The following is a 68,502-nucleotide window of genomic DNA, read 5'->3' on the forward strand; positions in this document are numbered from 1 at the left end:
GTCAGCAATCAGGATGTGTGGTAACTTGGGGGATCAGAACCCAGCTTTCTGTGGGAAGTGGGAGAAACGGGACATGGTGTGCTTCATGTCACTAGCCAAGGTCCCGAGTGACCCCCTGGGTGTTGGCGGTGGGTGGGGGAGCGGGGCCTGTGGATCTGCCTCATCATATCCTGTGGATTTCAGGGACACCCTCCTGTCTGTCGAGTCATGCGGAGACAGGTGGACAGGGGTCTCGGGCCAGGCACAGCGATTGTCCTGGATCGCCACCAGGGGGCAGTGTGTGGGGGCAGTGGGGCCACCCCATTTCCATACAAACTGACCCAGCTCGGTGACTCTGGTTCCTAGCAGCAGCTGGGGAGAGGAGGGCAGTGGTGGGGCACACTTCCTAGGGTTGTGGTCCTGACTAATCTGGAGCCCGCCGAGGTCAGCCATGCCTGGCTCAGAAGGCACCCAGTCAATGTACCTGTGGGCATGGTGCCCATGGTACTTCCGAGCCGGCACCCATGCTGCCGCCTCCTACTTTTCATCATCTTCGTGGTCCTGAGCCTTTGCTCTTCCCCATAGCCCCCGGGTTATTGCCGTCCCTCCAGCTGGCCCTCCTGCCTGGGGCCCCGTGCAACCCGATGCCAGGGTAGCCTTCTCGAGAGGCAGCTCAGTCAGTCCCCTGATGGAGCACTTCTGTGGATCCCCTGTGAGGGGAGGACGGTGCCCTGCCCTGGAAGGGGGCTGCAGGTCCCCAATCAGGAGAATCACGTCTCCTGCCCTCCCCTCAGTCCTCAGGGAAGCTGTCCCCACTTTCTGAGCTGACAGCTCTGACCTTAAAAGCCAATATTGCTTTCCGTTTCTCCATGCCTTAGTTCATCCATGGCATGTCCTTCAGACCGGTTAGTGAGTTTTCAGCAGTCCTGCAGGGCTGTCTGCTCAAAGACGAAGTGACCTGGGAGGGGCAACCTTCCCTCCCACCTTCCTCAGATGTCCCTGAGCCTGGGGCCAGCTGTCCCACTGAGGGTTGAGGGACCCGAGCCAGCCCATCCTGAGCCCAGGCTGTCAGCGCGGTGTAGACTGATGCGTGCCAGGAGCGGTGGGCAGGTGGCATGAAGCAGAGGCAGGCACTTTCTCTCTCTCATTCCTTCACCCCCCGCTTCCTCCCGGAGGTAGCTCAGAGCTGCCTCCAAGCCCTGCATCTCGAGATTTCGTGACCTGTGCCTCCTGCCTTCATTTGATGACCTCGGTGGTTTCCTGTTGCTCCCGTGGCAGTTCCTGGATCACGGGAGGGATCGTACCCTTGTCTGTGCTTTGACCTCTTCCTGTCCTGCACGGATCCCACCCACCTTTGCACCTTCCATGGATGTGCTTGGAAGCACGCTCATCCACGGGGAACCTATTGGCCAAAGGGATCCAGGGAACGACCATTGAATTAGCGATCCAGGATAGAGAACCAGCCTGCTCTGAACCCTGTCCTGCACTCTGTGACTGTCTTACATTAAAATAGAAACAGTAACAGCTTTCTGGACTGTGAAGTGGCATCTGCCTCTAGGTACACCATTGAATGCTAGGTGCCGAGCCGAGACAGAAAGCAACCATGGCTCCTGTGGGCTGGGATCAACAGTTAAAGTGTGAGAACTCAGTGAAATCTGAATAAATATTGTCGAGGAAATACTCCCAAGTAGGGCTTATGAACATTGCACAGCAAAAGCTTTTTCAAATAGGTTACTGAAAGAAAAATCGTTTTTATGTTTTGTTTTAATTCTGGTTGACTTAGCATACAGTGGTGTATTAGTTTCAGATGTACAATAGAGTGATTCTGTAGTTTGGTATATTACTCCGTGCTCATCAGGAAAAGCATAATCTTAATTCCCTTCACCTAGTTCACTCTTCCTTCCACCCACCTCCCCTTTGGTAACCATAAGTTTGTTCTCTGTTGTTAAGAGCCTGTGGGGCACCTGTGGGGCTCAGCCGGTGAAGCGTCTGCCCTTGGTTCAGGTCATGATTCCACAGTCCTGGGGTCAAGCCCCATGTTGGGCTTCTTGCTCAGCAGAGAGCCTGCTTCTCCCTCTCCCTCTGCCTGCCATTCTGCCTACTTGCGCTCTTTCTCTAGCTCATTGTCAAATAAATAAATAAATAAAATCATTTTTTTAATTCTGTATTTTGGTTTGTCTTTTTCTCCTTTATTTTTTTTCTTTCTTAAATTCCACCTAAGAGTGACATTCTATGGTATTGTCTTTCTCTCACTGATTTCACTTAGGATCACACTCTCTAGTTCCATCCATGTGTCTGCAAATGGCAAGATTTCATTTTTTTTATGGCTGAGTAGGATTCCATCACGCATGCGTGTGTGTGCGTGTGCGTGTGCGCGCACGTGTGTATGTATACACATATCTATTGTCTCATTTATCAATTTATAAATAGACACTTGGATTTCTTCCCTATTATATTGCAAATAATGTTTCAAGAAACAGGGCCTCATATATCTTTTTCAATGATTGTTCTCCTATTCTTTGGGTTAACACCAGTTGTGTGACTGCTGGATCATAGGGTAGTTAGTTCTCAATTTGGTTTTCTGAGGAACAGCCATACTGTTTCCCACAGTGGCTGCAGCAGGTTGCATTCCCAAAAAGAATGCACGAGGCTTTCCCTTTCTCCATATCCTCCCAACACCTGTTGTTTCTTGTGCTGTTGACGTGAGCCATTCTGATAGGTGTGAGGTCATATCCCATTGTACTTTGGATTTGCATTTTCCAGATGATGGGTGATGGTGAACATCATTTCACGGGACATTTGGCCATCTGTATTTCTTCTTTGGAGAAATGCTGTTCATATCTTCTGCCTATTTTTTTTTAGCTAGATTCTGTTTTGGGGGTGTTGAGTTTTATCAGTTCTATATATTTTGGACACTATCTCTTCATTCCATAGGATATTTGAAAATATCTTCTCCCTTTCTGTAGGTTGTCTTTTGATGATTACATTTTCATTGTTCTTCTGCTCTGTGGAAACTTTTTATTTTGATGTAGTCCCAGTAGTTTATTTTTGCTTTTGTTTCCTTTGCCTCAGGGAACATGTCTAGAAAAATGTTGGTGTGGTCCATGTCAGAGAAGCTACTGTCTGTGCCCTCTTGTAGGACTTTCATGGTTTCAGGTCTTCCATTGAGGTCTTGAAACTATTTTCAGTTTATTTGTATGGTGTAAGAAAAAGGTCTAATTTCATTCTTATGTGCATAGCTGTCCAGTTTTCCCAACACCATTTTTTGTAGAGACTGTCCTTTTCCCTTTTGATATTCTTGCCTGCCTTGTGGAAGATTAATTGGTCACATAATTGTGGGTTTATGTCTGAGCTGCTGTCCTGTCCCCTTGGTCACTGTATGTATTACTGTGCCAGGACCATACTGTTAGGATGACTAGAGCTTTGTAGTACAACTTGAAATCAGGAATTGTGACTCCTCCAGCTTTTTCTTTCTCGAGATTGTATTGGCTGTTCAGTATCTTTGGTGGTCCCATACAAATTTTTAGGAGTGTTTGCTTGAGTTCTTTTTGTTTAACTTCAACTCAATGAGCTAACTTAGAGTACCTCATTGGTTTCAGATGTGGTGTTCAATAACAGATCAGCTGTATGTAACACCCAGTGCTCATTGCATCACGTGACCTTCTTAATGCCATCACCCACTTACCCCATCCCCTACCCACCTCCCTTCCTGCAACCCTCAGCTTGTTCCTGTAGTTAAGTCTTTCATGGTTTTTCTCCCTGTCTGATGACTGCCCATTCAGCTTTCCCTCCCTTCCCCATGATCCTCTGTGCTGTTTCTTCTATTTCACATATGAGTGAAACCCTATGACAGTTTTCTTTCCGATAGACTCATTTTGCTTAGCATAATATCCTCCAGTTCCATCCAGGTTGATATGATGGTAAGTATACATCCTTTCTGATGGCTGAATAATATCCCATTGTATTTATGTATTCATCTGTCCGTGCACATCTGGGCTCTTTCCACAGTTTAGCTATAGTGGATATTGCTGCAATGCACTTTGGGGCGCAGGTGTCACTACTTTTCACTCAATCTGTATCTTTGGGGTAAATACCCAGTAGTGTAGTTGCCAGGTAGTAGGATAGCTCTTTTTACCTTCTTGAAGAAACTTGATACCATTTTACAGACTGGCCATATGAACTTGCATTCTCACTTGCCCTGTCTATGCATCCTCAACATTTGTTATTCCATGACTCGTTAATTTTAGCCACTCTAACTGGTGTCAAGTGGTATCTTATGGTTTTGATTTGTATTTCCCTGATGGCTGGTGATGTCGAGCATTCCTTTGTTTGTCTGTTAGTCACTTGTATATGGCCTACAGGGAATGCTTGTTCTGGTTTTCACCCATGTCTTGAGCTAGGGTTAGGGTGAAGGCCCAGGAGCACAGAAGGTGTGATCTCCTGATGAGAGAAGAATGTCACAGGGGACAGATTTGAGGGCTACAGGTAGGGAGAATATTGGGCTTAGGGTTTGTGTTCAGTATGGTAACAAACATAGACATAAACGGGGATTTACTGATTATTTCAGTCAGAATTCTCCTCTCTGAATCTCTTCTGGAGTTCCAAATGGCTCAGTTTCTTCCTGGGTGGCAGGCTGAGTCCTCTAGTATGGCTCAGGTGTCCCCAGTCTGGAGGCCATGGGTGCCAGGCTAGGAACAGAAGCCTGAACCCCAAACTCGAGTAAGGTTTAGGGCATAGGGGTATGGCAAGCCCAATCTGCCTGCACTGAGGCAAACTCCCCAGGGAGCTGAGTTGAGGGCATGGGTCAGGCTGAGTGTCTGGCTCCAGGTTTGTGTCCAGGGGGCTGCTGAAGTTGGAGGTGGCTCCAGATGGGCATGTAGATTTCTCCTGCTCTGAATCCTTTGAGGAGTTCCAAATGGCTTGGTTTCCTTCTGGGTGGCAGGCAGAGTCCTGCAGTATGCCTCGGGTATCCCCAATCTAGAGGACTTGGGTGCCAGGCCTTGGGCACAGAGGCCAGGAAACCCAAACTAGGGTTAGGGGTAGGCTCTAGGGACATTGGGGTTTGATCTCCTGCCGCTGAGGTGAGCTTCTGTGGGGGCTAAGTTGAGGGCATGAGTCAGGCTGAGTGTCTGGCTCCAGGTTTGTGTCCAGGGCGCCTCTGAAAGTAGGGGCGGCCTCAGGTGGGCATGCAGATTTCTCCTGCTCTGAATCCTTTGTGGAGTTCCAAATGGCATGGTTCCCTTCTGGATGGAAGTCAGAGTCTAGGGTATGGCTCAGGTGTCCCCAGTGTGGAGGACTTGGGTACGTGGCCCATTGGGGCACCAAAGCCAGAAATCTCAAGCCAGGGTTAGGGCCTAGGGGCATGGCAGGCCCGATCGGCAGGCGCTCAGGATAGCTCCCCGTGGTGTTTAGTTGAGCGCGTGGGTCAGGCTCCCCTCTGCCTCTGGTGGTGACATCCTGCATAGCTATACCACACATGGCCTCGCACTACATCTCAACACTGCCTCTAGTGGTGGTGAGCAGCACTGCAACACCTTCAGGCACCCTCACACTCCAGGTGACCACTGCTCCAGTGGCGGGAACTGGCAGTGCCACACCTTCCAGCTTCTTGTTCTGCAGTTCACCAGCGCTTCCAGTGTCAGGATACTTCACTCACACTCCTTTCAGCATCTCATATTGTAGTTCATCACTGTCCCAGTGGTGACAAGCTGCAAAGCCACACCATACATGGGCTCACCCTGTATGTCAACACTGCCTTAAGTAGTGGTAGGTATCACTGCAAATCCTTCTGGCTTCCCTAGCACTGCTGCTGACCTCTGCCTCCAGTGGCGGGAACAGACGCTGACTCTGCTTTCAGTGTCTCTCCCTGCAGCTCACCACCGCCCTCAGTGGTAAGAAACTGCACTGCCACTCCTTAAAACATCTTAAACTGCAGCTCAGCACTGCCTCCAGTGGTGACAAACTGCACAGCCAGACTGCCTATGATCTCACATTGCATCTCAGCACTGCCTCTAGTGGCCGTAAGCAGCACTGCAAGGCCTTCAGGCATCGCTTGCACTGTAGCTGACCAATGCATGCAGTGGTGTTAAAGAACATTGCAACTTCTTCCAGCCTCTCGCACTGGAGCTCACCACTGCCTCCAGTGGCAGAAATCTCATGGAATGTGCCTGTGTTCTCATGAGATTTGGACAGAATTCACAAGATTTCATTGAGTTCTCATGATTATTGAAATGAGTTCTCAAAAGATTTGGACAGAAATCTCATGAGAAATGCCCCAGTTCTCATGAGATTTGGACTGAGATATCAGGAGATTTGGATTGAGATCGCACAGTATGTAACTGAGTTTTCACGAGATTTCAACTAAGATCTCATGATATTTGGACAGAGATCACAAGATTTGGACTGAAATCTCACATGATCTCATGAGGTTTGGGTAGAAATCTAGTGAGAAATGTCTGAGTTTTCAGGAGATTTGGAATGACATATCATAAGATTTGGGTACATTCTCATGATATTTGGACTGAGATCCCATGAGATTTTAAATAAGTTCTCAGGGATTTGGACTGAGATCTCATGAGGTTTGGACTGAGATCTCTCAGGGGATCTGGGAAGAAATGTTGTATGTGCCTGACATCTCAGGAGTTTTTGGACTGAGACATCACAAGATTTAGAGATCTCCTCCTGGGATTTGACTGAAATCTCCTGAGATTTGGACTGAGATCTCATGAGATTTGGACGTAGATAATGAGATTTCCCTGAAATGTCAAGATATATGAAATGAGTTCTCATGAGATTTGGGTAGAAATCTAGTTGGAGGGATGCTTGGGTGGCTCAGTTGGTTAAGCAGCTGCCTTCGGCTCAGGTCATGATCCTAGCGTTCTGGGATCGAGTCCCACATTGGGCTCCTTGCTTGGCAGGGATCCTGCTTCTCCCTCTGCCTCTGCCTGCCTCTCTGTCTGCCTGTGCTCACTCGCTCTCTCTCCCTCTATCCCTGACAAACAAATAAATAAAATCTTTTTAAAAAAAAAGAAAGAAAGAAATCTAGTTGGAGGAGCCTGAGTTCTCATGAGATTTGGACTGAGATCTCATAAGATTTGGATCATGATCTCATGAGATTTGGATTAAGAGCTGAGAATTGCCCAAGTCCTCAGGAGACTTGGACTGAGATCTCTCGAGATTTGGAATAAGGTCTCACCAGATTTGGACTGAGATCACATGATTGTCCTGAGTATTCATTATATTTGAAATGCGTTCTCATGAGATTTCTATCCAAATCATGCTCCTGTGGGCTCATCCGGGAATCAAACTGGATTTTCCTCTTGATTCCTCTTGATGCCTGTGTTGTACATGTGGCAGCCGACCCCATTGCTTCACTGTAATTTGTCTTATTTTGCTAAATCTTATGTTCACTTTTTTGTTGGTCACTGAGAGAGGGTAATGTGAATCTGCCTCTGGACTTGAGTTTGGGGTTCCCCCAAAGACAGACCCCAAATCAAGGACTTATGTGAAGGTTGTTTATTTGGAAAGTGGTCCCAAGTGAGGGTGTGGAACAAAGGAAGGGAGTGAAGGAGAAAAGCTGATGAAGTTTGCATTAGCAAATGGGTTGGTGCTGTGGGGGATGGTGCTCAACCCTGATGTGCCCTTCTGAGAAAAGATAGCACCCCATCTCAGCATGGTTCCTTTCAATGACGAGGGGTGGGGACATTTTTCCACAATCTCCCATCCTGCTGCTGTTTGAGGGGTGTCCCTTGAGGCCTTCACTCCCCCCCCAACTTCCAGGTTGGCCTGTTGAAGGCTAAGCAAGCTCCTGGGAGTGCCAAAAATTACTCGGGTAATTGAGTAATTAATTAATATGGATGACATTACTCACGTGCATGAGTCAGCTCAAGCTGCTGTAACAAAATACCACAGATTGGGATGCCTAAAAACAAATTTATTTTTGTACAGTTCTGGAGGTGGAAAGTCCAAAGTCTGGGTTTTGGGATGGTTGGTTTCTCCTAGGGTCTCTGTCTGTGGCTTGCGGGCAGCTGCCTTCTTGCCGTGTCCCCATGTAGTATGTGCACAGCGATAGGGTTTCTCTCTCCTAGTGTCCTCTTGGATTAGGGTCCCATCCTTAGGACCACCTTTAACCCTACTATCTCTGTAGAGGCTCTTTCTCTAAATGCAGCCACCCTGGGGAGTAGGGATTCACATATGAATTTTATGGGATCAGAATTCAGTCTGTAACAGTGGGAAGCTCTTTCCTATGGAAATTGCCCACCATAGCTGCAGGTGAAATGGGGGTGGGTCATCAGCAGTATCGCCCCCCATCTATTAATGTAATCCTCCTAATCACTTAGGTACATGTTATCACCCCTCTTAAAATCACAAAGAAGATCAGACTCAAAGAAGTTCAACACCTAATCCCACATCATACTGTCAGTGATAAAGGTAAGCCCAGATCTAATTCAGCTCTGACTCTTGGTCCATGATAACTATTTTATATTTGAATTTTAATGTGTTCATGACTTATCTCATTTCCTGGAGGGTTGGAATGTTCTTATAGTTTAAAAAAAAATCCCACAGTACCAGCATAGAGCATTGCAATTAAGTAAACACTCCATAAACTTGGGCATTGAGGTTTTAAAAATCACCTCTTGGCGGTTTCTTTTGGAGATAGATTGGGATGGGGGGCGGTATCTATGCAACCAAAAGGAAGTTAAATCTGTTTTCCTGGGAACATGGTAACCTTTGAGGGGCAGGTCACCCTGGGGCCCCTGTGATGGTCCTTGCAGGGTATGGGCTGGGAGGGGCACAACCAACCAGCCTGGGGATGGGGAGGGCTTGCTGATCTAGGAACTAAGGGGCTTTGAGGAAACTTCATTAGTAGAAACTGGTCAGACTGCTATCCTAAGGGATAATTTTCAAATGATCAGAGTAATTACTTTGATGACAGTAACAAATGAGACAATTTGGCTTTAGGTTCAAACAAGCATGTTAACCATGTCGATAGATTCTATCAAGTGCAAACCTGTTAGCTGTCGTCACCTCTTGCCAACCGACCCTGTATTTTATCCGTCTCTCTAGATGGAGAATGTTTTACCACCAGAAATGTTAACATTTGGAGACCAAAACATGCTTCAGCCATGCCTTTAGAGAAAGAAAACAGGCTCCACAGAACCCCGGGGACTGATTCCATCTCAGTGGAGCACCGTAACTCCTGAATGTTGACCTACATTTACTAAGAGACGCTTATACCAACTTCACTGGATCCACAAAGAAAACAGTGAATTAATTCATGTTCTGCTTAGCGATTTCACTTTCCAAAAACTGATGCAGAAAATGTGAATGGAGAATTTTAGAAAGCCTGTCCATATCATGCAGGCTGTACCCTGGCCATGTTTGACTGGACCCAGCCCAACTCACTGAAGGCCCACTCCGTGCTGAGCAGGGTCTGGTCTCTGAAGCTTGAAAGGCTGAGGAAGGACTGACCACCCCTGAAGGAGCTCACAGCTTTGTTGGGGGCGGGGAGGGTAGGACACTAGACTATGGATGAAAAAGAAACTTCCCGCACAGCAGAAGTATCTACAGCGTGATGCAAAGGACAGACTTATGCCCCAGAACTAGACCTGCTGGGTTCCCCTGGGGCGCCTGGGTGGCTCTGTCATTTTAGTGTCCCACTCTTGATTCCAGCTCAGGGCGTGATCTCAGGGTCATGAGATAGAGCCCCAAGGTGGGCTCCAAAATCAGCAGAGAGTCAGCATGGGATTTTCTCTCTCCGACTCCCATCCCCGCTCAGCCCCTTTTGCACATGTGCGCGCTCTCTCTCTCTCTCTCTCTGTCTCCAATAAATCTAAGAAATACCCCAAAACCACTTCCCCTCTACAGGACACATGATACAGAAAGGTCTTTGAAATTCTCAGACCACATTTCCTTGATCAGTTTTAAGAAAGTGAAATGACTAACCAAAGCCCACCCCTTCCTAGCTGTGTGATAATGAGAAAGTCACTCAATAACTTCGTATTTTGGCTTCTCATCTGGATAATGGCATTCACAGGGCTTACTTCGTATGAGGGTTAGTGTATTAATATCTACAAAAAGCTTAAAACAGTGCAGAGCATATGACTAATAAATGTAAGGGTTGTTGGTCTCTAAATCGCATTCCCCTCTGATGCATTGTTTTTTTCTTTTTCTAATTTTCTAGAAATTTCTAAAACCTAGATAATTTCTTAAAATTATCATCTTGTTTGGTAAGGTAAATACTGAAAACATACAATGTAAATAAAGAAAGCTTTCTTAAATACATAAACAAAAATGTGCAAGTTGGTTTTATAGTCTGTGCTTAAACAGTCCTGCTCAGGACAGGAAAATCCAAGGCAGCTATTGCTCTGAAGTCACTAAGGATGTCAGAAGCCTGCCACACTGGCTGTAGAAACCCCATAAAGTGGGATGTGCCAACTCACCCCTTCTCCCCCCCACACCCCCCCGCTCCCTGGAAGATCTTCCTCCGGTAAACCCCGGAGCTGGGGGGCCCCAGGCCATCTCATCAGAGAGACCCTGCCTGCCAGCTTCCCACAGACCTGAAGAAATAAAATCTGGGCTCCAAAATAGAAAAGAAAAACCCTTGCAAGACTGAAGTTTAAGATTTTATTAACTGTTAACACGTGAAGTTTGATAATGTTGAATTTAACTCCCGATTTAATGCTATAATTGCCAAGAAATCAGAATCATTAATCAAATGTTTAAAAATAATTCAAAAAGCAAATCATGGGTCTCCTTTGCCTAAACAGCAGCATGACCTGCAGTGGACAGCACAGTTGTATTCTGATGTTTATGGTGCTTTGGAGTGGTGCGGGCAGAGGCCGGAGCACCCGGGGCTTGGAAGCCCCTAAAAGCTGCCCGCGTGAAGGTTTCTGGAGGCTCTCGGAAGAGCTCAAACTTCTTCCTGCCCCTCTCGGAGCCAGCGCTGACGGCCCACAACTTCATCATTAAAGCTGCCCGGGACTCACGGTTTAAATAGGGGCAGCTGCAGAGAGATGGGTCGCTTCCGCCGGATGGCCGGATTTCATGCTTTTCGTGTGCAGCAGAATTACTTGGAAACCTTTTTTTGCGGGTGGGGGGGCGCTTAGAAGTCTGAATTTGTGATTCAGTAGGTCTGGTGAGCAGCCCGGGAATCGGCATGTGAAGATCCAGGCCATCCACGGGCCACACTTTGGAAACAGCTACTTTTAGTGCAGGGGGTTTTCAGAAGCAGCCAAGGAAAGGTGGGGGCAGGGGCGGGGTGGGGGTGGGGAAGGGGGCGTTGCTGGATGAATAACCCTGTGCGCAAACTGAAGGGTAGTTGCCAGTCTGCAGACAGCTGTGCCTCGGGTCACGGATTCCCCGGGGACGGCATCTTCGAAAGGAGCAGGTGCGGCCCGAGGCTCGGAGAACGTGGCGTGGATTTCTCGTTCTCGAGTGCGCTCAGGTGTTGCCGGCGTTGACCACTTCTGGGGCAAAACGCCCACCTTCTCCCCTCCTGAAAGAGCACTTCCTTTGAGCAGAAGCTGCCTGTGTCGAGTTCCGTGGCAAGTTTCCGGATCCCAGCCTTGCGGAGCCGGGGGCCTCCGGAGGAGCAGGACGGGAGTCGGAGGGCGTCGTGTTCACCGACGGGGCAGCCGCGTGGCCAGAGGAGCCTCGGCCGCTCGCCGCCGCCCGCGGACCCGGGACCAGAACGCCGCGATCTCCGGGTTCGAATCCCTGCCCGTCCCGAATCGCCTCCGGTAAGCACACTGTGTCGCCTCGGCGGTGGCACTGCTGCGTGGTTTGCTCGGAGCGCGTTCCTAGTCCCTCCAGGCTGGGACAGGATCCTCCCCCCGTGTTGGGAGAAACGTGGCCGGGAATCATGAGCACAGACTGCGGGATCCTGCGGATCCACACCCACACGCTGGTTTGACCGAGGCAAATGCCTTCCCTTCTCGGAGTCTCCTACACGCCGGGGGTCGGGGGCAAGGGATAGTAAGAGCTACTTCAGGAATTGGGGCTCCTTAAATCAGCCCTGGTTCCTGAAGGGCAACTGCCTGGAAGTTCATTGGCGTGAAGCCGGCTGGGGAGTCGGATCACTGCACTTGCTGCTGTTCTGCCGGCCCAAGCCGGCCTCGAGGACTGCTCCTTCACAGGGCCGGGAGTGGGGACCCCTGCCCCTGACTCCCTGGAGCCCGGGCTGCTGGGGTGTGGTCTGCGGGGCTGAGCTCAGCAAAGCTCCCTGAGAAGGAAATGGTACTGAAGGAAAGCCGGACATTCCAGGCTTCCGGAAAGCAATCGTCATGTGTGGTTATCAGAAAAAAAAAAAAATCATTCCATGTCTCAGTGGAGGGAAGCAGGGATACAAATTAACCCCAAATTTATATTTGCCGGGGGATGAATCCTATGACATGAGAGGGTGGGTCGCAGGTTTTCGTTCTGGATTATTTGCTCCACGGGCGAGGACTGAGATTTATAGCTCGTCCCTGAGTGTGCGCGGCTCACAGACTGGGAAGCCAGCTCAGAGCGCCCCGGGGACTTCGTGCTTTCAGGGGACGGTGCATCCTCCTACGGAAACTGGAAAGTTGACTGTTGATTTTTATTTGTCAAATGTGTGTGTGAGAAGGCTTTGCCACTTTCTTGAAGTCCGGGGTCTATGTGACACCCTCTCCCCCACACTGTGTGATCGCGGGGCTATTAAGGGGGATCTTCCCCGTCGGGCCACCTGGGCAGGAAGGCACAGCAGGGGCCCCATGGCCAGCGCTGTTTCTGAGCAGACCACGACGGCCCCGTCCTTCCCAGTCTAGCCTAGGACGGCAGCTGCTCTTCATCGACTTCATAGTGAAAACCCCGGCCGTGGTCTGCAGACACTCAAATCCAGTGTCCCCTGAGCACTGGCCGAGTTCTGCCGCAGCAGTACGTGTTCCGTTCCTTCGTTCTGGAAAGCTGCCTCGGAGCCAGGGAGTCATGTCCTCGGGGCTGGCCCAGGCTCTCCTCACGAGGCCGCGTGGCCAGGGGCAGATGCACCCATGGCTCTTTCAGGCAGAGTTGGGGACCCTCCCTCTACCCAGGGGCAGCTGTTAGACCTAGCAAAATGGGGGCCTCAAGGACTCAGCTGGAGGGGGCGATAATCGGAGCACCTGTGCCATGCGGTGACACGAGAATATACAGAGGGTCCCGGGCACGTCCCAGGGGTCCGGCCAATGGCAGCTCTGGTGACTTCTATGCACGACCATCTTAGTAACAAATGCTCTCTCTCTTTTTTTAACCTTTTTAAACTCTGGCAAAGCAAAACATTCTCCATCTCCATAGAAACCTGTGGAAACACTGGGGACATCCGTTGCAATGCGTGCGAGCCCCAGGGCAGAGCCCCACACTTCTCCGTCTTCGCCTTGGGACTGACCACATTCATGTCCACATTCTATTCTGAGGGGCGATAAATTGATTTTAAAAAACAACAACAACAAAAACCGAACCCTGTGTGAAAGCTTGAGGACAAGAGACTTGGAACATGTCTTGGGCGGGGCTGGACCCAAAGCCGGAGAGGAGCAGGTTCAGGTCCTGGTGCACGTACCTGCTCCGTCCTCGGGGGCACTGCTCTGCCCCGCAGCTGAGCGGAGCTGGTGGTGTGTGGTGGGAAGGACATGTGTCCCGTGTCCTTCCCACCACTCCCTGATGTTGTCATCCTCGCCTTTAGCCCGGGGTCCCGGTATCGGATGTCGGATGGCTGGGACATTCATCATGTCAGGCCCCTTGCGTGCGCCCCCCAGGGACAGGCTCACCAAAAAGAGGACATTGATCTTTTTTTTTTTCCTTTCTTTTCTCGGACACCCTGCAGTCTGGCTGGGGAAAGTTAAAATTACCAGTCCCTCTCAATATTTAATCTATTTAAATCATAGAAGATTATCCCAAAGCCTTTTCCGCTAAGAAGTAGAAACAAGATTTTCAGTGTGGAGAAGGTCTTGTGGAGACTGGAAACATCTGGCCACCAGTAGGCAGCCAGAACGACCTCAGGGGACACTTCTGAAGGCGGAGCCCAGTTGGCAGCCTCCTGCTGCATCTCCATGTAGCCTCACCCTCTCTGGTGTCAGGTGATCCCCCCACTTAGGGTCCTTGAAGGATCACCTCAAGGACCAGCCCCCCCCCACCACAGCCAGCTGGCACAGGTGCTGGCCGGCTTCCACTTGATTTGTTCTCCACCTTTTCCCTCCCCCAGGAAATCACAGCTTTTCACAGGGACCACACAGCAGGCTGCTGTCCATGCAGTCAAGAGGCAGCAGAGGAGTTTGGGCATCAGAAGGCAGGGAGAGGAGGCTCCCTCTTCCTCGGCTTCTCTGAGGAGAACACTCACTGCAACCAGATGGGTTTTCTCTTCTGGATGAAGGCCTTGATTCCTTCCTGCCCATCCTTCAGGGCCACGTTGTCCACCATGGTCTGGGAGGTGAGGTGGTAGGCCGTTCGAAGGTCCTGGGGCAGCTGCTTATAGAAGGTGGCCTTGCCCAGAGATACCACGGGACGGCTCAAGGAGGCAATCTTCTTTGCGATTCTCATGGTCTCTTCCTCCAGCTGCTCTTCTGGAACGACTTTGCTCAGCAGCCCATGGAGCAAGGCCTCCTGAGCAGAAATGGGATCCCCGGTGAAAAGCATTTCTAAGGCCACCTGAGGGAGGAAACGTGTTACTAAGGCATGTTCCCTGTGACCCCCAGCTGGCCAAGCACCACCCTCTCCCTCCCCCTCTGCCTTCTTCCCTACCACCTCAGCCCAGTTATCTGCTTCCTCAAATAACATGTCATCCGTCAGGCCAGATGTCTACAATACCCAGACTCCTGCCAGGGACAGGGTTGGATCTTTCCAAGAGCAAGGAGGAGGCAAGTGCCCAGGGAAGGGCCTGACTCTCTTCCCAGAGAAGGCAGAGAGTCAGGCCACTACCTGGCTCCTTCACCAGAGCTGATCTCCCAGCACCCCCCAAAGCCAGGGGCTCCCCTCTTTCTCTTGCAAGGGCCAGGTACAGGACATCTGATGGGAGGGAACCAAAACTGAAGCCCCACGCCTGCCCCAGACCGACAGAGGGGCCACTTTCCAGAAGGAGGAACATGCTCAGAGATGCCACCACCACAGTCTGACTGAAAAAGCAGCCCCCCACAACCAGAGACGGGGGGCTTGAAAGGAAATGCCTTCCGGGGACCAGACTCAGGATCCCAGCATGATGTAACTTACACAAGAGCCTGCCTCCCTCTGACCACCCCTCGCCCCGCACACTTTCCAGGCCTGCAGAACGAGGGTAGAGGCTCCCTAATCTCGGTGGTTTGCTCTGTCCCATAGCCTGCCGTGTACTGCACCTCGGTTCTCTTTCCACAAAGCCTGGCCTCTTGAGATTCAAATTCATGATTACCGCCTCACACAGAGACACAGAGCATGGGCCAGGGGGTGGGGAGGAGGCGCCTCTCTACTCCCCCCACCCCCTGCAGCCCCGCTGTTCCTTGAGCGCCCTGAGCATGCTGTCACCTTGGGGTGCTTGTACTTGGTGTCCCCTCAGCCTGCGATGCTCCATCCCCTGGTGTTCTCAGGACCGGTGCCCTCATCCCCGTCAGGTCTCAGCTCCCGTGTCCTCTTGTCCACACAGTCCTCCCGGACCAGGCTGGTCAGCCTGGAGGTCACACCCAGCACTCTCCCTCTTTCCTCTTTCCGGGCTGTGTCTTCATCCTTTGTGCTTCTGCCGTTTAGCACACCGCGTGCTTGACACGTTGATCTTGTGTATTGTGATCGCCTTTGCTGGCAGGTGAACACCACCAGATCACGGAGTTTATTCAAAACTCTCCTGTTGAGTTCTGCGTTCAGTTCTTGCACACAGTAGGCGGCTTACTAAGTACTGATGCGTGCTTGGAGGAGTGGATGGATGAAAGCAGGTGGTACGGCAGGTGGGGGAGGCTTCCGTTCTTCGCAGTCTTGGTCAGAGCGGTGGCTCAGCTCCCACCTGGCTCGTCTGCTTGGGCCGCCTGGTCTTGGAACCCGGCTGCCATGGCGTATGGGGAAGTCCGAGGCACATGAGAGACCGTGCGAAGTGTTCCAGTGACCGGCCCAGCTGGCGTCCCCGCCGAGAGGCTGCCCAACAGCCCGACACACGGGTCTGCAAACACTCAGACGATGCTCACCCCATCTTCCGTTCCCCCAGCTGAGGCCACACACACTGCAGAGCCGAGAAGCTTCCTCGGGGACCCCTGCCCGGACTGCAGATTCACAAGCTCGACAATCTGCTGCTGTTGCTTTGAGCCAGTGTTATGGGTGGTCTCCTCTGCAGTAGTGGGTAAGGGGACTAGACTGAGATAAAATTTGGGGGTCATTAGCATTTAGATCATGCTACGGACTAGGTTTCTCAGCCTTGGTGCCGTCGTGTATTTGGGGCCAGGTCGTATCTTGTGGTGCGGGATTGCCATGTGCATTGCGGGATGTTCATCAGCATCCCTGGTCTCTATCTGCCAGATGCCAGGAGTTCTGTGTCCCACCCCAAAGCTGTGACCCTCACAGATGTCCCCCCGGCACTACCAGATGTCCCCCTGGGCCAGTGTTGCTCCCAGGGAGAACCGCCGACTTAGATGGTTTTTCTAGATCATGAGGCTAGACTGTTGCAGCTAGGGGGCGGAGCTTTGGTAAAAAGGGAGGGGTCAGAAGGCCAGGATCGGGGACTCCTGCCATCGTGGAGACAGGTGGGAAACACACTGGTTAGGGCGCGTAATGCTGGCCCCGGCTTCCCCTCTGCAAGGTTAGGCAGTGCACTAAATCCTAGCATGTCCGGTTTGGGGGCGTGTGATGTCAGCACGTGGGAGGCAGCAGGTACGTGATGCCTGCGGGTCACCCCAGAGACTGGGCAGTAGTTGACCGGGAATAGTATCCTGGCGCCAAAGCCTCTTAGAAGCCCCTGGTTGAACGTGGAGGTTCAAAGCCAGGTCCTGCTGGGGAAGGGCTGCAAAGACCCCGCAGAAGACACCCAGTGAGTCACACAAAGGGGCCGGGACAATGTCTGCTGTCGCTGCCTGACAAGCACATGTCAGCGGGGTCCCCAGTCAGAAGCCAGGGGAAAGCAGGGTTACTGCACCTTCCAGCCTTTTTGTCCTCCATTCGTGCAGGCAGCTCTCCAGAAATTCATGGGACCACAGAGCAGACAGTGGCCAGCCCCAAAAACAACACTAAAAATCAAATCTGGAGAAGACAAGTCATCAGACCCTTTACAGTCATCAATCGCTTTACAGCAATGGGCAAGACCTCAAATAGCCTTCCAAGAGTAGTTACGAGGGGTCCCTGGGGGGCACGGTCGGTTGAGTGTCCGGCTCCTGGTTTCAGGTCAGGTCATGACCTCAGGGTTGTGAGAACAAGCCCTGTGTCAGGCTCCATGCTGGGTGGGGAGCCCGCTTGACATCCTCTCCCTTTCTCTCTCTCTCTGCCCCTCTCCTTACTCTCTCCCTCTCACAAATCAATCAAAATCTTCTTAAAACGAGTAGCTGTGAATGCTAGGAGAGTCGTAAGGAGGAAATCATTACAATCAAAGCATCAGAGTTCCCGTGGCGGGCTCAGCGGACGGGCATTCATCCATCCCGGGCCGTCCCCACCTGCTGGCCGGCTCATCGTCTGTCCGCGGGACAGCCCCTCGTCAATGCCTTCCTCCAACGGATGCTTTCATGAGTGTCGCTCTCTTCCTGAGCCTCCCGGGCTCTGTTCTCCTTCCCCTGCTTCCACGACCCACCGACCGAGCTCCTGTCTGGCTCAGATTCTGCCACTGCCCAGGGCCCAAGAGCTCAAGAAGTTTTCAGAGTGAGTCGTGTGGAGTCCAGGCTTCTGCGGGCCTGGACACGGGCCAGGGTGTGGGCAGGGACCTTGTCCTGTCTGCGGAGTGTGGCTCCCCCAAGGGACCCCTGGGCACGTCGCTTCTCGTCCCCTTTCCCCAGCTGGCCTGCATGTGTACGAACGACTCTCAGAGATGCGGCAAAGAGCAGCTAACGAAGGACCGCGGGGCTCACAGTCACGTGGAGTGCGACAGAAGCAACACGTGAACCGCGGGAAAGAACTATGATGGTTCTGCTCACTCGAGGAACCAGGCACGAGTCTGCGTTTGAGGCTGGGGGCTGGGGGCTGGGGGCTGCGTTCCGTGAGCAGGAACTCCAAGCAGAGCCAACCTTCTCCTGGGCATCCATTCACCCCATAAAAACTTACAGAGGAGAGCTCCAAGGATCCGGGGAAGTGCTATGCACTGAACTGTGTCTCCCCAAAATGCACATGTGCAAGTCCTGAGCCCCAGTGCAACTGTATTTGGAGCTGGGGCCTTTGGGGTAGGAATTAAGGTTAACTGAGGTCACTGGGTAGGGCCCTGATTCCATAGGGTTGGGGACCTTGGGAGCAGAGTTAGGGATCTCTGTGTTCATGTCTCTCTCACATCGCCATATGAGGACACAGTAGGAAGGCGGCTAGCTCCAAGCCAGGAGGAGAGATCGTACCAGGTTTCACATCTGCCGGCACGTCAAGCTGCGACGCCCAGCCTCTGGGACTGTGAGAGAGCAAATTTCTGTTGTTTTAGCTGCCCAGTCCCTGGCATGTACTACAGCAGCCCAAGGGGACTAATACACACACAGGAAGACGGTGAGTTTTTGTAATGTCTTCATTCTGAAGCAACGCCAAAAACACATTTAAAAAGGGGGGGGGGCATCCAAGTTCATGAACTGAATGAGTCTGGGAGAATGTGGAGTCCTCACCCCAGAGAGGAGTGAATACGGCACCCGTCTGTCAGGCCCAGGCACCTCTGCCCATGGGAGAACACATGATCTCTTAAATTGCCTTCTAGGTAAACGATTCCTAATATTATTTCAGGGTCTCTAATGTCCACAAAAAGGAAGTGACCTTGAGCTATAGCATGAAGGGTTGTCATTGGACAGAAGATATTTTCCCTTTCAGTCAAGCAGTCAACCAAGCGGAGGACAGAGACAGACAGATGGTCAGAACGCGAGAGACCGTCAGAGATCAGTCCACCCTCTGAAGGCTCCCCACCAAGTTCAAGCTCGGCACACTCAGAAATAAAACGGCGCCTACACATCCCAGCCTTTCCTACCACCTCCGGTGGGTATGAGAACTGCTGAATTCAGAAATCACCTCACATGGAAATACTGTCAAAGACGCAAGACACTCATCTTTCTGGAATGCTCTAAAGGCAGCCTTGCCTGCAGGTAGGTGAAGGGACCACAGCATCTGGACAGGTCCCCTCCTCTCCTGGATCCATCCTCACTTCTGGGCGCAAACTTCCTTTATTATCGCTTACACAGACTCACAGTCAAAAAAACAAAAAAAAAAACAACTGATTTGTTCAACGGTAGTGAGTTCACTTATGTCCCCATCCTCTCTCCCACTTGATGGAAAGTGACAGACTGTCCCATGAAGAGGGATCACGAGGGGTCACGAGGAGGGCCTGGTGCTCCAAGTCTCACCGTGCTTTGGAACCCAATCTGGGTGGCCTCGGTGTGGTCCTGGGGCTTGGAGTCGGACACGCGGGCTCTGCTTCTCTGTCCCTCCTCAAACCCAGGCAGCGCCACAGCTGTCACCTCCCAGGAGGTGTCCTGGCAAAGCCAGTTTTCAAAAGCAAAGAAGTCAAGAGAACAGGTGAAGAACCAGGATGGTGGAGAGCTGGCTGGCTGAGTGGCTTCCTTCTAGCGAACGACGGATGCGTCTGGCTAGATGGGAACGGGGAGGAGAGGGCCCCCCTGGCTCTTCCTGAGGGGGGCATCGCTGGCCCGGGGCAGCCCCGAGACAGGTGCGCTGGGGTCCACCTCGACCAGGCATGGGCACGCTCTCCCGGGCGCTTCCGTTCCTTTCATCCCCGGAGACCAGGGAGGTCTTAAAGGGATTCAGGCTACCCTTGAAGGACGTCTTGATGGAGGAAGGTCAGCATCCCCGCCTGGTTCATCCCCTTCTTTGGGCCTTGGTTTTCTCATCTGCTTCCTGGGCTCATACTGATTTACAGAGATTTTACCCAGGTGGGTTGAATAACAAGAGTTGTATTCTCTAAAGAAAAGAAAGCCTGTTTATTCTCTAGCTAATCGGAACCACCTTTGCTTCGGATGAGAGAGAAAGCACCTTCTCTCATCCGTTTCCTTCATCAGTTCAAGCTGCCTTTTATGACGGCACTTCTTGGGTCCCCGTAACAAGCTGGGGGTCTCACACTTCCTCTTCCTGGGGCACTTGCATTAAAAACAACAGCACCTGAGGCCAAGGCAAACCCCGGGAGCAGCAAAATTTGGGTCTGGAGTTGGTCCCCCAAGTTCCAATCCCAGGTGGGCCACTTCCTAACCACAAAATCTTAAGCATGCAACTTAAGCCCTCTGAGTCTGTTTCCTCATCTGAAGGTGGGAATGAGCCTTCCGTCCTCCTGCGGGATTGCGTAGATGAGAGACAGTGTGTAGCTAACGCTACCCTGCTGGGCACTCAGTCGGCACCTAATAAATGCACTGATGATAGAAACACGCCTATTGCAACTGTACATTTGTATGGCTCTGATTGGCTATTAGGTATCACAGCCCTGAAAGGGGGTGATTCTTTAAAGCAGAGGGGTCTTGGGGGCCCCTCGAGTCACACCTATGGTAAGAACTGGCTGGCGATGCAGTAAGGGCTCAGGAAGGAAGGAAGCCAACTGGGAGTCACAAGGCGGGTTTGGTTGCTGGGAGATATCAGGTAAGCCCCAGAATTGCCCCTCAAACCCTTTTGTAAATCAGGGGTTGAACTACATGGTCTCAAAGGCATGGAGACCAGTGGCCATGCAATTCTCTGTTCAAGTGCAGATTCTGATGTGGTCGGTCTGGACGGCTGGGACCCTGCATTTCTCGGGCTCTCTGGTGGTCTCCAAACCAGGCTGAGTTGCAAGATGTTAACACTCTTTCCAGCTTTGAAGTTCCTCTCTGTTCTTTTTTCTTTTTCTTTTTTCTTTTTTTTTAAGATTTTGTTCATTTATTTGACAGAGATCGCGAGTAGGCAGAGAGGCAGGCAGAGAGAGAGGGGGAAGCAGGCTCCCCACCGAGCAGAGAGCCCAAATGCCAGGCTCGATCCCAGGACCCTGAGATCATGACCTGTGTGGAAGGCAGAGGCTTAACCCACTGAGTGCCCAGGTGCCCAGTTCTACTCTGTTCTAATGAGATTTGAGGAAATCCGATTCCACAAATACCCAAAGTTTCCACAGATACCCCAGGCAACTAGATGGGAGCCAGCGTTCCCGCCACAGAGAAGCGATGGGCTGGAGGAGTGGGGGTTCGGATTTTCCCATGCTCTCCCGGGATACCAGCTGCTTGAGGGCCCGCTCTGGCTGGGGAGGGGAGCAGCTGCACCAGGCAGTGTTTAGAAGGTGCAGTGAAGATGCATTATTTAACTCATGCCAGAGGAGAGAGACGGTTTACAAATGTGGAAAATTATTCATGCCCGGGCTCAGTCTGGCTTGAACACAAGGGCTGCACTCCATCACTTCTGCTCCCCGCGGAGAGAACGCCACTCTCCACCTCCAGCACAGCTGAGCCATTTCCCACGGTGACCAGCAGAGGGCACTGGTGACCCACACCCATGGCTCTAGCTGGGGCAGAAAGGGTACCCCTCCCGGGGCAGGCAAGTTTGCAAAAGCACTTCCTTGCTTCCCTGTGGCTACACGCAGAGGAAAGGTGTGCCCCCCACCCACCGAAGCCCACGGCCCTGTGTATGGATGTGTTCATAGGGGTGCAATCAAGCAATGACCGCAGGGAGGGGTGTTTGTGGTTAGGTTAGATTTTTATGAATTCCTACTTGCCTCCTCCAGGGGGCGGCACAGGCGAGATCTGAAGATCCAGCAACCTGGCACAGGCCCTAGGTTCTGACAGACTTCTTCCCACTGAGTTCCCTTTATCAGTATTGTGATTTCAGATCATGAGTGCTGACCCCAAACTGTGTATCCCCTTCACGCCTCTGTGGAGTAATGAACCCAACAGGCAAAGACATCTACAGATGCCTCTGAACCACTTTCAGACTGCTAACTGGGAGGAAACCCCGGGGTCAGACCACAAGGAGCACAGATCAAGGAGCTGAGTGGGGACGATACTGGAGACTCTGCCCACATCTTCTCAGCAGGCCTGGCCCTTGCCAAAACTACCCAGGGGAGGTCAGAGCTACTTTTGTTCTTGCATGTCCTGCCCCTTCATCTGTCACGCCAAGTAGTTATGCAGCCTGGTTCTGAGCACCGGGCTTCCTGGAAACTTAAGGCCTGTGTGTGTCACATGTGCTTTTTTTCTCGTCTCAAAAACTCTTTTAAAATTTGACAAATGTGATAACAATGTTTACGTTTCTAGGACTCCATTGTAAGCCTCGATGGGAAAAGTTTTTTTGTGTTAAGAAAGAATGGATTTTTATCTTAAGAGCAGGGCTGATACAAAGGTTTGGGTGCCTCACTGTGGACTCTTCCAGAACATCGGGTGTTAAGGAAGATGAACACCTGCTGATGGGGCAACCCGTCCACCTGCTGATGACGCCACAGGCCTCGTGACTTGATCTGCACAACTGTACGGCAGTGTGTCAACGAGCTCCGACAATCTACCTGAGATGCACTTCGATTTCATGTACTTGGCACAGAGGAGAGACTTAAGAAGTATTTGCGGAATTACCGTACATGCATTTGAAGTGAACTTGTCTCCTGACAGGACGAAACCCGCTTAGTCTGCAAACCTTTTGGCAAGCTGTTATGTCTGACAGCTCACCTTTGCCCACTTTCGGCCGCTGTTCCTGAGGGTGTGTGCTCGCACACTCTGCCTTCAGACCTTTCTCACAAATACACGTTTCTGTAAAAACTAATGAGGCACCATAAAGGAAAGGAACGCATCCCTAAGCTTCTTGTTCCTGCCACTTGATTTCCCTGGGGTCTCATCTCTTTTGTGTCTCAGGCATATGGGCAACTGCTAATTTTTGTAGTTGACGTTAAAATGGATAATATATTCTAGAAAGCATTTTAGGTTCCCTATGTTCTACAACTTCGCCAACCTCTCCCTTTCTGGAAACACATTTCTAGTTGAGAATGAGGATGTATTTTTTTCTAGAATAGGGAAACCCCTGGTTTACACTTAAGAGCTCCTTAGTAAATCTTATTTTATGATGTGATAGGAAGAACGAGCTTAATGAAGAACGTGGACTTCACCTTGGTCAGCAACGACCAACCACCTCATGTAATGTGGCTCCTTCCAGGGCACATCCAATATGCCAAGCACGGGCTCGTCTTTCTCCTCAAATGTAACCATTGCGAATGTGACATAACTCAGGGAATCAGCTCTTTTCAGTCCTTTCTGGAACAAGACAGATCGCTGGCAAACAATAAGCCAGGGACACTAGCATCCTGGCCTCCTGATACTGACCTAGGTCCCCCAGGTGGTCCAACAAAACTGAGTTTCAACGGCAGGGCCAGTAAGAGGACAAGAACGTGTGCAAACAAAACAAAGCAGGACCCTAACTAGTCGTTCTGAGGGGCCCGCAAGGGTGACACGCGGTGAGCAGCTCAGAGGAACAGGTGCCGGCCGTCCCTGCCCCACACTTGGCTTCAGAAGGGACACTGCAGCGCAGCGTGCCACACACACACTGGGCGGAATGTCCTGATCTAGTCCTTGTAACTAGTGAGTTCTGGAACCCACCATCCCCCGCCCTGGGGGATCACATGAGGAGGGCCCACAGGGCGTTCAGTTACCTTCCTCGGCACCGCTCTCCCCAGGGCCACCCCAGGGGTGGAGCAGAAGAGTCCGATGTTCACCCCAGGCGTGGCGAAAGAGGACTTGTCGCTCGCCACGGCAATGTCACAGCTGGCAACGAGCTGGCAGCCGGCCGCGGTGGCCAAGCCGTTCACCATGGCAATGACGGGGACCGGGAGCTTCTGGATCAGCAGCATGACCTGAAAGGGCAAACCCACGACTTCATTTCCGGCTGAAAGCAAAATGCAACATGCATGTGGACGGTTTTCTGTGACTTCACCCTTCCCAGAGCATGTCCCCTATGCCTTCGATCAGAATCTCGGGAAAAAAGGGTGAAAGGAAGCCTGAAGAGAACTAACCTGGCATCAAATACCAATTGTTTGGTCTTCCGGAGATCCAGGGGAGGAAGGGACAGTAGGTGACAACCAGGGCCGGAAAGCTCAGCGGGGAAGGAACTCGCCCAGGCGGGGAGATTGGAACCTGCGTCCAGCTGATGGCACAGCCCTGGTCCTTCTACACCTGGCAGGACCCTCTGTGAGGTCGCGGTCCCCTCTGACCACGTCCCCAGCAGCCCCCCATGAAGCCCAGAGCTGATTCTGCTCTCTGGGCAACCGCGCCTGCATGGAGCACGCCCGCTGCGAGTCTGAAACTGGTATTTGCTACTTCCTTGAAAAATGAAGCTGGAAGACAAATTACTTCTCAAGTTACGGCCCTGAATATTCTCTCAATTCCTTTATAATGGTGGGGAGGAACCCTGTCAGGATCAAAACAAACAAAATTCCCTAAACAGGGCCCCTGGCACAGAGAGGAGCCAAAAACTGGCTCGTGCGACCCCTCCCCCACTCCATAAATTTCTGGAACTTATTTTTGCAGCTTACCAAATACCTTGGTTGATTTCTCCATTTTTTTTTTTATGCCACACAAAACAGATTGTGTCACGCTGGTAACTTGGACGTATACACAGTTGCACTTTGAACCCTGGCAGGGAAGGAGGGCAAGTGGGAAGGAGCTGCTACATCTGGGTTTGTTTCCTAGGGCGGCCACTCGGAAAAAATGACTTTCCTTGATGTGAAGGTTTTGCCCAAGGAACTCAGCCTTCTGCATTCACAAACATGTTCTATTGGGCAGCTTTACTATAAAATAATAATATATTTAGGGATATGGCATCATGTTCTAGAATAGTGGTTTGGACTTTTTTAGGGGGTCACCTTGTGAGAATCTGATAAACGCTATTGGCTTTCCCCTTAGAAGAATGCACGTGTGCATATCCACACCCCAAACGGCTCACGGACGGAGGGGCTCTGAGAACTCTAGGTGGGGACGAGTGTGGTCAGTGACTGAGCTCATTCTCCGAGAACTGCAACAGCAAGGGGAAGAACTCTTGCTCAAGAACTTGTAGTGTCTTGCAGCAAAGAAAGATTTTTTTTTGACTCGGAGTGTCATCTGTCACCTAATGAGCTGGTTACTTATGAAAGTCACTTGGCTGCAATTAGCGTCGAACAGTCTGTGCCTCCTGTGTGCCAGCTACGAGGCACTAAGATTCTATACAACCTGGTGGGAAAATACCAAGAGGAGATCCCAACAAAATTAAAAATATTTGTACTTTTCATCCAGGGAACATTTCTAAGGAATAATCCTAAAATAGGGTAAAAAGGTATCTAGGAAAAGATGTTAAAAATTTATTTTATAATGGTGAAAAACTAATAAGTAATGAATGTATAAAAATAAATAAGAAGGAGCTCTTGGGTGGCTCAGTCAGTTAAGCCTCTGCCTTCAGCTCAGATCATGATCCCAGGGTCCTGGGATCGAGGCCCGCATCAGGCTCTCTGCTCGGCGGGGAGCCAGCTTCTCCCTCTACCCCTTGCTTGTGTTTTCTTTCTCTCGCTGTCTTTCTCTCTCTCTCTCTCTCCCTCTCAAATAAATAAATTTTTTAAAAATAATAAACAAATAAATAAATAAGAAAAGTGACTATGTAAACTAATTGTCCACTTAATGGAACACTGTGTTCCCGTTATGAGATTTTCCACCAGACATAGCAGCATGGTCTGACCTTGCATAGTGGGCTGGAGCCAGGCTCCTGGGGTCTGATGCCCAGTCTGCCGCTTACCCACTGGCTATCCCCTGGTCTTCACATCTGGGTATAATAATGGGCACAAGAATAGTACCAATCTTCTAGAACATGAGAATTCTATAAATGTCTAAAGTATTCAAAATAGTATGTGGCCCATGGTTAAGCATTCAGTGCTATAATCACATTATACAGTTAGACAGCACAATTGCCCCTATGTATGATTACTCAGACAAATAGGTTTATGTGGGAAAAGGCTTGAAAGAAATCTGCTGAATATTAGCATTCTCTCTGGGTGGTATGATCATGGTCTAGTATCAACAGTTTGTTTTCCTGCCTTCTCTTTTTCTGGATTTTCAAAATTTTCCATGTTTATTATTTGTATAATTAAAACATATTTTAAGTAATGTTTTTTTAAAGAAGGCTCCATGCCCAACATGAGGCTTGAACCCATGACCCTGAGATCAAGTCACATGCTCTACTGACTGAGCCAACCAGGTACCCCCAAAATGTCTTTTATTTCTTAAATTTTTCTATTTTTTCAAGATTATTTGAGAGAGAGTGTGCACGCACACATGTGCACACACATGGTGGGGACCGAGGGATAGGGAGAGAGAGATTCTCCAGCAGACTCCCTGGTGAGCGAGGAGCCCTACATGGGGCTTGATCCCACAACCCTGAGATCACAACCGCAGCAGAAATCAAGAGTCAGACCCCTAACCGACTGAGCCACCCGCGTGCCCCCAAAACATACTTCAAATAAAGTTAGCAATACAGAGAAGACAAAGAGAAGCTAGATAACAAATCAGCGGAGGCAGCCAATCCCTTGGTCGTCAAGAAATGATTTTCCCTCCTAGTTTACCTTCCTGAACTAAGTATTGTTCCTGGGTTCTCTGCCTTCTCCAAATGAGACATCAGTGTAACTACAGCTTAGCCTTACTCAGTAGCGTGACTGCGGGCTCTGGGAGCAGCCTCGTCCCATCACTATTTCAGCAGTGAGGCCGAGGAGAAAGAGAAGACTCTTCCTGGACTAAGGTTTCCACCTCAGACTTCAACAGGACAAAAGAAGAGACACACACGGAGTGGGTCTCCAGGGAAATGTTTCGGGTCAGCTCCACAAAGGGTTCCTTTTGCTCTTCCATAGCCCCGATTTTTTCTCCTTCTCCATTTACCCTGTTCCTGGTTTGTAAATAATTAACAATTATGGTGGCACTTGGCGTCTGCAAGGAATCTGCTACAGTTTAGATCGTGAGCCAAGTCAGGAATCTCCATCTTCCTCTCCAAACCTGCATTTTCTCGTGCATGAACAGAACAGCGAAATCTCTAGCTCATTCTGTCCCAGTCTGTCCGTTGATCACATTTGGAAACGGAAATCTTCCAAGTTCATGGTGCTCCTATTTGTCCAGGACATTGTGATTTTCTTAGAAGTATTCAAGAAATCAGGGCACTTCCGCTCCGATATCCCTGTTAGGACAGGATCCCATTTATTCACTCTTGTCTTTTTCAGTGAGCCTGAGGCATCCAGGGTTGCCAGCATCCATGAAATCTGGCCTTTCTCCTCTGAAGCAGCGCTGGGCGCCCCTGTGGCCCTCTGGCTAACCCGTTGGGATCTCAGTTCGTGAAGACACCATGGCAGAGTGATAAAAGCAGGCCCTTGAGGGAGGAGGGAAGGGCTCTAGTGGTTCTCTTTCATGCTTTTCTGTTTTAGCCAAACACAGTGAATATTGTAGAGGAATCACTTCTAAAGCGCCGTGCTAAACACCAGAGCAGAACGTTACATAAACATCACCGGTGTGGAACAAAACACCGAAGCCTTAGCTCCGGGCTGCTTCTGCGTCTCTGTGAAGCCTCAAGTCAACTGCTTTCCTGGCTTGTCGACATGAGAAAACTCTTAACGGGCTCTCCATACGGCATTCTGGAAGGGCAAGGGAAACAAATGGTGGCCGAGAAGGCATCTCAGTCACTTTCCTGCCAGCCTCCCTGGTGCGCGCCTCTGTCTTGTCTGTAGAGAATGTATCGTGAAATACTCGTTGAATCCTTAACGACCAAATACGTGAGCAAGTCCATGAATGAATGAAAAATTCGGTGAAGTAATTTTAGGGTCAGGTTATGAAACTGCTTTTGGTCTTTTTTTTTTTAAGATTGGTTTATTTAAGAACGCTTTTAAAGATTTATTTATTTATTTGTAAAATACATAGAGCATGGTGGGGGCAGAGGGCAAGGGAGAGAGAATCTCAAGCAGGCTCCACACTCATCGTAGTACCCGACATGGGGCTTGAGCTCACAACCTGATACCACTAGGGGAGCCGAAACCCAGAGTCAGTTGCTTAATGGACCGCGGCCCCCGGGCACCCCTGACGCTGTGTTCTGTCTTGCTTCTCACCTACATTTCCAGTTTCAGTTTGGCAGGAGGTTTGTTTTTCCTTCTTTTTCCCTCAGTGCCCGGCAAGTACTGTGCATACAGTAGTGCTCAATAACGAGTTCTGAAACAAACGAAGCAGGACCTGAAGTTGTAGGCTGTATTCAGTTTCTCATTATCCCGGGGTGGACTCGGTATGATTATAATCTTCGCAAGCCTTTTGTTCCTCTTCCTCCTCTCTGCTAGCAGTTTCTCTCCTTCGTATGGTTAAAGACACAGACCGCGAGAAGTCAACGTGAAGAGGTTCATTTTCCACTTGGAGGCGGTGATTACAAAGGTTGGTCGGAAGAAGGGTTTGAAAATAATCTTTAAAATCATTATGGTTATTCCATTCACAAATATTCTCTCTCTGCCATTAACAGAGTTGTTTTAGTTTAAAATTTTTAAAAAATTACACTGGTCTTGGGCCCTTCCCCTGTACAGACGTTCACACCCACCCTCTGCCTCTGACTTGAGACGTGTCTACCAAGACACACCCCCACGGTCCCGGACGCGGCCACAGTCAGCAACAGCCTGTATCGACCTTTCTCCAGCAGGTAACAAGATCACTTGCCAACTGTGCCCACTTGAAAATCGAAACCAAATAGTGACCTGTTGAAGGATGGGCCAATGACCAGTCTGCAGGGACTCGGTCTCAGAGAAAGCCTTGTGTGTCCACGGGAAGCATCATTCAGTATTCCACGTGGCTCTCATTTTTGGGCTGTGATGTCGCCCCTCAGCCCGGCTTACCTCAGAACAGGTCTGAAACACTTCAGCGTGATACTCTGGGCTTCGCTCATCCGTCAGTTCCTTTAAATCGTGCCCCGAAGAAAACACGGGCCCCTCAGCTGCACATGTTTCCAGTAAAGAAAAGAAAAGAAAGAGAAGTAAGCAGCCAGGGCTTGAACGCTCCCTTACTTACCTCCCGGGTAACGTAACAGCAATCGTGCTAATGCCGTGGACACTTAGAGTTGATGGCTCAGTTTTGATAGAATAATTCTATTTTGCTTGCAAAATGACAGCCAGGGTTTTGGGTGACAAAGTAAGGTGAGGCATGGGTTCTTGAAGGTCTGTGGTGGAACCAGCGAAAACATGCCATGCCAACAAGAAGGCTCAGTAACTGCGGTAAATGTCCTCCTTCCAGAATTATCCCTCTGGTTTCACACTTTTGTGTCTGGACTTGGCCCAGCCTGACTGTATAGACTCATTTGGGCCCATCAGATCCACCCCGCCTCCCGCAGTGTCCCTGTTCTTCAGTCCCCAGATCGCGGCCACCCACACAGGTGGGGATCAGGAAGGTCGGAGTGTGAGGACACCCCCTTTATTTTTACGAGGGATTGGACGATGTGGTTTTACTGATACTATTGCCCTTAACAACAATGACGAAATGGCCACCACCCATCAGCTGGTAGCACCTTCTCCTACTTCCCTTTGGCTGCGGCTGCTGGGACAGACGATGTTACTCCCGGCCTGCCAGTGAGAAAATTGCGTGACTCTGAGTTAGCTCCCGGCTTACTGCACCCGGCTTACACCCCCATGGCTACTGGACAATATTTCCTCTATTTCTTTCCCCCTCGCCATATAAAAAGTTGAAAATTTGAGGGCGCCTTGGTGGCTCAGTTGGTTAAGTGTCTGACTCTTGATTTCAGGACAGGTCATGATCTCAGGGTCATAAGATCGAGTCCTGTGTCAGGCTCCGTGATGAGCGTGAAGTCTGCTTGAGATTCTCTTTCTCTGCCCCTCCCCTTGCTTGTGCGGGAACATGCCCTATCTCATAAATAAATAAATATATAAATAAATAAAATTTAAAAGATTTTTTAAAAAGATGAAAATTTATATTCAATCACAGAGAAGAAAGTAACATTCTAAGTATCTGCCTCCAGAAACACCGATTTTCAAACTATTTTTAAAAAATAATGCATCACAGGGCAGCATCTGTTTTCTGTGGTTGCTTTACAATGCTGGCACGCTGTTATTTATGCCGCTGTCATCACTAGACGACTTGGTAAATGTTCTTACTGGAAAAAGGGAAGGAAAGAAATGAGCAAAATAGATCATGCTTCCTGGGACCCTTGAAGAAGACCGCAGATCTCGGCTGAAAGCTTAGTAAGAATGGAAAAGACAAATCAGTCGATTGCCCAGCAGCGCGTCCTGACCAGCTAGGTAGTCTGCCGTAAACCCATCTGACCGATCCATGAAGACATCAGTTCTCGGACTTTGATGGGGAGACCAGCACAGCCAGGGGTAGCAATGTTTCCTACCTGACACGTCTGACAAAATGGAAAAAGACATATTCTCACCGCACGGTAATCTTCCCTATAATTTCTACCGCTAATTACCCGGGTTATTTTTTTCATAATGTTCTTGTAAAGGAGCTTCAGAAACAATTCTCCCATGAGGGGAAGGAATGCCTCAGTTGACCAAAGAATTTTGAGAAGCTGCTTCCGGGTCACTACAGAACACTGAGGCCGGATATCCGGTCAGTACCTGAAATGATGATGACTCTTAGGTCTTTGCTCTCGGCTTCATGAAGAAGGTCACTCTGCAGAGATTTCAGCATGGCTAAGGACAGCGCGTTCCTCTTCTTGGGATCACTCAAGACAATGTTCCTGGGAAGAACGTTTTATAATCACTGTATAATTATAAGTACACGTGCAAAACAAATGAAGACCCCGACTCCTTTCTTACCCTGGGGGCTCTTTTTAAAACACCAGGAAAGGGAACCCTTGGTGCTTAGAGGCTACTGAGAGGGTCTGCCAACTATCAAGATACACGGCTAAGGCAAAACAAGGACACTACCCGAAATGTGGACTGGACTTCCCACCCCCTTGCCCTGGATTTCTCTTTTTCTCCAGGTTTACTGTCAGAAACATGACGGCCTCCTCCCTGCAAAGGGTAGGTTATGGCAGTTCCAGAAACCACCACTAAACCTTCCGAGAGGCTGTGAGGCTTGTGAGACCACAGCAGGAGCCCCAGGAAGCTGCCACGTGTGGCTACCTTCCACTTCTCTCTAGCTCTGCTGTTCTTCAAGAGAGTAAGGTCAGGGAAAGAGCCGAGAATGGAAACACACCCCCAGAACTCCTCACATGCACCCCACTGAGGGGGCAGCATGGTTACAGCAGCCAGCGCATCTCGATGACAGCATCTTTCCATGTTTCTCGAGCGGCATCCTGCAATTCTGCAGAAGAATTCGCGCTGGGAACGGGTGATGTGTGAAGCGCAGAAGGAAGGAGCGGACAGCAAGGGGGCTCTTTCAGGACATGTCCTCCGACTAGGAGCGGGCATGCCAACGTCTCACTATATTGTCATCGGGCTGCCTGTACACAGGAATGTCTTCTTTGTGCGGTTACATGGAACGGGCGGGGAACAAGACCCCAGGCTACTGTTCTGTACGTTGCATCTGTTTCCCCTCTGTCCCCACCTCCAGGTTGTCTGCCGTTCTCGCTCTTTCTCTGGATCTGATACTCCTGCTGTGTGTCAGCCTGGATCCTCCTAAACTCACCCTCTGGGCCACCGGCTTCTGGAAAACCACTCCGGTGAGTGACTTTATTCCAGCGCTATCCGAGTACCCATTTTCTTCGGGACACTGTTCTGGCTTTGCTGCCATCTTCAGACGGCTGTGACAGTCCTGTTACCTCCTGGGTGCTGAGAATGACTAGCGGCTGATAGGCAGATACGCAGTGAAACCCGCATTGTGGGGTGTCGTAAAAGAAGTGTCCACGAACCTTCCAGTAAGATAATGAGTGTGCTTTCTGTAGCAAGTCTCAGAGCTGCCATCCCATCAGTGACATATGCTTAAATTAAATTCTAAGGCCTTGGGCAAAATCGTGCAGAAAGATGCCAGCGCCCAGATCCCCTTGCTGCTTGGCAGCATCTGGTCATATGTGGCCCATTAATCCCATGGCTTGCGCGTTGCACACCCTGTCAGAGTGCTCTGAACTGCTGAGTTCACTTCTCGACCCAGACCAGCCAGGCTTCTGTTCCTGCTACTCCGCTCAATCTGTCCTTGCCCAGAATCTCCTCCTTGTCAGCACAAGTCCAGTGGCCATTGGGATCACACTCTCCTTCTGTCTCCTGTCTTTTTTTTTTTTTAAGATTTTATTTATTTGACAGAGAGAGATCACAAGTGGGCAGAGAGGCAGGCAGAGAGAGAGAGAGGAGGAAGCTGTGCAGAGAGCCCAATGTGGGACTCAATCCCAGGACCTGAGATCATGGCCTGAGCTGAAGGCAGAGGCTTTTACCCACTGAGCCACCCAGGCGCCCATCCCTGTCTCCTGTCTTTTAGTGCTTCTCTAGCCTGTCCTCCTCTCCTTCTTCAGGGCGCCCCTTGCCTTCTGCTCACCCCTACATGATTCTCAGAGCTCCCCCTTTGTTCCATGCTCTTCTAAGGCAACCTGACCATGGACTTGGCTTCGCCTGGTACCACTATGCTAATGACTCCCAACCTTTGCCCTCACCCAAATCTCTGTCCTGAGCTCCGGATCTACTCCACAAGTTCATTCCCATGTCTCCTGGACTATCCTGGGGCATCGTCCCCAAATCCCTTCATCTTAATGCTACCACTCAGTTGCTCAAGCCAGAAACGGAAAGCCTTCTTAGACTGCTATTTCTTCCCTCTTGAACTGGCCGTCAAAGCTGACTGATAAGACCTGCTAAGAATCTTAGCAGTCTGAATTCTCCCAGTGACTATCTTGGGTCGAAACGTGTGACGCACTGCACCTACGGCTTCACCAACACGACCACCGGAAGAGGGAATCACTAAGAGGGAGGTCACTGCCAGAGCACGTGACAAAAGTGTAGTGTTTCTGTTTGCAGGGCAAGAGATGGGCCCTGGGGAGGCCCCGATGAGCTATCTGGAGCCCATCACATCATTGTAGACCCCCAGAAAGTTCATGAAGCGAGGCACCTGTCATGTTCACACAGACACTCAATAGACACCTGCTGAGCAAATTAATGACCCCAAATAGCATTTTGATTTTTCACAGCCAATTTCACTAACTCCTGGAAATTTTCATCTCACCTCAGTAGGTTTGTTAGTTTGTTTGTTTGCCACCTCTTTTAAACCTCAGTGGCAAGGACACTGAGCTAGACAGCAGAGTGGAAACAACTTCGGAGGCAGATGGACCTTTCCCTGCCTCCTGGCTTTCTTTCCTCTCAGCTTTGTGACCTTGAGCCAGTGGCCACCTCTCTGAACTCACTTCCTCACTGTAGGATGGGGACAACGTCACCTACCTCACAGGCTCTAGAGGGATTAGGGGTAGCAACTGTACTGTGCCTAGCACGGTACTCCAATTCCTGCTCCATGACTATCACTGCTGAGAGGAACAGCTCTGAAAAGGGATGCTTGAGGTGTGACTGAGTTTTTCAAGCTCACCAGCTTCATGCCTAACATACCACTGCTTCTGTGGTGCGTTTGGAGGTTCCTTCTTACTGATTCCAAGCATCTATGTCAGATTGATTCTTCCCATCATCTCCCTTTCTGACTCATGTTTAGTTCCGGAGAACTCACCCAGACCTTCAGTCCACTGGCTCCGTGCCAGATGTCAGGGTTCTGAACCAGATTTGCAGAAGCAGGGGCACCCTTGACAATGAGCAAGGAGCCCTGCCTGGGCCCAGTACTTCTGGGTACCCCCGCTCCAGCTGTGCCCTGCCAGATGAGCCAGGAGTCCACCTGTATAGAATGATATGCCCACCTGGAAGTCACCACCCCCTTCCAGACCGTGCTGTGGTTACCGGAGACTCTGGAATTCTCTAGCTTTGCAGAGGGGCATCCTTAAGCCCCTGGAGTGGCCATGAACAATTATTTCTAAGAGGGGAGGTGAGAGAGAGAGAATTGGGCACACTGGATGGGGTGTCTGCAGATCTGTGTGCCAAGCTCCTGGCAGAGCAGCAGGAAGGAGGGGTGGAGAGGTGAGAGGGGGTGAACACAGGGTGGGGCAAAAAGAAAGTTGCAGGCCAGAGGGCAGCTGGCTCGCCACTGCTTTGGGGGGACTCCTAGGAGCCTCAGGATTGTAAATTTGAGCATGGTCTTCCAGGTCTATGAAGACACACTTCTCAGAGTAGGAGAAGAAAACATATTTAGTTGTTAGTTTGATTTGTGACTTTTAAATACTTAGCACGCTGGGTAGGCCTCTCTTGGCACCCCGGTTCTGGTGGGGCAAACAACAGGGTGAGGCCTGGATGGGGCTAGCGGTCCTTCAACCTTTGCTACTCCAATTCCAGTTTGTGCACCGGTTTTCTTGTTTTGTTTTGTTTTGTTTTTTAAGGGTTTTAGGCTTGTTGAGCCAAAGGGCAGAGCTCAGTACAGTGTGCCCTTCGTCCTTCATATTGACCTGCCCCCACTCGGGTACTCCCGGGGCAGGGCCAAGGAGCAGCTCGGCTTTGCCTAACCTGGCATTGCAACCAGGTCAAGGTTGTGAGAAGCACAGAACCTCTTTTTCAAGGCCACAGCAGCGGTGTGGCCACCTGCTGAGCTGCCCACACGGAGCCTAAAGTCCACTGAAGACTCAGATCCGTTGCCCCGGGGGTTGAGGGGCAGTGCTGGGGCCTTCCGAGTTTGTCCCGTTTGAAATTCTCTGGTGTGTCCTGCAGGATCCGGAATGCTACAGTGCCCAGGCAAGTGACTTGGGGAAACACCGTATCCGCGGCTCAGTTCCTTTGGCCGAGACGGACAAACCGGTGTCCCCAGCGAATATAGCTGGCCCCTGGCCGAGCCCCCGGTGGCCTCCGCGTGGGGTGACTGCCCATCTCTGCCTGGGTCCCTGCCGCCCACCCCCACCCGGGAGCTGCCCCGCTAGGCCCGTGGGCTGGTCCGGAAGGGCCCGGCGCCCGCGCGGCCCCGCCGCTGACCTGATGCCGTCCTGCTGCCGCGCGCGGGTGGGTCGCGGCGGGAGCTCCGGCCGCTCGGCCCCGGCCGGACCCCTGCTGCAGAAGCCGGCGGAGAGCTGGGCCCACGCGCTTCGCCCGAGCCAGGCGGGCCCCTTTGCTCCGAAGGCCCGGAAGCCGGCGGCGGCCATGGCAGCCAGAGACGTGCCCCAGAGGGCCGGACGCCCCAAGGGTCGCGGGTGCGAGCCGGGCCGCTGCGCCTCAACAGCGGAGGACCGCAGCAGCCCCGGGAAACCCAGCCGGAACTCCCACGCCAGGTCTAGGTCTGTCTCCTCCCGCAGGCCAGACCCTCCCCCTGCCCCGCCCCTTAGCGTGCCCCGCCCCTTCCCGGCGCCCGGCCCCGCCCCTCCGCCGCCGTCCCTTCGGAAGCCCGGCCCCGCCGCTCTGCCCCGCCGCTCCGCGCCTCGGCCCCGGCCCCGCCTCCTTGCGTTGCGCCACCACCACCGCCCGCCCCACCGGCTCCCCTCCACGCCCTCAGGCCCCGCCGCGAATCCCGCCCTTTGCGCCGTCGGGCCCCGTGCTCACCGCCGGCGCTGCCGGCTCCGCGCCGCCAGGCCCCGCCCCCTCCGTCCCGCCCCGCCCCCGTGGGGCTGAGGGGTGGAGTCTGGGGTGGTGCGCAGACACCAAACCTGCAGGCCAAATGTTGGCGATGAAGAGTTCGGGGGAGGCGGGGAAGGGGATTGTTTGCTTCTGCTTCGACGCCGAGAATGCGGTTTGCGTGGATTAGGAAAATGAGGGTCGGCAGGTGGCGACTGGTATGAGCTGTGGTGGCCACGTGGTTACTTCCGTCCGGCCACCGCAAACCCGCTCAGGCCTCGAGGGGGATCACAGGGCCCAAACGGAGGTGCATTCCACGCCGGCGTTGACTTTTGAAGGACTTCGTGTCCTCTCCTCGAAAACCCTCCATCTATCTCTCGGGTGTTTCAAATGCACCCGGGAGGGAAAGGGAGCTCCTTCTTGGGATCTAATCGGCTGGCCCTATAGGAGACAGAGAATTTCCTGTCGCGGAAAGCTTAAGGATAGTAAGAATATTCCATTGTCATGTGTTAGCTAAACTCTCAAAGTTTGGAGGTTTTAAAATTTTTTCTTAAATACTTTGTTTTTATTGACTACATGCTCATTTTCAATAGTAGATACTCTCGGCAGGAGTTGCTCTGGTCTCAGGACACAAACTTGTATCTTCCACTGCTGTCCTGTTTCAAGTATTTTAGTCAACAAAAGCATCTTTTTGAAATAAGTCTGATGGGGGGGGGGCGCCTGGGTGGCTCAGTAGGTTAAGCCTCTGCCTTCAGCTCAGGTCATGATCTCAGGGTCCAGGGATCGAGCCCCATGAGGCTCTGCTCAGAGGGGAGCCTGCTTACTCCTCTCTCTGCTTGCCTCTCTGCCTACTTCTGATATCTCTCTGTCAAATAAATAGATAAAATCTTAAAGAAAAAGAGAGAGAGAAAGAAATATGTCTGATCAGGACGCCTGGGTGGCTCTGTCAGTTGAGGGTCTGCCTTCAACTCTGGTCATGATCTGGTGGTTCTGGGATTGAGTCCCATGTGGGGCTCCCAGCTCAGTGGGAAGCCTGCTTCTCCCTCTGCTTGTGCACTCTCTCTCTCTCTGACAAATAAATTAATTAAATATTTATTTTTAAAAAGCAACAAAAGAAACAAAATCTATCTGATCACGCCACTTCCCTGCTTCCCACTGTGACATGTGGCCCCCGCTCACACGCCAGCCTGTCTTGTGCTATTGTCCATGCTCCGGGTGCACAACGGATCCAAGTCTGGAGACTGGCAGGACACATGGAAGAAATGGTCTCATCCCTCAAGGGGCTTACAGTCTCTAGGAAAGACATTGTGCCCAGGACCCTCTGCACCTTGTACACTGAGAAGTTTTGCAAGGATCACAATTATACAAAGACACAGTCAAATGGTTTTGTTGGGGGTGCACGCTGGCTTCAAATAGTCACACACTTGGGTTAATTCTCAGCCTCATCACTGGACAGAACACTTAGGTACAGAAGAGTATTCTGAAATATCCACTGGGACCTCCTGCACCACCACCACTGCTCCGTTTGCCTGACCCTTGGTCCCTGCTCCACGAAGGGAGCTGGGGTATTCCTCATTCATTGTCGCGAAGGAACAGGGGGTCTGGCAGAACTCAGAGACAAACACGTGGCAAATTTTGGCTTGCAGATTGTGACCCATGGGTATTGGAAGGAACACCAAACAGACATAATAGATTTGGGAAGGTGGTACTCGTGAGTAAGAACGCAGTCTCAGCCTGAGGCTAGATTTAAGTTCTCTGGGTTTGGGGGCAAAGATAGGGCAGTGTGGCTGGTGGGAAAAGCCAGAAGAGGCAACTGTTATGGGATTTGGGGAAAGCGTTGGGTCTAAGGCTCCTGGAGAAGAAGTGGGAATGGCGAGAAGCCCTAGCTGGGCAGAGGCAGGCATGCTCTGTTTCCTTGATAGAACCCCAGGGAAGTCATGAGACTTGAGATGCCATGAAATGTCTGAGCCGATGGGCCTGAACACCTCCCACAGAATTCCCCGTGGCCCAGTGTGATGCTGTGACAACAGGTGGGTTTCTGTCCTTAGAGAGGGGTTCAGAAACAGCTGACAAAGGTCAGGACACCAGGATATCCTGAGTGGGGAATGGAGGATGGCTCAGGAAGTATGAATTGCCAAGTTGAAGAGCGAATGAGGCCATCCCAGATGGATGTCATGAACCGTACCCTTCAGGTAAGCTAGAATATGCCCAGGTTAACAAGAATAACAGAAACAGGTGTAAGTGGCTGAAACAACAGGACTCATTTCTCACTTGCACTTCAGGTTGACTGGACATCAGGGGAAAGCGCTGTGCTGGGCCCCCCGGAACCTACTGGAGCAGTATTTATCTGGAAAGTTGTCAGTCTCTGTGGCAGAGGGGGGAAAATGAATGGGGAAAAGCGTGAACTGGTATTTAAACCTTCCTTCTGGAACTGACACTTGCTCTTATGTTCCATTTGCCCAAGCAAGCCACGTGGCCACACTTAGCTTAGTCCTGCCGTGAGTTTGGAAGCACAGAGCCAGAATCTTCTCCAGCAATGACTGCCTAATGACTACCACGATCTCCCAAGCGCAGAGCCCTGGTTCAGTGTGGTTAACGAACTTGGGCTTATGATTCAGGAACTGGTGCTAGATTCCGAATCGGCTTCGGTTAAGTTTCTGCCTCCAGGCAGAATGGAGATCTGACATAGAAATTAAGCTGACATACAAAATGAAGTTAAAAATCTAGAGCACTGAGTTTGCGTACTGGGACTCGAATCCATCCCTTTGGTCATGCCACATCCTGCAGAAAGGCAAGTCGTGCAGGATCACAAAGCTAGAGCAGAATGATCACCACCAGGAGCCAAAGTCCACCCCTGGAAGACATTTCCCACTGTCTGAGCAAGATTCGTTTTGCTGGCAGGATGGGGCTTTGGTTGGGAGATGGAGAGACTGCTGTATCCCAACACAGGGGTTGGAATAGAAGAGAACTCTGGAGTTTACGGTTTTGAGAAAAAGAAGGGGCAAGGAGAGCCCACAGAACCTGCAAGTCACAGACAACAATGGAAGTTTCCAGAGACAGCATCCAGTACCTCTACATTTTATTTAATAATAATAATAGTGGCTCTTTGGGAGGCCCCCCCATCGGCCCAGTGCCTGTGCTTGTTGCTCCCCATCTGCCCTCTGAGGGTGACTGGTGAGGCAGCTGTCACGATCCGGGTTCCGAGAGGGCTGGCCAGCGGCCCCTGCGCTCAGCACCGTGGGTGCAAAGTTGGGGCTGGACGCTGGAGGTCACCAGCAGGATGGGGCTGTGACGGAGGTTTCTGCACTCATCTAATTCCCGGTGCCTGCTCTCCCCTCCCTTTCCTGCCTCCGTTCTTCCGTCATTTCCTTCAGAGCCTGTTGCACTGGTTGGACAGTGGCAACGCGACACAGGACAGTGGAGATGGACGGACTTCACAGGGTCCAAGCGGGACTCGAACCACTGCAGAACCCCTCCTCCCCGGCTTTAAGATGGCCAACGGTCTTTTCCTTCAGTCCCTTTCTCCGGGCCTCCTCTGCCTCTCATTCATTTCGGAGGGGCTGCCTGTCTTTCTTCTCCCTTGTTCAGCGCCCTTCTAATCTATTTTCCACACGGACCTTCTCCCTGACACAATTTGATTTTCAGGTTGCTCACAGGCTTCTCTCTGGCTCTGATTTATGTGCCCCTTCTCGGTGCCACGTGCCTTTGCTGTATAGATGTGTCTTTGCTACCTTTTCACGTTTCCTTTAAAGACCCACAGATGCTTGGCAGAAACGTTGCGGAAATAATGCCGAATTAAAGACAGTTCTCAGGAGCCTAGTATCTCAGGCTTGATGTGGGAAGGAAGGAAGATTTAGAACTCCTCCGCGTGCAGAGAAAGAAGAGTGAAGGGCAGATTGTCTGCTGCTTATGGAGTTGTTTTTGAACTTCTTTTTATTGATTTCAGGCCCTTCTAAGGCAGGCGATGTAATGACACAGTTCAGAGGTGCAGTGAGAAAGTGGGGCTGAGTTTCGTTGGCGGTCCCTCTGGCACCGGGCTGATTCCACAGGTCTGGCTGCCCCCTCAGACCTCTGATTCTCCTCACATCTGTCCCTCCCCCCAAAGCCATTTGGGAGGTCAGTCCCCCCAAACCAGAAATATTTCAGACTTTCCTTGGTTCACAGCTACAGATGCTTTTCAATGCCCCGATTCTATCATTTTATATTTTATTTAAAATCCACTGGTCATTATCCTAACGCCTTTGCAAACCTGAAACTTCTTTGCGGACAAAGCCATAACCTCCAGTTGGGTGATAATTAATTTAGAAACTAAACGGGGGCAGGGAGGGAGGAGGAGTGCATGAATGAAATTAAGTTCCTTTTATCCCCACTTTGCAAAAGTCTTGCCTTAAACCAGACGAGGTCCATAAGCCCCGAGGAGGGATGAGGGGAGCGGTGTGGGCTGCCCGAGGCGCATGTGTCGCACCGCATTGGGGCTGGACATCGGGGCTTGAATGGGCTTGCTAAGCGAAAGGATCCTTATGGCACCTTGATAGCCCCTTGCTGGAGGACACGAGGGCATTTGGGAGAGGAACGGTCAACATCGGATCCATTAAATGATGCTAGAGAAAGCCAGGTGGAGGCTGGAGGCTGGAGAGCCTGGCCGCTCATCCCCATTCGGGGGTCCCTGCAGAGGAAGGGCCACAAGGCCCCAGGGCGAAGCCAACCTCGGGGAGGGCAAGTCCTGGAGCCCCTGCAGGGCAGGGAGTCAAGAGTTCCCGTCTGTGGTGCCTCCTGCCTTTCACCACCCCTCCCAGTAATTCCAGTCCCGCCACACCGAGAGAAGGTTACATTCTATTTCAGTGTTTTGGGAGCAAAGGAAGAGTAGCAGACGTCCCGGCATCGGACAGGTGAACGTCCAGCCAGAGGCACATACAGGCCACTGTGCCGAGTGGTCTATTGCCTGAAATTTCAGAGAGACCCAGCCCGGGATTAAGGTGCTGGTGGAGGGAGTGGGAAGGAGGGGGCTTTGGCTGGACTGGAAGTAAGTTTCCTGCTTGGTTGCTGGAGGCAGGCAGGGCCAAGTTTCCTTTTTTGGTAGTTACTCCCTCACTGGTTTGATGGTCGTGAGCCATTCACCAAGGAGCTTGCCTCCTCATCTGTAAAATGGAGGAAACAAGATTTTCATCCTTTTCACAAAATATTCATTGAGCAGACTGTGTGGTAGGTGTTGATCTAGACGCCATGGAGACCAATCCAAGTCCTTCCTTCCAGAGGGCTTGAAGTTTAGTGCAGGGAGCAGAACAGAAGCAGGTCTGTGGGCAGCGTGTCAGATTCTGACGGAGGCCACGAGGAAGGACACCGCAGGGCAAGGGCAGGGGGAGAGTCGGGGAACCCTTGTCAAGATGCTGTTGGAGCAGAGACCAGACAGGAGTGAGGCAGTGAGTCTTGCAAGTATCAGGGGGTGGGGACAAGCATTGAGGCTGGGGGCGGGGGAGGGGCATGAAGGCTTGTGGGACAGTAGAGGCAGAAGCAGAGGTGGCCTTGATTTAGGTGGCAGTGAACCCTTGGCTTTTTCACGCTGAGCAAGGCAGGCAGCCACGAGCTGGAAGGAGGTGGCCCCAGTCCGCAGGAGAGGAGGTGGTCCTGCACTGGGTGCCCGTGGTGGGGCAAGTGAGCAGTAGAGTCTGGGTGTATTTTGAAGGTAGAGTGGGCAGCATGTGCTGATGGGTCAGTGTGGGTGCGAGGGAGGGAGAGGAGTCCGGGATGACTCAGTGTTTTGCCCTGAGCGCTGATCTTATGCCAAAAGCTGCGTATTCTACCACAGGAAAAGTGGCGTAGAGCGTTGTAGATGAGCCTGGACCGGGGAGCCACGCAGCCTGGGTTCAGATCCTGGCTTCACCAGTAAATGCTATGGGACTTGGAGCTAATTTTATGTTAAATGATACATAGGTAATGGATTTAGGCACCTGTGGATGTAATAGGCTTAGCTGCTATTGTTTTTATGTAACAATGTAATACAGTTTCAAAGTAGGTGGCTGTTATTTTAGGTAATTTCCACTGGCGGTTCTGTTTCTCTCTTAGTTGCCTTCACACTATCTTTCTCTTTTTCCCTGACCCTCCCCACCGTGATGCCCTCACAGTCCTTCCGCTGCACCCCTGAACACCCAGAAGGTGTGTTTTCTCACATTCCCCAAGGGACTCTTAGCTTGGTCAGAGGTTAGAGAATCATAATCCCTTAAACCCCCTCATTCCTCACCCCTTCTTGGATGTCTCTAGTTGGTGTCATCCTCGCTTCCGTGCCGGGAGGTCCCATTCAGACTCATCCTTTGTCCTGTTCCATCCCATTTCTTCCTTTTACTTCTGCACAGTCTCAAAGCTTTCACGTCTCCTTGAATGCCTTTCTTACCTTGTTTTCCCCCTGGGCTGGGGGTTCCCCACCTTGGGAGTCTGGGTAGGGTTTTTCCAAACTCATTGACCACCCTCCCCTCTCATGTTCCACTCCTATCCCCCATGAAGACACTTGCAGTGGCCTCCCTGTTTCTAGCCTTTCCCCTCGAAGTCTATACTGGGGCCAGACCAGCCTTCTGGAAGCCTCCTCTCCACCCCCACTGATAGCTGCTTTGACGCAGTCACCACTGGCAACTGCAGAAACCTTGCCACTGATGTTCCAGAGCTGCCCATGCCCCCCTTCTGGTACCTTCTTCGCATTGTACCCGAGTGGTGTTTATACCTGCCCATGTGGTCAAGTTCTCCTTGGATTTCCAGGGCATTTAAAACTCAAGTTCATTGCCATGACTTACAAGGTCAGCACAGGCTAGTGCCCCCTTCCCTCTGCTGCCTTCTGCTGCCTTCCTCCTCTGCTGTGACCTCCACTCACATCAGCCTGTTCCCAGTCTCCTGAGCTCAGCAGACCCCTGGCTCCTTCAGGGCCTTTACACAGGCATGGAAGGTTCATATCCTGAATGCTCATGTGGCTGACACCTCCCCATGTCCTTCAGATCTCAGTTCTAATGTCATTGTCATTGTCATTGACACGGAGTCTCAGTTAAGTCCCCAGCCCTTCCTTATTCTCTCATAAGTTCCTGTTCTTCTTTTTCTGCCTTATCAGTATCTTGAGTCAAGTATTTCTTGGGTGAATACATCTTTATCCTCTCTCTGCCATAAGCTGTGTGAGAGCAGAGCCCGCGTACGCTTTCATTACTTCTGTATACCGGACGCTGGTGCGTGGCACAGATCAACACACTAACATTGGTTGAAAGAGATTGTTGGGTAAATCAAAGACTAGATGAGCATCTCTCCTGTGCTCATAAGCCTTCGTTGGCTCCTTCCTACTCCATCACCCAGAGAATCCCAAGTTTGCTTGATCTTAATTCATGTCATTACCCTTCACAAATGCACACTCCAATAGCCTAAAACTCCAGACTGTTCTTTCTACAGGTTTCTGCCTTGAGGTCTTTATTTCCCCACTACTTACAATATCTCACGGGTGAAGTAATGACAGTCCCTAAATTATACCCAGTCTTCCAGCGGTATCAAATGTCATGTCTCCCATGAAGCCTTTCAGACACCCCCAGCTGGAAGGAAGTTTCCCTTCTTCTGGGCCTCCATAGCACTTTTTCTGTGGCCGTTAAAGAAATTTGTCACGTTCTACCTCTCCTTTCGAGTTTCTTTCTGTGTGGCTGATTTTCTACTACACCGTGAGCTTCTCAAGGAAAAGATCCATGTTCCAGTCTTCTTTATATCTGCCACCATGAGGCTTCAGCTCTAGGTGCTCACTATGCACGAAGACCAAAACAATTTTTATGGATTATTGATTTAAGGCGATGATAATTTTTCTAAAGTCGATTTTTCTGTAGGTAGTTCCCTTTGGAAACACATGGGGGTGCTCTAACCCAGCAAAACTATGTGGGCGGCTCTAGACGGATTCATTTCTAAATTATTTTCAAGATGATGGGGCTTCTCTTGAATTTTGTCTCACTGGTCATATTGATCGGCTGTGGATGGCAGGAAGGAAAGGCAAACGACAATTTAGTGGGCAAAGTAAGAATTAGTAAACCAAATCCAAAGACCGCCCGTGGTCAGAGACAAGGCAGGATGCACCCGCTTTCTCTGAGCGAAGGGTCCTGTGATCACAGATTCTGGATGTCACATTGGTAGTGTGGTCCTCCACATGAAGAAGGGCTGGGGCTTGTGATGTGGACCAGTTTGTGCGCCCTCGAAACTGATATGTTGAAGCCCCAAGCCCCCAGTGTGGTGGTATTTGGAAAGAAGACTTTGGGGGATAGATAGTAGGTTTAGATGTGGTCGTGGGGGTGGGGCCCAAGGTGGAATTAGTGTCCTCACAAGAAGAAGAGCCCAGAATGTGGTCTGTGCTGTGGGCAGTACAGCGGGAATGTGGCCGTCAGCAAACCAGGGAGAAGGCCCTCGCCAAGAACCCAGCCCTGCTGCCCACCTCCCCCACCCCCATTCAGATAAGAAAATGCTGAAACAGGGGCGCCTGGGTGGCTCAGTGGGTTAAGCCTCTGCCTTCAGCTCAGGTCATGATCTCAGGTCCTGGGATCAAGCCCGCATCAGGCTCCCCCCTCTCCCTGCCTCTCTGCCTACTTGTGATCTCTCTTTCTCTGCCAAATAAATAAATAAAATCTTTTTAAAAAAGAAAGAAAATGCTGAAACATTTGTCAGAAACACACAAGGGGCTTTCAACCCCCCATGAGCCTCTGATTTTGTTTTCTTACTGTGTATGTGGTGCTTTGAGAACTTCACTTACATGTAATAAGGAAACACCACTATTCTTATAACCGCATGTCAGTGTGGATCCCTTTTGTTAGTTTGGACCAGACTTTTACTTCTATTGTTGAATGTAATCTTTTCTTTTTCTTTTTTATTTTGTTTTATTATTTTATTTTATTTTACTTATTTATTTGACAGAGATCACAAGTAGGCAGAGAGGCAGGCAGAGAGAGGGGAGGAAGTAGGCTCCCTGCTGAGCAGAGAGCCCGATAGGGGACTCGATCCGAGGACGCTGGGATCATGACCTGAGCTGAAAGATAAGGCTTTAACCCACGGAGCCACCCAGGCGCCCTTTTTTTTTTTTTTTTTTTTTTAAAGTAGCCTCCACATCCAGCATGGAGCCCAAGGCAAGGCTCAAAGTCATGACAAAGGCTAAACTGACGTCCCCCTCCCCCCGGCACTGTTGGTCTAAATATGCGAAGCGTGAGTTATGCAGGTGACCCCTGAACAGTGCGGGTCTGAATCGTGTGGGTCCACTGAGGGGTAGATTTTTATAAGTTTTTTTTTTTTTAAAGATTTTATTTATTTATTTGACAGAAAGATCACAAGTAGGCAGAGAGAAGTTGGGAGTGGGAAGCAGACTCCCTGATGAGCAGAGAGCCTGATGCAGGGCTCAATCCCAGGACCCTGATATCATGACCTGAGCTGAAGGCAGAGGCTTAACCCACTGAGCCACCCAGGCGCCCTGGAGGGGTAGATTTTTACAACACAGCACGTAAATGTACTTGCCCTTGTGATTTTCTTAGTACCATTTTCTTCTCTCTAGCTTGCTTTGTTACGAGAATGTAGTATGTAATACATACGGCATACAAAATATGTTCATCGGTCTTTTACGCCGTCGGTAGTGAAGGTTTTGGGGGAGTCCAAAGTTACATGGGGATTTTCCACTGCGTGGTGGGTCCATGCCCCTAACTCTGATATCGATCAAGGGTCAAGGGTAATTAATCCAAGGATGTCAGTGCCGCCTGGGCACTTTGCCATGCCTGGATTTACAGGTGTCAAACACCATTGTTTTCTGGATTTCTCATCACGATCCTCTACTGTAAGAAAGACCTTTACATTTTTGCCTTCATCTGTTTATTTATTTGGATAGACTTAATTTGAATAAGCTGAACACACTGGCAGAATTCAGAGGCATGTAGTGAACAAAAGCTTCGGGTGCAATTTAAAGTGGTTTACGAGCTGACACAGAAACCCCTCCTTTCCTGTCCTTCATTCCCCCTTCCCCCCAAGGTGCTTCATGCTATTATGTGCTTTATCTCCACGTGGGGGGGAGGGCGTCTGTGCGGAATCATAGGTGTATATAAATTAAAGTCAGGGCTGAGTTCCACATCTGGGTCTACGTGATGTAGCCATGAAAATGTGTCTGCTCCCTCCCCTCCTACTTGAAAACAGCAGGAGTCTCAGGGAAGGCTTTGAACTTCCACAGTCCATGGAATTCATGAGGCAGAACCAAACCAATTACAGCTACATCTTGAGACGTAGAGAAGTACCAGTTTATGTCTAAGCTACTCATATTTTCTAAATGCGGATATCCCGTAACATAAAACATAAACTTGGAATAATACAGCATGAGGTTTCACCACTTACTTTTTTGTAAAATAATTTATAAATACTTCCATGACACACTATTCCCCTACAAATGGCTTAAATAACATCATGCTACTTTGTCATATAGCTTTACCATAATTTACTTAACCAATCTGTCTTGACCAACATTTAAATTGTTCCTAATTTTTTAAAAGATTTTATTTTTAAGGGATCTCTCCCCAACATGGGGCTCAAATTCATGACCCTGAGATCAAAAATCCCACACTCTGAGCTGCCGTCTGAGCTGCCCCAGGTGCCCTGTTCCCAACTTTTTTTAAAAGTTTTTTTTCTTTATCAGAAAGAGAGATTGAGAGCACAAGTAGGCAGAGCACCAGGCATAGGGAGAGGAAGAAGCAGACTCCCTGCTGAGTGGGGAGCCTGCTGCTGGGTTTGATCATGACCTGAACTGAAGGCAGCCGCTTAACCGACTGAGTCACTCAAGTGCTCCTAATTTTTAATATTATTAGTAAGACCACAGTGAACGTTTTGCATATGCTCGGTGCATAGCTCTGATATTTCTCTGAGTGAATTCTAAGAAACATACTTGTTGGATCAAAGGATACGAACTTATTTGAAGACCTCTAGTATTTGTTGCCAAACTGTCCTCCAGAAGCATTGTTCCTCTTCTCTCCAGTGTTGTTGTTGTTTTTAAGATTTATTTATTGGGGCGCCTGGGGGGCTCAGTGGTTTAAGCATCTGCCTTCAGCTCAGGTCATGATCTCAAGGTCCTGGGATCGAGCCCCACATCAGGCTCCCTGCTCAGCCGGGAGTCCGCTCCTCCCTTTTCCTCTGCCCTTCCCCCTGCTCATTCTCTCTCTCTCAAATAAATAAATAAATAAATATCAGAACCGAATGTGCCACCCAGGCACGCCCCTCTTGGGTGTTTTTAAAGGAAGGACTATGATCTTGGGTTAGGCTTAGAAACTGCCTATTGATGTAGCTGAACTGGCTGCACAAAGATTAAAATACACACTAGATGCCTTTACACTGACATGTACATAGAGCTTTGCAGAATGAGTAGTTTCCTAGGTATTTCAAAGACTTCCTCGCCATTTGTAACAATAAAGAAAATGGGGGCTCAGTGGGCAGGCATGATGGGATGGGTGGAGGGTGAACGGGGAAGCTAAGAATTCCTCCAAATTTGCTGCCTTGTTTTCCCCTTCCAGAGAATTCACAGATCAATGAGCAAAAACTCCAGACAAAGACCCAAATGTTGTAAACTTGAGGTTAGATTATCACTGATTAAAGAGAAAGTGTTTTGAGGGGCACCTGGGTGGCTCGGTTGGTTAAGCGTCCGAGTCTCGATTTTGGCTCAGGTCATGATCTTGGGGTCTCAGCATGGAGCCCGCTTAAGATTCTTTCTCCTCCCCCTGCCCCTCCTTCTACTTGCATGCGCTCACTTTCCCTCTTTCTCTCTCTCTGTCTCTCAAAAAAGAAAAAAAAATAGAAAGAGAGTTTCAAAAAATGCTTATTTCAGTCACTGGCGGTCTCAGTCATCTGTGCTGCTACGTAAACACGAGAGATGTGGTCTTCTTGCCCAGAGGATGGAAACAGCACGGCATCAACTCTGCTCTCCCCAACTCAGGGGAAAAGGGTTTCTTCTTTTTTACATGATCTTTTATGTCTGAAGAAACTCCTCCAACCTCCTTCAGTCAGACATGCCCTCTTGATTTTTTTTTAAGAGTTTATTTATTTATTTGACACAGAAAGAGATCACAAGTAGGCAGAGAGGCAGGCAGAGAGAGAGGGAGAAGCAGGCTCCTGGCTGAGCAGAGAACCCGATGCGGGGCTCCATCCCAGGACCCTGAGATCATGACCTGAGCCGAAGGCAGAGGCTTAACCCACTGAGCCACCCTGGTACCCCGCCCTCTTGATTTTTGTCATTGGCGCAGAAATGTTGCTCATATCCATCTTTCGCCTCCTGTCCCTCTCCCCCTTGCCTCTCTGCTATGCCACCCGCCATCTGCACTCCCATTACGCCATTATCGATGGTTTCCGCCATGCTCAGCATCACAGAAAGGGACATGACCTGGGCCTGGAATCAAGACATTCAGGTTTTAGGAACCTAGCCTCTGTAGACTTGTCTACACATCCATCAAATGGGAGAGGTGAGTTAACTGAGGTTGTTCAAGAAAAGCCAGAGCTGGTTAGTAGCTAAAGCAGTAAGAACACAGTTTATTCAGGGCTATCACAGTCGGGGAAGAGAGACCTCATTATAGAGCCAGACTCCATCTGAATATGGCGTGGGCAAGTGGGGGCTTATAGCCATGGGGAGCGGGAGGGCGGGGGTCAGTAGGTGGGAAATTACCAGAAAGAAACATCAGGGACGAACTGACCTAGCAGGATTCTTGCTGAAGGCAGGCCCAGGGTGATCAAACACCATGTCATGTGAGGCATGCTGGAGGGTAAAGTCCCCGATCTGATACTGAGGGAGTCGGTTCTAGCTAGAGCAAATTAACAGCTTTCTTGCTCAAACTGGACCACTCAAAGACAAACAGGGGAGTCCGGAAGTTGAAGCCAGGTGGAAAAGTTTGGTTGTGGAGAGAATCTTTGTCAGGATGTTCCCACATTGCGTCATGTGAAGCCCTTGGGGTTCCCAGGAGGGACCTTAGGACTATGGATTGCCAGAGTGGGTGGGGTGTTCAGAGGCCCCAACCTCACAGTCAACCCAACGGTTCCACTCTTCTCTGTCTGGTGTATTGGTTTCTATCCAAAATCTGCCAGTTTGTCTTATTTTTTTTTTTTTTCTGAAAACAAGTTTTATTTAAAGAAGGGTTTAAATACATTTTTTTTCTGAAAACAAGTTTTATTTAAAGAAGGGTTTAAATACACTTTTTTCCCCCTGAAAACAAGTTTTATTTAAATAAGGGTTTAAATACATTTTTTTTTCTGCCCGTTTATTCTAAAGCAGCAGAACCCTTTCTCCAACCTTTGAGGACCCTTAAACCAGAAGATGTGTGTAGACACATCCAGACACCCCATTTTAGGGTTTCAAGTCAGCCTCCCGCAAGCTAAGGGCTTAATTTTCTTCCTGACAGATGTCCCAGGGAACTCCGCAGGAGGGAGAGAGGCTTTTTATGAATTACAGAAACTTGCTATGCTCAGTCTGCCTCTGGTGAGAAGCGTTCCCTTCAAGGACAGACCCTTCCTTTAGGCGCCATTTCCGCATCCAACGCTGAAATTCGGAATTTGAGCGCGTCTCTCCTACTTCCGAGCCATAAGTATTCATCCCCGCTCCTGACTTTGCATTTGAGGGCATTCGTCCTCTGTGGGAGGCCCTGATTATTCATCCGTTTCCACAACCCATGCAGGAGTATGATTAGTGTCTTTCTGCAGAAGAGAAAACTGGGACACACGACGGATAAGCAACTGACCTCAAATAGCTCCGCTGCGTATCCGAGGGAGCGAATGAGGACCAGAACCTCCGAAAAACAGTTCCCTTCTTGCTCAACGCTACCCTGCGGGGAGGAGACTCATTTCTCTTTTCTGATCTCCTGATGGCACCCGGGTGCTTCTCTCTTTTTTATCTCTTTCTGGGAAACCAGCCAGCACAGATCGGAGCCAGTGCCCAACCAGGGAGCCTCTGGGCTTGGAAAGGTGGAGCCACAGTCAAAAGACACAGCTTTGGGGGCTCGGAGGGAGGAGGGTGAGGACACCTTTCCTGCTCCCGCCGGTCAGTGAGGGCCGCCCTTACTGACCCCCTCCCCCGAGCCTACAGCCGTTCATTCAAAAGGGACCTCACAGAATAACCTGGAGACCACCTAGAAGTCAATGGAGTTTCAGATAACATTTAAGATTTATTTGTTTATTTTAGGGGGAGAGCAGGAGGGAGCAAGAAGGGGCAGATGTGGAGGGAGAGGAATCTCTCTGGCAGACTGTGCGCTAAGCACAGAGCCTGAGGTGGGGCTCGATCTCATGACCCCCAGATCATGACCTGAGCAGAAACCGAGAGTTGCAAGCCTAACCGACTGTGCCACCCAGGCGCCTCAGAGAACGCTTAAACTCCTGGTCATAGTTCCTGACTTAAAGCCCAGCTTCACTTCGTCTACAGGAACTGAGATTTTTTTTTTTTCCTTTTTTTAAAATTTTTTTTTCTCCAATTTATTTATTTTCAGAAAAACGTTATTCATTATTTTTGCACCACACCCAGTGCTCCATGCAAGCCGTGCCCTCTATAATACCCACCACCTGGTACCCCAACCTCCCACCCCCCCCCCCCCGCCACTTCAAACCCCTCAGATTGTTTTTCAGAGTCCATACTGAGATTTTTTTTTGAAAGGGGAAGGGTTTTGGAATTCCCAAAGTCTAACACTGGATGCCAGGGGGCAAAGCGCAAAGATTATACTCCAGGGCAGAACTCCCCAACCCCCTCCATCTTGTGCCCCCTCCCCCGAAATCGGTAATACCATATTTGTGGAGTAAACCTGCAACACCCCTGCCACCAACCCAGGGTGACTGTCCACCTCAGGCCCCACCCAGCCCCCTAAGTGGTGAAGAGATAGAGTGTTACCCCTCTCCTTCTGGTTGCTGCCCAACATCGGGCAGCTGGGAGGGATCCCGGCGATGCCCGAGCAAGGTTTCCCATAAAGAAGAGACAAAAATAATGTCTGGACAGCGGAGAATGGAGTGAGATTCTAAAGGCGATACCCTGAGCAGGGCTTTCCCTGCTGGAGTCTGGAGCGGATTGGACGGACTTTTTTAAAAATTCAAGAGAATATCACCATAGAACACCATGCTATACCCACAGGATGGCTTTATCAAAAACCCAGAAAATAGCCAGCGCAGGAGACGACTGGATATACCGGAAACCCCATTCCCTGCCCACGGGACTCTACAAATAGGGGCAGCCCGTACAGAAAACCACGTGGCGGGCCCTCAGCAGGTAGACAGAGAATCACCAGGTCCCCCAGCAATCACACTTCTGGGTGTGCGCCCAGAGAATCACAATTCCCAGCAGCCTGATGTACAGCAGCCGGAAGACGGTCACCAGCCAAGTGTCCATCGTCAGAGGAATGGGCGGACAAAACACGGTCCATCCATGCAGCGGAATATTGTTCAGCCTTAAAAAGGAAGCAAGCTTTTCAGAGTCCATAGTCTCTCATGGTTCATCTCCCCTTCCAATTTACCCAAAAGCACATGCCCTCCCCAATGTCCATAACCCTACCCCCCTTCTCCCAACCCCCCTCCCCCCAGCAACCCACAGTTTGTTTTGTGAGATTAAGAGTCACTTACGGGGGCGCCTGGGTGGCTCAGTGGGTTAAGCCGCTGCCTTCGGCTCAGGTCATGATCTCAGGGTCCTGGGATCGGGTCCCGCATCGGGCTCTCTGCTCTGCAGGGAGCCTGCTTCCTCCTCTCTCTCTCTCTGCCTGCCTCTCTGCCTACTTGTAATCTCTCTCTGTCAAATAAATAAATAAAATCTTTAAAAAAAAAAAAAGAGTCACTTATGGTTTTTCTCCCTCCCTATCCCATCTTGTTTCATGGATTCTTCTCCTACCCACTTAAGCCCCCATGTTGCATCACCACTCCCTTATATCAGGGAGATCATATGATAGTTGTCTTTCTCCGCTTGACTTATTTCGCTAAGCATGATACGCTCTAGTTCCATCCATGTTGTCGCAAATGGCAAGATTTCATTTCTTTTGATGGCTGCATAGTATTCCATTGTGTATATATACCACATCTTCTTGATCCATTCATCTGTTGATGGACATCTAGGTTCTTTCCATAGTTTGGCTATTGTGGACATTGCTGCTATAAACATTCGGGTGCACGTGCCCCTTTGGATCACTACGTTTGTATCTTTAGGGTAAATTCCCAGTAGTGCAATTGCTGGGTCATAGGGCAGTTCTATTTTCAACATCTGAGGGGTTTGAAGTGGTGGGGGGGGTGGGAGTTTGGGGTACCAGGTGGTGGGTATTATAGAGGGCACAGCTTGCATGGAGCACTGGGTGTGGTGAAAAAATAATGAATACTGTTTTTCTGAAAATAAATAAATTGGAATAAAAAAAAAAAAAGGAAGCAAGCTCTGGGCGGCAGCTACCCCATGGGTGACTTCTGAGGACGTTACGTTCAGCGAAACACGCCAGTCACAAGAGGACACCTACCACAGGACTCCACTTCTGTGAGGTCATCAAGAGTCATTACAATTATAGATACAGAAAGTAGGACGGCAGGTGGGGTGCCGGGGTGGGGAGGGGGAGTGGAGAATTGTTGTGTCATGGCAACAGAGTTTTATTTTTGCAAGAGGAAGAGAGATCTGGCCAGGGATGGTGGCAAAGTTTTCATAACCCTGTGAATGTCCTTCGAGCCGCCGAGCTTTCAACATGGTCAAGACCATGTCTTTATGCCACGTATATTTCATGACAAGACGGTGTCTCCGTGCCATGTGTGTTTCATGACAGTTTTAAACACTCGGTAGGATATGACAAACTAAGGTAGGTTTGGAAGGTTCTCAGGCAGAAATGATTTGTGCCTTGGTTTTCTGGAAAAGCTCACGGAGTCTGCAAGCCTGGGGGAAGAGGTCACCTCTGCTAGGGTAAGTGACATCATTGCAAAGCCCGCAGGACCTCCCCTCTTGGAGAGACGCAAGGGAAGGAAAAGCCCATCTAACTGACTCAGAAGGACCGGGAAGCCAGTGAACAGACGTGGGTTGCTTGGAAGTGACTTATCAAGACAGAAATGATGTTATAGGAAAATAGAGCAAACTCATGCCTGCACGTTGGAGGCGGTGGCCCTGCGCTCCCGCTTCAGCAGAAAAGAGCGGAACACAGGCAGGACCAAAATAGGACGGCTGCTGGGTCGTCCCCGGGCGCTCGGCCATCCGGTGCAGCTGCGACGGGGCTGTCACTTCCCCTTCCTCACGCGATCAGTCCCAGACTCACTTCCTCAGCAGAGGTGACGGGCGGAAAGCGGCCGATGCAAAGTAGGCTCTGCTTCCCCCACGTGTCAAGAACCCTTTCCCATGTTATGGTGTTCAAGGGTCGTTGGTGTGTCTGTGATTGGTCCTGGTAGGAGGTTTTAGATTTTGGGAACTAGATTGTGTGTGTGTGTGTGTGTGTGTGTGTTTGGATGTACTGTTCTCCTCCTTTTATATTCCCTCTGAAACCCACTCTCCTTGTCTCTGTTGTAGCCGGTCCACCCCAAACATCACCAGCGGGGGAGGTCTCGCTACTTCCCCGGCAACAGGGCTGCGTTTTTGTCTTGCTTTCCTAGAACAGCTTCTTTTCTAGGGGCTCCTCCTGAGCTTTCCAGGGATCCTTGGCTGTCCCAGCAACGCATGCTGGCTGAGGCCACCCTCCCCTGGCCTTGACCAGGACGCTGAGGTGAGTCTCAGCCATTGCCACTCCCATCCCCCTCCTTCCCCTTTCTGGGAGAGTACCTCCCGTCTTTTCTGGAACTTCTGCCCAGGGTGGGCGCAGACCCTTCTCTTGCTCCCCTCCCCCAGTGTGACCCCTCGGGTCAGGTTCTGAATTCGGCGAGACTTTCCTTCTAGGAGAGTGTAATACAAAGAGTAACACCAGTGACCGGCACAGAGTAGGGGCTGAGTAGATATTTGCTGAATTAACGAACCTCGCCCACAGCCTGCAGGCCTATACTATAGGACTCCTTGCCTGTGAGGTTCCGTGAGGTGGGAACCAGCTTCTCCTTGAACCAGTCCCAACCTTGCATGCTGGGCCCAACTTTAGCCTTGAAGGGACCAAGTCATTCCACCAGACCCTTCTTGGTCCTTACTTCCTCACACCAGGATGGACCTCTTCCAGGGAGGGGGACAGTGGGAATGCCCGCCCCTCACTCGGGAGCCGTGCTCTGGCCCAGCGGCCTCCAACAGGACTCAGTCGTCCAAACCAGCCCCTTCCAAGTCCTTCGATCTCGGACAACCTGGTGGCTTTCACAGCCCCTCCTTGGGTAGGAGGTGGGCAGCTGTCACAAGAAACGACCTCACAGAACACGACAGCAACAGGACACCCCATGTTCGAATCAAAGAATAAGCAAGAATTCCTGCAAAGTGTCCTCTAAACCCAGGCAGAGAAAAGAAGCTTGTCTCTCAAAAAGGGCCGCGTCGGGGCACCTGGGTGGCTCAGTGGGTTAACGCCTCTGCCTTCGGCTCTGGTCATGGTCCCAGGGTTCTGGGATCGAGCCCCACATCGGGCTCTCTGTTCGGCAGGGAGCCTGCTTCCTCCTCTCTCTCTCTCTCTGCCTGCCTCTCTGCCTACTTGTGATCTCTGTCTGTCAAATAAATAAATACAATATTAAAAAAAAAAAAAAAGGCCGCGTCTTCAGGGTCTTGAAGGCCTCCCCTGAAGTGTACACACACGTATGTCTCAAAAAAAAAAAAATCACTTTCTGGAGGCATGATTGACATTCAGGAAGCTGCATTCGTACACACGGATGCAAACATTTTCAGTGTTGAGAACTTGCTGGATTTGGAGATACGTGGACACCCGCGCCCCCATCCCCGCAGTCCCCACCTAAACATATCTCTAGAAGCTCTCTCCCACTCTCATTCTCTTTCTTTCTTTCTTTTTTCTTTTCGGTGATAAAAACACCTACCATAAGATCTGCCCTCATGGCAAAATTGTAAGTAGGCAATACAATCTTGCTAGCCTCGGTGCCCTGCCGGAGAGCGGCTCTCCAGGACCGGCCCCCCCTGCAGGCGCCGAAACTCCGACCCTTCTGGCCTCTTTAACCCCCTCCGCTCCCCCCACCTTCTGCTTCTGAGCCCGACTAGTTTAGGGTCCTGGTGTGAGTGTCATCCTGCTGGATCTGCCCTTCCGTGTCTGGCTGACTTCACGGAGCGAATGGTTCAGCCTCAGAAGATGGGAGTCCTGCCCTCGGCCGCAGCGCGGACCGTGCGGGCGCACGTGTTCTACCACTGAACCGAAACGTCAGCTTCTCGGTGGACAACATCCCATTCAGGTGATTTCACAGCATCGCCAAGAACGAAGCAACACATATTAGCGCTGCTCACTCTGGGGGGCCGGGGTGGCTTTCCCTGGGCAGGAAAATCTGTCCCGTAGGTGAATTCCAGTGTCTGGTACCAGCTGCTGGTGGTGGCCCCCGAGCTCCCCCTGTCCCCCCCTCCCCTGCCCAACCCCAGAGGCCCTTTCCTTGTTTCTGTGGGGTGGGCCCCAGCCACGCTGCCCCTGCCGGGAAGCCCAGCCCCATCCTGGATCCCGCTGTTTGTTCTTGGCTGGCGGCCTCCTCCCCCAGGCCCCTGCTGGGCTCCCCAGGTCAGGGCCCTCTGGGCCGGCTGCCCTGCCAGGTTTGGACCTTGACCCTCCGCCCCTCCAGCTGGCTCCTTCTGGCCTTCTGTCCACTCTGTGGGACCTACAGACTGTGTCCCCTGCAGGGATAGCCACCTTAATCTCAGCGGGTGGGTCCTGTTCGGGCTCTGAGTTGGGAAACCCCCATTAGCACCCTCCCCTCCCCCTCCTGTCACTGTTTGTTGGTTCCAAGCACCCCCTTTCTAAACCAGTGGGAGAAAAAAAGCGACTCTCAGTCTGTGTTCCCTTCTCTGTCCATTCGTTCCTGCCTCCTTTCTCTTTGAGATCGGACACGCCTGTCAGGCCCGGGATTTGATTTATCGTCGTGTCAACAGAGAGGGCGTTTCTGTCGTGTGGTTGGTTGGGTCAAGGGCCCGAGATGTCTTTTCCTTCTGGCTCCGCTGTGGTCTGGCGCTCAGTCAGCCCCGCTCGGACTGGGGCTGGAGGGGCCCCGTGGGGCGGCCAGACACAAAGACGGTCCCTCAGGCTCCTTGCGGGGGTGCTGGGAGCACAGACACTCCCTCCTTGTTCCCCCGCGCCAGCCAGGCCTTCAGCCTCTCCCTGCCCACCCTGCCAGCTCCCTTCATGAAAGGAAGGTTCTTTCTGTTGGGGCCAACGTGGCTCCCCCCCCCACCCTGCCATCCTCAGAGGTGCTTCTGGGTCCCCCACCTGTCTGTGGTGCAAAGGAATCACCCCTGTGGTTTGGGGTGAATTTTCAGGCATATTTGCAGGGGAAGAGATGGGGGGTGGAGCGCGGGTCTCTGCTTGGGGCTGCCTTTGGGCTAACATTCCTCCCCGGGGGCCTGGAGCTCCGTGTTGACCAGGGCGGGACCCCCAGGGAGGCTTCGCAGACTTCCCAGGCTGTCAGGCCATGTCAGAGGCAAATGGAAGTCCATTCCAGTCAGACGCGGGGACACAGGCCACCGCTGGAGCAACACTGAAGTCTCCTCACTTCTCAAGCGGCTCCTCCCAAGCTGCCCACCTTACGCCCCCATGGGAATGTTTTCCAAGATCTTAGTCTTTCAGAGATGGTCATACTGGTTTCCCACCACCTCCCATAGTCGGTCTCGGGGCATTCTGTGACTCTCACAGAAGTTCCAGATGCGGGAGGGGCTCCTGGCCGATTCAGTTGATGATGCAACTCTTGGTCTTGGGGTTGTGAGTTCAAGCCCCAAGCTGGGTGCAGAGCTTGGGTTGGGGAGCAGGGGCAGGGAGAAAGTTCCAGCGGAGGGTGCAGAAGGTCTGGAAGGGTGAGGGGCAGGTGTGCGGTGCCCGAACCTTAGTCCGAGCTGACCGGCTCCCCCCTCCGCCCCGGAGATCATCCCGGCTGGCTGTCACTGGCTTCCTTGCAGCGCATGTGTGTTCGCGCCGGAGGCCTTTCCCCTGGATCGCCCCGCCTCGCCTGCTTTCCTCCACGAGTGTTTGCACACTCAGAGGCGTAAGAGTGCAAACCAACTCCCTCGTGGGTGCAGATCCCACGCCTCTTCCTTGGGATGCTGCACAAGCGTGGTGTGAACCCCCGGCTCTGTCCCGGACCTGGTGTCCTGACACTGTCGCAGCAGTTGGTGTCCCCGAGGGCAGCTGGGAGCCTCGGGACACCTGAAATAGCAGATAGTTCTGGAAGTAAACAAATAGAGCAAGGATTTTGTGACTTTTATGGGGCCTTGTAGCCAGGAGAGAGAACATCAGCTGCTGAGAGTGGCTCCTGGCCAGAATGCCTGCTTGCACACTGAAGGTGGGGGGGGCAGGCATGGCTGGGGCCCCCACAGCCCTGGAGGGATGCCAAGGGGGGCTGCTGGGGGAAGGGGCAGAGGAGAGCCCGCTGAGCCAGTTCTGCCTGCCGGTGCCCGGGGTTCTGCTGGCTGCTGTCTGCGAGAACACAGTGCATTCTGGAGTCTCGTTCCCTATTCAGAGATCTCCCGAAGATGCTCCCTGGGGTCTCTCCAACCACCGGTGAAAGGCAGCCCGGAGATGAGGAGCAGGCGTGAGGTTATAGGAGCAGCCCCTCCCAGCCAGCACCTGCCTTTCTGTCTTGGGGCTTCAGAATCCCTCCCACTTACCAGCCCTTGTCCCTGCAGGAAAGGCGGGGGCAGTCGACTGCAGAACCCCAAGTGCCCGTTAGTAGCAGGCCATCTCCTGAGACTTACTCCATGGAGAACATCTCTTCCATTTCTGAAAATCCTCTGTGTGTTCACCAGAGTGAGGCTCGGCTGCCGCTTCTCCCCCCTTCCTCATGTCCTTTTCTCTCCCACTGTGCCGAATAAGAATGGTTATTAAGATCATTTGCCCAGTGAATATTTATTGAGCACCTACTACACACTAGGCCGTGCTCTGTGACAGCGGATATGCCTGACGTAAAGCCTTCCGCGTAGGCAGTGCTTTACTGTTTGCGAAGAGCCTCTTGCTTCAATCGCCTGATCTTTCTGTTTTCTTTGTGCACTTTTGTTATTGCGCTGGAAGACACATAGCATAAAATGTACCATCTTAGCTATTCTTTTTTTCCCTAAGATTTATGTATTTGAGAGAGAGAGCATGAAAAGGGAAAGAGGCTGATGGAGAGGGAGAGGGAGAGACTCTGGAGCAGACTCCCTGCTGAGCGCGAAGCCCGAGGCGAGGTCACATCTCACGACCCTGAGATCATCACCTGAATCAAAACCAAGGGTCGGATGCTTAAGCAACTGAGCCCCCCCAGGTTAGCCCATCTTAGCTGTTTTGAAGTGTACAGTTCAGTGGTGTTTGGTACCCTCACATGGGTGTGAGACACGTTCCCACACCTTTTCCATCTTGCAAAACTGAAACTCATTCCCATTAAACAGTGAGTCCTCTTTTCCCTCCCCAGCCGCTGGCAACCGGCATTCTCCTTCTGTCTCTCTGAACCCGGTATAAGTGGGATCGTGCAGTATTTTTCATTTTAATGACTTGCCTTTTCTTTCACTTAGAATCATGTCCTCCGGTTTCACCCACATTTTTGTTTTTAATTTATTTGTTTGACAGAGAGACAGAGATCGCAAGTAGGCTGAGAGGCAGGAGAGAGAGGGAGAAGCAGGCTCTCCTCTGAGCAGAGCCCCAATGCGGGGCTCAGTCCGAGGACCCTGGGATCATGACCTGAGCTGAAGGCAGAGGCTTTAACGTACTGAGCCACCCAGGTGCCTCGGTTTCACCCACCTCCTTTGTAAACCTCTACAGCAACCGTTCATGTTGGGTTTCCGTGTTTGGCATGTGAGGAAACTGAGGCTCAGAAGGATTAAATAATTGCTCAGGGCCACACAGCTCATGAGCTGAACTGTGACCCCAGAGAGATAATGTCCAAGTTCTAACTCCGGGTCCCTGTAAAGGTGACCTTCTTTGGAAACAGGGTCCTTGCAGATGTGATCTAGCTGTGGGTCCCTAGATGAGATCATTCTGTCTTTCGGGGATGTCCCCAGAAGAGAAAGGACAGGGAGCCTTGAGACACGGAGAAGCACAGGGGAGGGGGTGTGAGCAGAGAGGCAAGGTGCCGAAGCCACATGACGCCGTGAGCCGCCTGACATGGAACGGGCAGGGAAGACCGCTCCCCGAGAGCCTTTGGGGGACCAGGTGACTTCAGCCTTCTGGTGTCCAGAACCGGGAGGAATCCATTTCTGTTGCTTTGAGCCCTGCAGCATGTGGGGATTTGCTTTGTCAGCCTTAGCTGCGGAGTACGGCTGGGAAGCTGGAAGGGGCAGGATCCCGGCGCTGGGACATCCAGCCCCGCACTCTTCCCACGAGAACGGTCAAGAGAGACGGCCGCAGCGAGGGGAGGTGGCTCTCTGTGGGGCTGAGTTTGTACGGAGAGAAAAGGGTGATTTGCTGAGAATGCCCCTTCCCCACATCGGGAGGCTCCTCCCCGACCCTGGCTTCCCAAACTTGCAAAGGTCGCAGGACTTCGCTGTACCGGAGAGGGACTGAAATGATCCGTCGCGTCTGGCCATCTGTCTGCCCGGCAGATCGCTCTTCTGCCTTCTCCCCCCGTTGTCCGGACAGCAGGCTGCCCTGTAGGAGCGGTCCCTGGGCTCTCCTGTCCCTGGCTTCCAGGCGAGGGCGGTCAAGGAGGGTGAGGTTAGGCGGGTGGCCCCTCAGCCAGAGGTCGCTGCCCCTCTGTCTCCTCCTGGACAGGGGCTGCTGCCCCTCCCCTGCCTGTCTGGTCACTGCTATGGCCCTTGTCCCAGGGCTTCACCCGAACCTTTGCTCCTGGTCCTCTAGTGAACAGACCTGGCTCAATGCGCCTTCTGGGCTACAGGAGACCCATTTCCTCTTGGAGCCGCTGGTAACAGAAACCGCTGGAACATGAGCTTTGTGGGGACATCTGTTTTTGTGCTGTGTCCCAGGTGCCTAGCGTAGTTCCTGGCAAATGTTTGGACGGGAAGTGTTTGTTGTGTTTGTTGCATGAACTGAGTACGCAGTGGTCAGGGGGGCTGTGGGCGCATCTGCGTGATCGGCTCCTGGCATTTATTTTCCCCTTTAAGGAGAGAACACCGTCAGGCATCCTCAGATCCAAATACTGTGGAAAGAATAAGTATTGTGAAAGGATAAGTATTCTAAGTATTGTGATTAATAAACCTTAGGGTTGCTTTTTAGGCTTCCCTCCACATGCCATTTGGTAGGGTAGCAGGACCCGCAGAAACCCGATAGGCCCACGATCGTGTGGATGGAGAACATTGAACTTGTCCCCATATTAAAACAACCTGAACCCAAACTTCTGCCTCTCTGGCTTCCATAGTTCTTATCCCTGGAAGCTTCCTCCGGCAGATGGAGTGGCTGATGTCAGCCCTGTTTGTCTCGACTCTGTCCTTCCCTCTGTTGCCTCCATGTCCCCCCTGTCTCGGCTCGACAGCAAGGCTTCTCTTTCCAGAGGTCACTGACAACATCTTTAAGGGGCCAGAGGTCTCTCTCCATGTCCCTGCCTCTGAGCTTTGGGTCACCCTGACCTACTCACCGCTCCTGCTCGGGTGGCTCTCCTTTGCCAGCTTCCTCCGCTCTCCGTTGTGGTCCTTTGCTCTCCTTCATTGTCTGCCCCTCCCCCAGCTGCTGCTGCAGCTGCTGGACATGAAGTCACTGTCTCCTGGACCCAGATGGAGGCCACCACGGGCCAGGAGCAGCTGGGGTTGCCCACGGTCCTCCAGCTGGCTCCGACCTTCCAGGAGACGCCCGGGAGATAGTCGCTTGTTCCGGCCCCGCTCCCTTCCCCTGGGCTCTGCCCTTGTTCCTCCTGGTTTCATGCGGCCCCGCCGCGGAGGCCTGCTCCCTCTGCTTTGTCCCAGATACAGTTCCCGGGCCCGAGGGGCTGGTAACACTGATATTGTTCCTTGACGGGCACGTGGACTCCTCATGCAATAGTTATCACCTGGCGGGTTAGTCAGGGTTTTCCTGCGAAACCGAACCAATAGGATCTGTCTGTCTGTCTCTCTCTCTGTCTGTCTATCCATCCATCCATCTATCCATAAGAGACTTAGGAAGAATTGGCTCACACAATTATGGAGACTGAGAATTTCCCACGAGCGGCTCTCCAGCAGCTGGAGGTCCAGGTAAGCCGGTGCTGTGATTCTTGTCCAAGTTTGAAGACTCAGAGAACCGGGAGCAAGGACGTCCAAAAGCCCAAGAAGACCCATCCCCCAGCTCAACAATCAGGCAGAGCGCGAATTTGCCTTTCCTTCTGACTTTTTGTCTATTCCGACTCCCCATGCATTGGATGAGGCCCGTCCACACTGGTGAGGAGACCTCTTCTTTACCCGGTCTACCAAGCCGAATGCTGACCTCTTCCAGAAACCCCCTCGCAGACATACCTAATTGGGAGAACTGAGCATCCTGTGGCCCCATCAAGCCGATATGTAAAATTAACCATCGCACTTGGAATATCTGCCCTTCTCCTCCATGGTCGTTGGGAGTCAGGCCCTGCCCTGTCTAGAACTCACCGTTGACGCTAATTTCACTGGCTTCTGAAGAAAATTCCAACTTCTTTACAAGAGCTGGAGCTGAATGGCCCCTTAAGATCTCTTTCTTTGCTCCTGTCAGAACCAAAGGATGGCCCTTCCGACTTTAAAGAGTCTTAGATTCTGAAGATCTGTATGACCTGAGAACGAAATCTGGGCGTGGTGGCCGGTATTTATTTTCTCTGATGGTGGGGACAGTGATTTAAACTTGTTTCTGTCTCTAAAAAAGAAGCCATGCACAGTTCTCTCTGGGGTGGGGGTACAAGGAGCATCAGAACCTTTTGATTTGCGGGGGTGAGGGTCCATGTGTAGCACAGCATAGTATTTCCCCAAGGGTGAGCCCGTGATATGGATAAGTTAATTCTTCAGATTCCTGTTTCTCAAGAGAAGCATGCCATGGTCCAACAGGGCTGGGAAATGCTGAGTGAAGATAAGGTTATACAGGCTGCTTTCTTGCAGGACTTCTCAGAGTCCTTAACCTGCTAATTTCAGCACCTTTCTGTAGACGGTCCACTGTGTGCCTTGTATCGTGTGAGGTGCAGGGAAGGTAGGGATGAGGAAGCCGAGGCAAGTGGGCTGAGTGGAAGGGGTGTGGCTGCAACCATTTGAAGCGCGAGGCCAGTCTATGGAAAGACCCTGAGTGGGAAAGGGCTGGACGTCTCTGCAGGGGTTTGAAAACAGCTCTGATCAGGGAAATCTCTCTGCACCCCTTCCCACCCTCCAGTAGGTTGTGGGACTAGAATTGGGTTTTGCTGGTGTAGAGAGAGCCCTGGCCAGGATCCAGGAGACTCCAGCTGCGGAGGTCACACTGCCTGTAATTGTCCAAGAGACAATGTCCCTAACTTCTTTGAGTCTCGTATTTTATATCAGTAAAGTTAGCAGCAGACATCAGGATTCTTAAGATGCCCATGTGTTCTCTTCTTTCTTTCTTTCCTTTTTTTGGAGGGAGGGAGGAGACAGAGGAAGACAGAGAAAATACACTTTTTAAAAGATCTATTTATTTATTTTTACAGCGAGAGTGGGGAGGAGGGGCAGAGGGAGAGAACCTCAAGCAGACTCCCTGCTGAGCTCAGAGCTCAACGTGGGGCTCGATCTCAGGACCCTGAGATCATGACCTGAGCCAAAATCAGGAGTCAGCCACTTAGCCAACTGAGGCTCCCAGGCGCCCCTCTCTCCTTTCAAGAGCAAGATTTCCAGGCAGGCATGAGACCTGCCACACTCTGTTGGGGAGCAGGAACTCTGTTGGACACCGGGGAGACCAGAGGGCTGCCAACCTGCCCCCGGTGCAGAGACCCTGGAGCAGAACGGACGCCTGGTGGTCCTCCCTCCGACCCAGGAGACTTTCAGGGGAGCATTTAATTCAGAGAGAAGCAGCCTTGCTCAGGAGGTCAGCAGAGCCCTGCTGAAACGCTTGCAGGTCCAGGACAGACGCTCCCCTAGAGCTTCAGCCCAGAAGCTAAGAGCAAATAACCAGCGAAAACCCTTCTTTCTCAGGATCCTATTTCTCACCTTTTCAGCTCTGAATCTTCCTCTCTCCTGTTCATTTTTTGGGGGGCTCCAGATCTTTTGGTTCCATCTCTCCCTGCCTGCCCCAGAAGACAGACCCTGGTTTTTCCGCTGCTCCCAGGTGACTTCCCTTTGAAGAACGTTGTGTGAAAGGCTCCTCCCTGTGTGGGGGAAGTGCTCTCCCTGTCTCCCCGGTGGGGCTCAGAACATTCTATGTGCCCTGACTCCCGCCCCCACCAGTGTGGGTGAGCCTCGTCCAGTCCACCGAGGGTCTGAACACAGCAAACAGGCAGAAGAAGCACGAATTTACTCTTGGTTGAGCTCACATGTCCATCTTCTCCTGCCCACAGACACTGGTGCTCCCGGTTCTTGGGCCTCTGGCCTGAGACCAGGATTTTCACCGTTGGTCCCCTGGGACTCTGGAGTTCAGGAACGAAACCACCGGCTCTCCTGGACCCCAGCCTGCGGACACCAGCCAGGGGACTTCTCAGCTTCCACGGTCATGTGAGCTAATTCCTTATAATAAATCTCTTTCTATATATCAATACACAGCTGACTCTTGAACAACATGGGGGTCAGGACTGCTGCCCCCCACTTCTGTGTAGTCAAAAATCCAAGTGTAACTGCTGACTTCCCCAAAACTTTACTAACAGCCTACCTGCTGTTGGCCAGAAGAAGCCTTACCGAAAACACAATTTATCGTTAATACGTATTTTGTATGTTATCTATATTATATACTGAGTTCTGAAAATGTAAAGGAAGCTAAAGAAAGCATAATGTTATTAAGAAAATCACAAGGAAGAGGAGGAAAAGGGTGCCTCGGTGGCGCAGTTGGTTAAGCGTCTGCCTTCAGCTTAGGTCATGATCCTGGGGACCTGGGATCGAGTCCACCACTGGGCTCCCTGCTCAGCGGGGAGTCTGCTTCTCCCTCTCCCTCTGCCCTCCCCCTGGCTCGTGTGTATTCCCTGTCTCTCTCTCTGTCACAAAAATAAATAAAATCTTTAAAGAGAGAAAGAAAATTATAAGGAAGAAAAACACATGTATAGTATTGTGCTATTAAAAAATTCACGTATAAATAGACCTGTACAGTTCAACCCCTTGTTGTTTAAGGTCCAACTGTATATGCTCTGGCTCTCTTTGGGGAACCTTGACTAGTATGATTTCCTACTTCACTGTATGATAAATACAGAGCTTCTAAGACTCCTGCAATTTCCCAAGAGTTGAGAGTGACAGAGGTGTCTTTTGTTATGTTAATGGACTTTCTGGACCACACCTAAGACTGGGGGCAGTTGCCGGGAGAACCGGCCATGTGACTAGAGGGTAAGAGTTTCCTTAAGATTTTATTTATTTATTTGACAGACAAGAGATCACAAGTAGGCAGAGAGGCAGGCAGAGAGAGAGAGAGAGAGAGAGAGAGAGAGAGGAGGAAGCAGGCTCCCCGCTAAGCAGAGAGCCTGACACGGGGCTCGATCCCAGGACCCCGGGACCACTACCTGAGCCGAAGGAAGAGGCCTTAACCCACTGAGCCACCCCGGTGCCCCCAGAGGGTAAGAGTTTCTAATCCCAGCCCCCTGACTTCTGAGGAGAGGAGGAGGACTGGCAGTTGAATCAGTCATCAATGATTTTATCCATCATGCCTCTGTAATAAAGCCTCCATTAAAAAAAAAACAAAGAGACAGTTTCCTAGAGCTTCCAGATCTGTGACCCTGCAGGGATCTGGGGAGAGTAGTGCGTTTAGCCTGGGAGTTCCACCCCTGTCCCCATGCCTTGCCCTACACTTCTTCCCTCTGGACGTTCCTGAGCCCCTGTGCTTTTATAAACCAGTGACCTAGTAAGTGAAGCGTTTCTGTGAGCTGTTCTAGCAAATGAAGTGAACCCAAGGAAAGAGTCACGGGAACCTCCAATCTACAGCTGGTAGCGGGTCAGAGCCAAGGGGACAACGTGGGCTTGTGATGACACCGGAAGTGTTTGCACGTGCGTGGGGCAGTTGTGTAGGATCGAGCCCTTCACCTATGGGATCTGGTGGTACCCGTGGGTAGATAGATTGTAGAACTGAGTTGAATCGTAGGAAACGCAGTTGGTGTCTGAGTGTTGCTTGGCGGTGTGGGGAAGCTCCTCCCCACACCCGTTAGACTTACCTGTGATGGGAGGCGGGAGAATTACGAAACTGGGGGCTTTCTAGACCTTCTGTGGCCTAGGAGAGTAGGGGTCTGTCAGGAACCAAGAGTTTCAAATTGAAGTGGGAAACCCGAACTAGGTGTGCTGGGTAGGGTGTTGTTTCCCAAGAGCACAGAGGAAGCACCGAGAGAGGAGTCAGGTGTTGAGAAGGGAATAGTTTAAAGATTTATTTATTATTTGAGAGAGCTAGAGAGTGCGGGAACGGGTGAGGGGAGGAACCGAAGCAGGGGGAACCTCGAGCAGACTCCCACTGAGTGCAGAGCCCTGCTCGGGGCTCCATCTCACCACCCCGAGATCATGACCTGAGCCCAAACCGAGAGCCGGATGTTCAACCAACTGAACCACGCAGGTGCCCGGGGAAGGGGATAGTTTGTACTGGAAGCTGTAGGAGGAGAGAACCACCGTGTGCACCAAACAGGGCTTTATTCTTCCAGTGACCAAGAGGAAGGAAAAGAAAAGGACTGCCTCCCCTCGGGGGTACAGGCTCTTGGAACTGAGAAGAAGGGGCAGCTCCCCAAGAAATGAAAAGGGAATAAACGGGGCCGAGGGGGGTCCCCGAAAGGGCTTGCCTCTGGGGCTGGACATGGCGTGAGTCACGGGCTGGAGGGGAGCCGCCCCGTTCGCTCAGAACACGGGGTAGTCCTTGGCCTTGTCTACGACAGTCACCAGCCTGCACCCCGAGACCCGGGTACCCCATGCCTGCAGGGCCACACAGCTGCCCCGGGGGGCACTTTGGAGCACCAGCCTGTGTCGACATGAAAGGAGACAGAGCCCCAGACGCAGGGCCTCCTTCCCAGAAGAGGACACTTGCACTTTGTCTCCTGTTGGTCACAGCGGCAGAAAAAAGTGCTCTCAGGAAGCAGCACCCAACCTCTCTGTTTCCTCCAGACGAAGCCGCCCGACCTGGCCCTTCACTGCCACGGGCCTACCCACACCTCCCACAGCCCTCGCTGAAGGTGGAGGCCCCAGGGCTGCCGGCTCAGGCTGTTCCTGTCAGCCCAGGCGGCCCTAACAACAGGCCTCGGGGATGAAACAAGTGACATGTATTCCCCACAGTTCAGGGCTTGGATGTTCGAGATCAAGGTGTGGGCAAGTGTGGTTTCTCCTGAGGCTGCTCTCCTTGGCCAGCAGGTGTCCTGTGTCCTCACCTTCTTTTCCCTTATACGCGTGCATCCTCTGTCGTGTGTCCAAATTTCCTCCGCTTACACCAGTCAGGCTGGGGGAGGGCCCACCGGATGGCCTGGTTTTAGCTTAGTCACCCATTTAAAGGCCTGTCTCCAAATACAGCCACATTCTGCGGGATTCAGCACGTGGGTCTGGGGGGCGCACTGTTCACCCACAACAACTCCTCACACTTTGGTCCTGCCCCTCCCCTCCTTGGATGCATCCACAGGGCTTCTGGCCACTTTTTTTTTTTTTTTTTTAAGATTTTATTTATTTGACAGAGAGAGGGCACATAAGCAGGGGGAGCAGCAGAGGCAGAAGCAGGCTCCCCGCTCAGCAAGGAGCCCAGCTCGGAACTCGATCCCAGGACCCTGGGATCATGACCTGAGCCGAAGGGAGACGCTTAACCGACTGAGCCCCCCAGGCGCCCCAAGCTTCTGGACACTTTGGATCGTGACTTCTTGCAGCTTAGGTTTACAGATGAAATCCCGCATCCCCCAGGTTGGCTCTGTGCACCCTCTGGGACAGGGAGACTTGTCTGCAAGCAGAGTTCTAGAACATTAATCTGAAGTTAATCTGAAGATCTCATTGACTTTATTCAGTGACTTATGAGTGGAGGGGTGCTCTGAGGAACTGTACAAAATGGACGGTTTTCATAGGAAGGAGGGTGGGGCAAGGACGTTATTAGCAAAAGAAAAGGATTGTTCTAGGCCCAGGGGCTGCTGGCCCTGGGTGGGAGGAGCTGGGGGGGCGGGCAGTCTTACCCTGCAGATCCTCTCATTCCCGTCTTCCTCTGGGGGCAGACGAGGCCCGGTGGCGGATGACTTCACTGGAGCCGATCCGAAAATTCCTGACCGACCGGTTAAGACTGCACTTCTGTGGGAGGTTGAAACTGCATCTAGATTAGCTATTGAGCTGCGGTTTGGGGACTCGACCCATGCTGCCATTTTGGGCCTGCGCTGTTGTTTTTTTTAAACCAGGATTAAGTCATGTAGTTCATCCTGCTTCTGGCCGCGGGGAACATTTATGCAGCTCAGCTTTGGCTCCTGGGAGCTCAGCCCCAGGTCACCTGCTGCCGGATGTCCAGGGGCCCAGAGCCTAGGGGGAGAGAGGAGCAGAAGGCAACTTCTGGAACTCTCCAGGCCGAGTTAGCACCTCTGCTCCCAGCACTTCCAGGCCGTAGGCCCCTAAGCTTACCTCGCCCCGCTTCTGCGCCCATCAGCTCGCACCCACTCTGTGGAGGTGCCCGAAGGACTGGATTAAGTCAGGGGAGAACGAAACTGCTCCCTACACCTTCCCTTCCAGATGGGGGCCTGGACGGAAGAGGGTCACTGACTCCCAAGTTCATCTGAACTTTACGAAGAAGCACTTTTAAGCCTTTAGCAACATATCCCAATCTTGCTAACAATTAGCCCACTGACCACGTGCCCCGTTCTGTATCTCGGATCCTGACTGAAATGGAGCGGGGACGAGGGGAATTCTTTGGCTCTGAAAGGTCAGAGCGTGAAGTCGTACCCCGTTGTGAAAGAGGCATTCTTGCCAGTTGTGAGGCCAATAGGAAAATGTCACTCTGGTTGTATCACTCCAATGGATGGGGGGGGTCCCCAAATGTGGGATGACCCAATCAGGTTGGGGAGGGGGGAGCTAGGGGCATGGTCAGCAAAAGGATTCACCTGAGGTGGAACAAGGGAGCTAGAAGTTTACTTCCTACACCCCACAGGAGCAGCACGCAAGACAGCAGAAGAGCGGAGGTGAGGATGAATGGGGATGTAGGGAATTCTCCTTTCTGGTCACGGCTTGTCAGTAGCCCATGAAGGTTAGGTAGGGCCGGTGGGTATTCTGAGGTGGGCGGCCTGATGGGCCTGCCTGCGTTCAGCCCCGGGGGCCGCAGTGGCCTTGTGCCTTAGTCAAGTTTCCATAGCTCAAGTCCGAAATCGGCGTCTACAATCCTCACTGTGTGTATATAATATGCTCTTTATGAGAGTTAACGCTTGTCCTTGGGGGAATGTTTTTGTCTGAAACCCTGGTTTTCAGCCTCTGCTGCTCCTCAGAATCACCTCAGAAGCTTAAAGACAAAATACTGCTGTCCGGACCTCACCCTGGATGTTGGGTTGACATAGGTTTGGAGGGGGGTGAGGAGTGGAGGTGAGGAATAGAGTGGAGGTGAGGTTTTGGGGGGGTGAGGAGTGGAAGAAGGGTAAGGAGCGGAGGGCGGTGAGGAGTGGAGGGGGTGAGGTTTGGAGGTGGGGTGAGGTCTGGAACCAATGGCCAAGAAAACTCTTGCCACGTCTTTGGTGCAAAATGTTGGTTTTATTGGAGCACAGGGACGGGAGCGTGGGCAGGAAGAGCTGCTGCCGGGGGTCAGGCCTGGCTGGTTATGTACTTGGGCGTTGGGGATGCAGAAGGAAAGCGGAGGTTTTCAAAAGAACTTTGGATGCTGAAGAGGACTTACCCGCTATCAGAGGCCTTGCCATTGCCAGGTACAGGTGGTTTCTCCCTCTAGCAAAGCATCAGG

General features: G+C 51.4%; 1 protein-coding gene across 1 annotated transcript; it reads right to left on the reverse strand.

Annotated features, from left to right (window-relative positions):
• Positions 1-10,591: 10,591 nt before the first annotated feature.
• ECHDC3 (enoyl-CoA hydratase domain containing 3) lies at positions 10,592-35,275 on the reverse strand. The gene is made up of 5 exons (XM_044226685.1): positions 34,994-35,275; positions 30,632-30,753; positions 28,895-28,992; positions 23,678-23,878; positions 10,592-14,619 (listed from the first exon to the last, which is right to left on the reverse strand). The coding sequence occupies exons 1-5, from the start codon at positions 35,158-35,160 to the stop codon at positions 14,308-14,310; spliced, it is 900 nt and encodes a 299-aa protein (XP_044082620.1). The 5' UTR covers positions 35,161-35,275; the 3' UTR covers positions 10,592-14,307.
• Positions 35,276-68,502: the final 33,227 nt, after the last annotated feature.

This window comes from Neovison vison, chromosome 12 (assembly GCF_020171115.1).
Source record: "Neovison vison isolate M4711 chromosome 12, ASM_NN_V1, whole genome shotgun sequence".
NCBI lineage: Eukaryota > Metazoa > Chordata > Mammalia > Carnivora > Mustelidae > Neogale > Neogale vison.

What these genes read in the sequence shown, in the direction of transcription:
- ECHDC3 (XM_044226685.1), bottom strand. Translation starts at nt 35,160, where the DNA reads ATGGCCGCCGCCGGCTTCCGGGCCTTCGGAGCAAAGGGGCCCGCCTGG. An exon ending in CGGCAGCAGGACGGCATCAG is followed by an intron (nt 30,754 to 34,993) that starts GTCAGCGGCGGG and finishes CGTTCTTCCCAG; the next exon opens with GAACATTGTCTTGAGTGATC. An exon ending in GGAGAGCGGTGCCGAGGAAG is followed by an intron (nt 14,620 to 23,677) that starts GTAACTGAACGC and finishes TTCCTCCCTCAG; the next exon opens with GTGGCCTTAGAAATGCTTTT.